At 41.2% G+C, this 72,089-nt stretch overlaps 1 protein-coding gene across 4 annotated transcripts; it reads left to right on the plus strand.

Moving 5' to 3' along the window:
- The first annotated feature begins 14,054 nt into the window (after positions 1–14,054).
- On the plus strand, positions 14,055–60,011 carry ptch1 (patched 1). 4 transcript variants are annotated; one of them, XM_067521451.1, is made up of 24 exons: positions 14,055–14,208; positions 17,712–17,904; positions 30,377–30,566; positions 30,676–30,745; positions 30,898–30,989; positions 32,053–32,251; positions 32,364–32,485; positions 35,222–35,369; positions 36,544–36,675; positions 36,885–37,040; positions 37,301–37,399; positions 38,419–38,544; positions 40,717–40,835; positions 41,366–42,041; positions 42,992–43,301; positions 44,612–44,754; positions 48,541–48,724; positions 50,221–50,501; positions 52,620–52,757; positions 52,966–53,108; positions 56,113–56,212; positions 56,334–56,690; positions 56,788–57,337; positions 57,446–60,011. In XM_067521451.1, the coding sequence occupies exons 1-23, from the start codon at positions 14,167–14,169 to the stop codon at positions 57,334–57,336; spliced, it is 4,569 nt and encodes a 1,522-aa protein (XP_067377552.1). In that variant the 5' UTR covers positions 14,055–14,166; the 3' UTR covers position 57,337; positions 57,446–60,011. The 4 variants fall into 4 exon arrangements, 3 of the variants coding, with proteins under 3 accessions (XP_067377552.1, XP_067377551.1, XP_067377550.1); XM_067521449.1 differs by lacking the exon at positions 14,055–14,208 and adding an exon at positions 15,479–16,165; XR_010915565.1 differs by lacking the exons at positions 14,055–14,208; positions 56,788–57,337; positions 57,446–60,011 and adding exons at positions 15,441–16,165; positions 55,651–55,686 and having other exon boundaries at positions 56,334–56,363.
- Positions 60,012–72,089: the final 12,078 nt, after the last annotated feature.

The raw sequence follows: 72,089 nt of genomic DNA on the forward strand, positions 1-72,089 counted from the left end.
TTCACATCATCATTTACAGACAAACAATTGACAGAACATGCTGGAGTGGACTTACAGAGCTACAACAGCAGGCACCTGATTCCTGCCTCAGTCAGGCTAGGCTGAGAGGAGGTGAAATGTGGAAATGGAGAGCAACAAAGGAAAATGAATGTTAGAGAAAGAATGATCATATCAAACAGAGTGAATGAGATAGGAGGTAGGAAGGGAAGGAAAGAAAGGAGAGAAAGAGAGTGAGATCCTCACACTGCTCTGTGTGTGGTCTGAATACCTCCAGGCTTGTTCCAGGGTGGGTGTATGAGTACGCCCTTCCTGGGCTCAGAGAGGAAGGGGGGGAAATAAAAGAAGCAGGAGAGAAGTCTACACAATAAAGGGAATGTTTGCCTTTGCTTGTGTATGAGAGAGAATGAGTGAGCTGTTCTTTTATGTGGAATAAGCAAGCAAACACTGGCATGTTTGGCCTGCCACTGGGGAGATTACCATGTTATTTGCAAATATATCAGGAAGTCCGCCAAACTGGGTGTTTGTTTCACCAGGCCATCACCTGGCCATCACCCACCCAAGAATGAATGCTTGTCTTGTTGTCATATAATTTTTAACACCTGTGTGTATTCTGGGATGTTTGCTTGCCAAAGGCATAGGTGAGATGTCCTGGAAAGAAAATGTGTAATAGATTTTGTGTAATGTAATATTAAATATATATCAGTGTTACTCTGTTTTCAGTGCTCTGAATTACATATTGTAATCTGCTGTCTCACACGCACGTATAAACGGCTCTTTTCTTGATTTTTCCATCACAGACTCACATACAGTATATTGCAGAATACACCAAATCTGTGGATTGCCTCATCTATGACGAGAGGAGGTTCCGACTGACCACTGATACAGAGGTCAGTGAAACAAGTGCTGCCTTTGTGTGGGACTGGTAGCAAAGTCCTGTCTACATGTTGTTTTACCAAAGAAAGGTAAGAGGACACGACTGTCATAAATGCACTGAAATAAAACATATCACGGGGCTGGTGAGGCTGGGACTAGTATAGGCAAATGCCTAGAAATGCTTACACATGTGTGGATGTATTGCCCACAAACCCTAACAGTGCACACACATCCACATACATCAAACACACACATACTTGTGCTCAATTAAAATCAACACTTAGTGAGGCCTCGAATCCTGAAACCATTTCCGGAGACCCTTCTGTGCCACTCCAGTGAAATGTGTGCTGTGTCTCAATGTAGGGGTCTGCAAAGACTTGGAGACAGGATTACATAGTATTCCACTGCTGTGTGCCTCAAGTACAAAGACGGATATACCATTCATAAAAATAAAGACTTTGATTGGACTCCATCAGTCATCTGTTTGGGTTGAAACAGAGCTTCACACACATCTATTATAGTGGGAAACAGATGCCAGAATGTACACACACACACGCAGGACAAGCAGATCAGGGGGTTACACTGTATACGAACTAGTGACTTCTACCCAGGTTAGTTGTTTTAAACAGTGTACATCTGTGTTTATTGTATGTATTCTGAAGTAAAGGTAATGAATCGCTCATTAAAGCTTCTCTTCTTGCGCATTGATGTATCTTTTTAATTTGTTTTATTTATATTAATCTGAAAGAAATTTATGTTTCAGAAAAGGTGATCTTTATCCAACAAAAACCTCCTTCCCAATTGTTTGCAAGCCCTTACACAATCATATTAACTATTTTAAATGTTTTTGTAATTAGTGCTATTGTAAGGCTGCTGTAGTTTGAGTCTGTAGTATGAGTTTACAAGAACCATGTTTTATTTACTTTTATTAAATAAAAGTATTATTTCATTAAATAAAACAATTAGTTTTGTCCTCATGAAATAAAGACACAAGACTGTATAATGTAGTGACTAAACTAGGCTTTAGTAGAACTGATATATTGGCTTTTTTGTTTTAATTTAAGATGTCAAGTTTGTTAAATGGTAGAAATGAAATTTGCCAAAAGGTTTTGAAGAATTCAGGATGAAAACTCAGATATGGGTGCTTTGTTATTTAACATCTGGTTTTGGACTTCAGGAGCTCATCTGCTGTTAGTGTTTCATCTAAGGGATCTTTTATTCCCCCACAATTTCTGCAGAACCAGAGAGTTAACAAATTAGAGTATTTCAGCATCATGGACTAAACAGCACGTGTTTCCCTTGATTACACTAGAGCATTTAACCAGTGCAAGCATCCTGCAAGGCTCATTTTAACCTCTTTCAACAGTGGGTGGATTGGATACATTAGTCTGACATGCATGCAGAATCAGTTTGGATGAGGGCATCTGCAGTCAAACATTGATGTACGCACAAAGTGTTTCGTACGCCAGGACTTTTCTCAGCATGTGTCATGGTCATCAGCCACAGCGTCACATGGCCCTCAGTGCAAGCAGGGTGTCCTTTTTGACAGCTAGAAATAATCAACATCCTTTTGCAAACAAAGACACCTAATAGCACAAATTTCTACTACAAAAATGTCACGTCTAAATATGGTGACATAATCATACTGTGTATATTTTATAGTAATCATTTTGCAACTCCTGCAAAGGTCCTGCTTTATGTTTTGTCTTGGTTGTCATTGTTACATGTTGCTGTTTTAATGGCTTCTCATCATCTTGACCAAGCGACAACCCTTCAAATTTAGCCTTCTAACACTGGCAACTTGCACAATTATGCAATGTCACTGAAAAAAACATAAACAATAAACAGTATACAGTATGCACTCATATGCACACACTCTTAAAACACAATGACAAACACACAGAGGCATGTTCCTGTCGGGGCTTCGTCTTTACTGTGGTAACCCTTGGAGATGTACAGGCTGGTCACGGTGATTCATCTGCATGGGTGCTGTTCACTCGACTACCTCTTAAAGAGTTTACAGTTCAGTGCTGTTACCAGGATATTAAGTTCACCTTTACAAACTAATGGAATCCAATACAATAGCACTGCAATAGAAAGCTGTCAGAGGATCCCACTATTACCCACCATGTTTGGATTTCAAAACAATTTAACTATAACATGTTTCTGTCTTTGTGTCTGGTGCTGAAATATTTACGATCTGTCCAATTCATAAAAATACTAAAGCTGCACTTAAAACCTCACATGCACATTTGAGTGATTCTTGGGGCCGTGTCACAATTGAAACTTTGTCAGCGTAATTGTCATTTTTGACAGTGTTCATTTGCATTCACTTTTGTGCCCTTTTGTCTTGATCATTAAAAATCAAGCCTAAATGTCTAAATTAAGTTACTATTAGACGTATGACTTATGTGCTATACGGTTCTGTTTTTGAAACAAACCATCATAACATAAAGAAAAAAGAAAAAGTGTTGTTTTACAGTTTTTAGCCCAAGGTGCATTTCCACCGATGTCTGTGTTTAATACAGGTGTGCCTGCATGGGAGACCTGCCTGTGTGGGTTGTAAGGTCACATCCCTGTGTTTACCCACCCGTCCATCGAGCTCCACACATTTACCATTTACATCCAACGTGCAGGAATGTTTATGATACACTGTTAAATATAATGATGGCTCAGTTTGTCTCCATGAATTAAGGTCTTTCCCATAAAAAGAAGAAAAGGAGGGTTCCCCTGGGGCATGTTTTGGGCTCCCTCCTTGCAGCACAATGGTTTTTACGCAAAGTTCCGGAGCGCTGTAACTGTGCTTTGTGTATATGCTGTGACTTCACGCTGTCTGCTAAATACAAGCCAGAAATCCTGCTTGACATTTGTTGGGTTTTTATTGCAAGATGTTTAAATTGAAGTTCTGTTTTGTTTCATTTCTCTTTAAAGGGTTTTGCACTGAGTTTTTGGACAGCCATGCCTTGAAAATCACAGTAACACCTCCAATTTTTCTACTGTTATGATACAAACATGTCACTACGCATATACATTATTCTTAACAGATGCATAAAACTTTGTGATCCCACCAATTATACTGACTTACTCTTCTTCAATTAAATGTAATATTTAAAAGACTTCATGCATTTATTAACCTTTGTCGATTGTCTTTGTAGTATTTTGGTTCTGCAACCATTACAGGCCAGGTAAAGAAAATTCCTGGAGGTGCTAGTTTAAAGTTGTCACAAAGACCATGGTCATATGGTCATTGATAGTCACTCCTTTTAAGGAGTTGCCCTGTATCAAGCTAAGCAAGGGATATACACAGGGGGATGTATAAACATTGTGAATACTATCCTACATAGTCCAAAGAGTAAACCGTGCTTGTACTTTGACTGTAAGTGTATGTTTCGGGAAAGAAAATGTATGATATGTATCACATGCATGTATATATCACGGACTGGTCCGATAATGGGTATGATTCTGTCAAACAATTTAAACTTTCGCAGTATGCTAAATTTGATATTTCTTAAAATAGTCTTCTGTACATAACTTTTAATCTAAAGCTCAGCCAGAAGACCAGTAAGGAAAATCCTCAATCTCCCTGTTCTTTACTTGTCTTCTATGAGGACACAACATGGATCCACAACTCACACTGAGCCATTTCTGAAAACTGATGTGATACAAAGGTACTCTGTACTCTAAACTGTGTTTACAGTATTTTTTTATTTTCTTTACCACTACCGAGTGCTACCAGTCTGATGGCTGACGTAGGCTAAAAACTGCAGGGAATTTAAAAGTTCCCATTTGCCGCTAGCCACAGGCTTTAATATGAACATGAAAATAATAATAATAATACAGCATTTAGACATGTCATGATGTTTTCTCTGTTTGTGTTTTTTGTTTTACAAAATGGCAGTATTTTACATACCATCCATTATGTTTTTCTCTTGTGACATGTTACAACACAGCACTGAGGAAACAATGGGGCCTGCTGGGCCCCTCAGTCAGCTCGACCAGAGCCAGATGTGACTCTTAAGATGCTGATTATGTTTGTCTTGTTTACAAACACAGCTAAGAGCAGATTCCTCTTTTTCTGCCCTCCCCTCCTTGTTCAGATCTACATACTCTCATTCTGACATGAACTGCAAACAAAGAGCATTTTGGATCTGACATGTAAAAGGTTCTGTTTGTTAGAAAATGTTGCTCAGGGTCACAGTTTACGGCTCAGTGCTGCAGTGGTGATGCTTGTGTGAGTCTGCTCCTATCAGTTGTTTACTCAGAAGAAAATGTACAGCGGAAATCTCTGAGTGACAGTCAAAAGTATAGTGCTGACACTATTTCCCATAATATTATCATCTCCCAGGAGAAGAAAGATAAATTATTTGAAATGTAGTTTTTTGTACTCACTGGTATTTCCCTGGAAAATAAAATATGAATACAAGCATCTATCACTTCTTCAGGGCCCTATTTTTGGCCCTATATGCTGATAATTGTTGTGAAAATGCATATTATATAATAATACTTTGGAAAACATTACGTTGCAAGTGAAATAGTATGTCCCATATCCATATGCTCCTGTTGGGGTCAACAAATATAGCCTCTTTTCACCCCTCACAGCCACTCTGACGGGAAATGACCTCACACTAAGAGAATGAACCCCCACCACGAGACAATGACCCCCTTCACCTAAGTTCAAAAGTCAGCAGAGTCTTGAGGCAGTTAGTGTGTGTGTTTGAAATGTGTGTGAGGCTAGTCTCTTATCATTTGTCGCTGAACGACAGTTTCACTGAGTCATTGATTTGAGTGTGTTTCTATGGTATGTCAGGCGTGTGTGTGTTTGCGTGTGTGTGTGTGTGCATGTGTGTGTGTGTGTGTGTGTTTCAGTCAGAAGGCAAGCAGAAACTAGGTATGTGTAGGTGTGATGTGCTGAGACCTGACAAATCTGTGAGATCATTTGGAATGACGAATCATAACTATAATACTTCATTTAGATTTGTTGGGGTTTTTTTTCATTTATTTGTAACAAAGAAATGAGTGGTAACCACTGGGTGCAATTTGTCATTCGTCATTTGCTAGATTAATGCACAAAAGGGTGATACTGCACCAATCACTAAACACGTTTTAAATTTATGTGTGATTACACAAGACCTATCCCAAATAATGATTTTCATATTTAATTTTAACAATAAAACCTTTAATTGCACTTACCTAAAGGATCCACAGCAGGAAATCTTCTCTTTAACTGTTCATCATCCACTTTATAAAACATCTGGTTAGAGATATTAAGTTACAACCATATCATGTGATAATCATCCGATCTTGATGATTGAAAGTTCCATCAGCTACAATCCTACAATCCTATAGTCCTTGAAATGTTCAGAAACAAAGTGGAAATTTAGATGTCTATTTAAACATAGACAAATGTCATCTATTATGACTGATGCATTTTTACTTTAATTGGGCAAGGGTATCAATGGCACACAGTACACATAACACATACGGGAAGGTGTTATGCTGAATGCACAGACAGATTTTTGGTCAGTTTACGGCTCAGTCCCGACCCTATTAACAACTATGCTACAGCCCCATCTTTTTCTTGTTTGGTGAACCAGCAAATCAGCATATTTCACTTTTTTGCCAAATATCTTTATGATTACAGAGTTCGCCTCATTGTTGATAATTGCATATTATGTCCAGACAGTTAAGAGAAAGCATTAGTCTTGATTGGGTTTGAACAAAAATCTTATAAATTATTGCTGGGTTTTTGTGTCCTTAAAGCCTGTTTACACATACAGCTCCACAGTGTATGTCAGGATCAGGGCGGCTCCACGTTTTGCTGAGTTTCCATTAAAATGTTATGATGTGCAGACAGAGATTAATGATACAACATCTGCAATTTGGAAGAAGCAACAAAATTTGTTTTTCTGAAATGTTTTGGGTCCACTCTCTGTGTCGTCATATCACTCACTATCAATAAAACCTTGAACAGTTTTCTGCCTGTCTGCCCAAGGAAAGTTGACTTTCTTTCACACTGTTTGACATTTCTGTGCTACAAACCAATGTGGTGGCGAGCAGATCAGATGAGAAGGTGAGATGGGCAAACCCAAACTTGCAAGCACTAAACTAGAATCACTGTGATATCTTACCTGGGAATGGGATTTCTTTTTATTTCAATTACCACTTGATTCTCTGAGAACCAATCTTTCCTCGTTTCTACTCATATTCAGTCTCTTTTGATTTTCTGTGCATATTAAGAAATGGCTGCAACAAACACACACATAGCTCTAATGACATCACACTTGACTGCACAAAATCCCAAACAATGCTGCTTTTGAATTAAAAATATCCATTTCTCAGCATTGCCAAGATTTCTGAGCGAGCACCTTCTATCCAGAAATTGTGACTATTCTCAGATAAGCTGTCAACGGCACAATCTGTGTATACACAACAGTCCTTGGCAGTCTATGGAACGTCAAAGCAATAATTAGAATGTAGCCAATAAATGCTCTTCTATTACATCCAGCTGTGTTTACATTCATGCATTCCATTTGGAAATGTCAAGTCAGGCTCTCTCTTTCCCCATATACTGACTTCCACACTGTCACCACTTCTAACCCCCTCTAATCTTATTTTATCTGTATCATCTATTGACACAACCATGCACACCTGGCTTGGAAACTTTTGCCTCATTTTCTTGCAGAAGAACAGAGAAACACTGTTGAACATCATCCTTGTGGTCTCATTTCAGCAGATTATGGTTTGAATATTCACCACTAGCAATTTTGGCGTGGCGTTTTAGAGACATGCGTGTCCACATCTTGACCAATATGCATAAATTAGGCAAGAAGATTGTTAGCAGGCAGTAATTAGGAAACAGGGAATTCGGGCAAAAGATACAGGCGTGGGTAATTATGACAGCTATTTTCCCCTTCTCAAGTCAGACCTCACAGTAAGAGGCAGCAGACTTTAACCGAAACAGCATAGACAGCCAGAGATGTGAATCAGACACGAACTGGCTCACACACAGACAAGCAGGTGTGATGTAAGATGGCAGGGATATGGTAGGCATCATAATCCTCAAAACACGGGTGTCCGACGGAGCAGCTATAAATTCCCTTCCTCATTCTGCTCTTGCTATCGCTGGAGATGCCCCAGATTTAACTGTGTTTGGGCTAATTGGCCACTTAAGCTATGACCTCATGTTACTGTGGAGAAAAGAAGCAGATGACGAATGTGACGGCGCATTGATGAGCCAGAAGAGAGCTAATGCAGTGGTTTGGCTGCAGGTGCTGTCAACACATACTCTCCAGGTCTACACTGTGTTTCAAGCAAGGAAATGAAGGCAACATATTTATTTAAATTCTCCTATTTACTACACTCCATATACCATGAATGTAATTAGGAGATTACAAATGCACAACAGAAACTTGTCACTGTTAAAATCAGTGTTCCCCTGTTGTATCCACATAATTTCAACCAGGGAACAACAATTTATAAAAACTAATACATGTTCCAACATTTCAAGGCTGAAATGTTTCTCATTAGCTTTTTTGTAATGTCTTGGGATGGTCAATACAATCCAGATATCTGGAAACCACCATGGCTGCACAAAAGTGCATGTTTCAGTTTAAAGGTGGCTACCACAAAGTAAAAATAGTTACTCTAAATGTATTATTATTGTTCTTTAGAATAATTTAATTTTATAACATGATCATTTGTGTGAAATTATCACACAAGGTGGTTTTGTTTTACAGTTTATATTCAACTTTAAAACAAAAAGCCTTACAATTGTAGGTACTCATGATAGATTTGGTAATTAACTTTACTTTTATACAATTTCCTTTTTATTAATGTCGTTCTTACAAGCGTGTTTAAATCTACCCATAAAAAAGTAGTCACTGACAGTCACAGACTATAGTTTTGTTAGTGTAGCTAAGACTGCTGTGGTGAACATTTAATTTGAAGTGTTAATATGTTGCAGAAGATATTTTGTAGATTAGTTAAGGCACACAAAGATTTGTATCTATACTTGGAATATTTTGTCTTAATGAGGGTTAATGCAGCCTGTTTATGAGTGTGAATTCCAGCGAGGAAGGTAACAGTTCCTGCTGTTGTTAAGACTCAGCTGAACAGGAGGTCTGGGTGAGTAAACAGAGGTCTGGACAGCGAGACTCTTACCTTTAAATGTGTCACTTTTTCCAGTGGGCCTCCCACAGAGACCCACCTCAGTTCAGATGGAAGTAAGAAAACCTTCTACCAAGGTGAATGTGTGCATTTGAAATGTGCAAGTGGCAGATGGCAGAATGGATAACAAATAAATGTTTTTGTGTGTATCTGAGTCAAACTTTCCCTTCTTTCTTGATACAGTTTATAAAAACGAATTTGTCGTGAAGCCAGCTCCATCTTTTGTCTGCTCCTTCTGCCTATTTTGGGTATAGTCACACTTTCCTTCTTTCTTTTCCCTGTCTTTCTGTGGAGACACAGCGTTGATATTGTATTATACTGCTTATTTGTTGAGGCCGTGTGTATACATTCAGAGCAGCACACGTTTCCTGTTAACATTGGAGGCTGAAATCACTTCCAAAAATTACAGCTTCTCAGGCCAGTTCTGCAGAACAGACCACTGCCTTGTCTAAATATCAGCCAGCTCCAACATTGTCTGTCCCAGATCTCAAAGTAAATGTTGTCCAAACAGGGAAGTGGACTGCTACAGATTCCACATGAGGCTAACAGGGCCTAAAAGTGCTTGAATGCCCAGAAATCAAAATCAATATTCATATGAAATTTACTAAGGTTTTCACATGATTGCACTTGTATGTAAATTGAGCATAAATGAGCATTAAAGTTGTATTCATATGAACAATGTGCACTATGTTAAGAACCACAAGAAACACAAAATCAACTTTTTTAAACATGTATTTTTAATGAACCTCGGCAGTTTTTTTCACTGCAAAGTGTAAGTCTGTCAAACATATGCATTTTTGCCTTTGGTCCACTGCTCTAATGTTACTAGATGGCGAGTGGTGGAATTGCCCTCTTGGAACGTCTCTGAGGTGCTCTGATTGTGCATACAAAGCCGATCAGAAATTGGGAGAGGTAAACAGAGGCCAGGCATTGCTGCGAGCTGTCAAACAGCTCCCTGTGTGATTGAAGACAACCTTGAGCTGGAACATAAACATCCCAGCAGGCTCACACCTTGCACTCAGCCCTACGAAGGCAGCCATGATGGGCCAGGGGAGCACCAGCTTAGTCAAGCTGGAAGAGAAGGGGATGGCCTCATGACTTGGTAGAACATTTTTAAATAAAAACCTGTATGGAACTTCTATGGACAGCCTCAAGGATAGACACACATTCATTTAATACGACTTTGCTCTTACTTTTACTTTTTGTTTCTGATACTCATGGTAAGATTGTGCTCCCAAACGTAATTGTTAACATGTGCAAACACAGTGACATTGCTACAACATACTTCAGTGAAGCAAGAAATACAAGCAGTCAGATAATCAGACAAGTTGTAAACAAGCTATCAACTTAGCTGGACTCTCTAAATCATTTCATTATGTTAATAATCTCTGAGTGCAGAGGAATCCATGTGTGACCATATCTACTCTTTAGTCAAGAGGGAATAATTTGAAAAAGCCTGAAACAGTGATAAATTAATTTATTTGACTTACTGTGTACAACGTGAACTTTTTTAGAGGTAAAGAAAAATCTGGCAATTAGACTTCATCACAACATAGACATTTTACACGGCAGAAGTAGTTCACCCCCCAATAGGCAGTGTTGGTGTTGGTGGTGAAGGAGTGAAGCGCAGCCTATAAAGATCTGGAAGGGTGTGGTTTAATGTGAGACTCTGATAAACTGAGTTGTGTTGAAAATGGGACGGCAGCATAGAAAGTAAGAGTTATACATATGACTGCAGTCCCTGTCTCTCAGAGCTCCTGACAAATTCTGGGGGGAGGAGAGCTCTCAGCTGGTGAGTTAAAAGTGGGAAAAAAACCATCTGCAACACAACAATCCAAACATAGAGGTGGAGCAGGTTTCCACCAAATGATTTATGTCCAAAAACCACAAACTGAAAAAAACAATCGTTTACAATTTTTCCTTTTTTACAATTACAATTAATCATCATTAATCAACACTTTAAACCAAAGTGACGTACATGTATGGAGCACACATCAAGTTTCCCTCCCATTACCTTAAATTGTGTCCTTCCACTTGTGTCTTATCCTCTTTTCCTAGTCTCTTCTACATAAGATGTGAGAATGAGATGTGAGGAGAAAGAAATCGAGACGGCCTGTCTTCTGACCGTTGTCTGAAGCGACGCCAGTTTCTGAAGACGAATGACAACTGGATCGACAGGTTTTGAGACAGCCCTCTTTGCATTTGCATTTGCATTTGTATTTTTACAGTTTTTGCACAATGTTGTTCTTATTACAACACTGTGCAACATTATGACAATCATAATAAAGGTTCACAGTTCCTACAACAATTATTAATCATCTCATGTGTTTCATTAGGACCTGTATATTTATTTAAACCTGGATTTTGTAGTACTTTTCTCCATAGATCCACAGTTTATAGTCACTGCTAATTGACGCACACAAATGATGGCCGCAGTATGCCGACAAGGACTCATTTATATATTATCTTGTATTTATATTATATTTATTTGGAAAATGTGTTTGTAAATTGTATATAACCTGTACGATGAGTTTTCAAGCGCTTGCTGCATCTAATCATTGCAATGAAAAGCAAATGTGGAACTTAGGCTGGTTTCTAAATTCCAGAATCATTTGTTATTAAATGCTCTTGTCACTTATGCTCTTAGTCAAAACAGTGACTGCATCTTTGGATTTAAAGAGAAAGCTGTGCATTTGCCCTCCTACCTCGACCTCTTTACCAGAGAGACAGTCCAGGGAGGAAATAGATGCAGCAACCAATACCTCAGGTAATGTGCATGTTCAAAAAACAGACTTGAAAAATCCTGAGCCAATAGGTAAAACTAAATTAAGGGGCAATATAGCCACAAAGAAGTGCAATGTGTATTTTCCACTATCGGCATTGTGCAGATAAAGCCACGCATGCTTTGCAGGCAGTACACATCACAACCACAGCAGGAACTGTTACCTTCCTCGCTGGAATTCACACTCATAAACAGGCTGCATTAACCTTCATTAAGAATCCCTCACTTCCATCCATCCATATTGTTTTCTTTTTTGGACAGTGGAATAAAAGAAAGACAGACAGAAAAAAGAGAACAGGACATCCTTATTTAATTGGGATCTTGAGTGCATTTGTTTGCAGGTGTGCTTTGTTTGTATTCTCTCAGTGTCTTTTTCGGTTGCTTTTTCCCTTTCTCTATTTTTATAATCAATATAATGAAGTAATGGCTACAAAGCTGATTAGAAATCATGTCAAACCTGTCAATGATCACGGTAAAACATGATCTGTTTTTTTACAGGATATTAGGGTGTTGGCAGACTTCTGCTATGAACTGTAATCCACCTGCAAATCATAAATAAGCGCATGTACTAAACAAGGTTTTTCCGCTTTTTTTCTCCCTGGCTGCTTGCCAGCCACCAGCCTTGTGATTTGTTGATGAAGTCATTCTGGGATTCAAGCCCGATTTATCCAGCTCCTAAATTTACACTTGATCTTTTTTCCTCATTAAGGAGCCCATGTGGATCTGAAAGAGGACCAGATCAATATGAACACTCACCAGGACAAAGTAACCCCTAAGGAGTCTACAACAGCACATGTAACAACTCTTCATACTTTTCTCAAAGCCTAAGGTGGTGTCTTAAAATCCTCACAACTGCAAGGCTGAAACTGTGAATTGTTTGGTATGTTGTGCTTAAAAGATTACTGATAAACTTATCCTTCATGTCTACTCTGCCATATGTTTACAGTTAAAGGTCAGCAGATCATCTTTGAAAGGACTCCCAGTACAGCTGTCCTCCCATAATTATTATTATCATTTTAATTTACACAATTTGCTTTTTATCCATTGTGTGTTTATTTCAATCAAACATACAATCTTTCTATATTTCAAGGAAATTAATGTACAGGCCTGAGTAAACTTGTTGCCCATCTTCCACACAGTGGTCTAAAATGGCCATGTGGAAATGTGGAATACATTTTTCCCAACGTAGAATTTATAAACCATTATGGAACATCATTGAATCCATATTAGCACATTGTGGCAAATGGAAAAAAAAGGAAATATGTTCATGTTTGGTCAGGAGTGTTATGGAATTTTATGTGCATACGCATTTCATTAGTTCACACAGATGCTTGCAATATAATCTCCCAGTGCATTTTACTGGCATATCTTTACAGCCTCCACACTACAGTATTCAAAGTAGAGGACCATTTTCCCCAATGACCTACGGCACTTTAATGAACTCCTACAGCTTTTCCATATTGACAACAACCTCAATATGTCTTAATCAGATATTGCGCTTATGCCTCCTGCTTGCTAGGAGCCTGCTTGCTAGGACCTAGTTCTGTTTAGAAATATTTGGGGGCACCACAGTCCAACTTTGTTCCCCCATTCATACTATTTCCAACCCAGACACCACAACAGGCATTTCCGATGCCAGTAAAATGATATTATTCTTGCAATTGGTTTGGTGGTTTTCAGCACACATGTTCATGGGACTGATTAGATAACTCTATTCAGATATTCTTAGCATTTACCAGACAATGTGCAAGAAATGAAAAAAATTTCAAACAGATAAACGTATCGCCTGATTTAAGCAGATAACCAAACAAGTATATTTGCTAAAAACAATGCCATTTAGGGTGATAATTTAGGGAAAATACTGCACAATAGATAAAGTGAACTGCATGGCTATATGCGCACAGATGTCTGCCTTTTTTTCGTGCACATACACACATTTGTGCACAAATGTATTCTCGAGTCCACCTGTGCACGTACAGGTGCGCACTACGTGACCAACTTATTTCTGTGTGGCATTCAACTGTGCGTTCTCTGTGTGGGTGGGAGTGTGCCACTGACTGGCTGACACGCGGGATGCTCTTGTGCATGGGTTGGTACTGTTTAGAATTTTAGGCTAGTCACGTGACAGTCAAAGTGTCCGGCCTATGAAGCAAACGGGACCACCCACGTGGCCAAAAAAGGAACAGCCGTGTAATTCTGAGTGAGCCTTTTCCGACACAGTGGAAGATGCGTGCGACCAAGACGGATGACGATGCGATCTGTTCCCCCCTCACAACACTAAAGTGGCTCTTTTTATCTTCATCATAACTGACACGTTCGGGCTCCGGATATCGAGAGCGGATATCATGGATTTGTCCAGAAGGCTCTCCCCACCTGGAATGAGGATGGTAAGTGCGGGGCTGGCATCCTGACAAAGCCGCTGCTGAACTCGGGTGGTTTAGGTGTGAAGTCTGGGCTGCTGACAGACTGATGCTCTGGTCCATCATGTGGCTACACGGGCTAATTACCTCCAGCTCATTTGCTCTTTTATGCCTGTTTTTAGTCTTGACACTCATTACCGCAGCTCAGAAGCCAATGAGTTCAAAACGGTTTTTTTGAAGCAAAGGTTTCTACATTAGGTTTAAGTTCATATTCTCCCATTTTGTCTGGGTTATGAAGGCTTTCACTAATGTTTTCCCCAGATAATTGATATTAAGGAAAACTGTTGTTAAACCCTTTGAAAACAATTTTTTTCCACCATTTCCAAAATTTTACTAAACTTCTGTAAATTAAGTTTGAAAACCACAATGTTACACCCGTGTGGCTGAATTTCACATGTCTCCGATTTGAACATGACATTGTGCCTTTTCTTCCACAGGTCCATGTGGATTTAATATGATAATTGATTTTAAATATTATTAGTGGCCATCGATAGAGTGGATAATGAAACTAATTTAGAGGAATAAAACGCAGTCCAATTCAGGTCTTTGATCATCTGTGAACATTCCTTAATAGTAATGAATAGTATAATAGTGATGTTTGTGATTGTTGATGAGATAACCAGTATTAATGTTGTCAGGTGATGTGACCGTGAACTGGATAAAACATCCTGTCCAGCCCAGTTGTTGTTTATATTTCATATTAATAAAATTAATAATATACTTTTTAAAATTTAATTCTAACACGTAAGAGTTTAATATATTTCATCTCCGTTACTTCCAGGAACAGGCTAAAGAATGACATGACAAAGGAATTAAATTTGCACGCCGTAAACACCGGTCTATACGCTGTAGCAGGGCTGACATTTGTAACGACTCCATATTGTAGGACCTCCCCTTGAGAAGGTGTAATTTGAGGCTCAACCATCGTGGTGATGGGAGAAAAAATATAAGTAAAAAAAAAAAAAAGAAAACTCCAGTTGTTGCATTCCTCAGCCTCCTTCCAACGCACAGTTCGTACCTCTACGCAGACATCAGGTCCCCTCCGTGAGACGCTTCTTTGTTACGACAGGGCGCTATACTTGCACCCGCACCACCAAACGCACCAAGCGGGGTTGGCTCTCAACGAGCCTCCCCTGAAGCTGGAGATGCACACACGAGGTCTCTCTGCCTGGGTGGTCTCTCTACTTTAGTGAGCTGTTGCTAAGCAGCTAATAATAGTCGTGTTTGCTGAGTAATTTTTGCCCTTCTGGAACCAATCAGATGCAAGAAAGTCCTGCAATCTGACAGCCCCAGAGGCGGGATCTTGAGTTTTTTTTCTTTTTCACCCCTCCTCCTTCTCTGCCTCCAAATGGAGAGAGGTCTTTTTCTCCTCTTCTATTGAATCTCAGAGTTGGCCGTGACGCGCGGCCCAGGGGAAGACCACATAGATCTCACCAGAATGCTACGGCCATCGAAGTTTCTTACCCGAGGACTTGTGTATGGGAATCGCTTCGCGCACCTCACTTTTTGAGAGAAACTTACCTTTTTTAAGAGACACGGTGAATGCGGTGAAAGCGGTAGAGACCTCCGGATCACGAAATGTTGGGATGGAAGGCGCAGACTTTGACTCGCCGTCTCCTACAGGAGTATGAAGTCCTACTTCACGGGTGTGAGATCTCCGAGCGTGAAACTCTTTTGCCTTGGGATATCGATACACGCTTTTGGGGACATACTATAAAGTGGGAAACGGTAACCATCTCGCAGTGCCCGCAACATGGCCTCGGCTGCTAATGCGCCCTCTGCGCAGGAAAACAGAGACCCCGATCGGCCGAGGATAACGCGGAGGAACAGGGGGGACTATGCCCGCAACACACCGCTGGATTTGGAGTATTTACAGCGGCCGAGTTATTGCGATGCGGCCTTTGCATTGGAGCAAATATCAGAGGTGCTTACTTCTCATCTTACCTGGGAAAGAGCCTTATGGTCTGGGGTTCATTGTATTCGCAGGAAAACTGGCCAAACTATGTCCAGTGGCTGCTAGGTAACGGGACGGGCTGGGCAGGGGAGCACAGGGGTAAAGGCAAGGTTGTTGCAAGCCGTGGTCGTATTGTTTTATTTGTGCAACGCTTAGGTTCTGTTCTTGCCGCAACTTTCCGTCTTATGTAGTGAAACAAGCTGCATTTGCAAACACAGACACGCACTTGTTTCAAATCTTACACGAACACCTATAACGGTCTGTGCCGAGGCAAAACATGCAGCGCTCACTCTCCGTTAACGCGATCACTGTTTCATAACATCCACATCAACGCTCCTCTGCTCCTGTGCTGCGTAAACACTTTTGGTAGCTAAGAGCGAGGTTTGTAGGACAGTAGTTTACCGCGGGCGACTCGCATGAAGAGAGGGAAAAATCCATGTGGCTGACCCGTTTTCCGTTCACAAATATTGTGAGTCCCCCCGTGGCGGCTCTTCCACTCCCCGTGCAGGCCGGAACACACGGGCTTCTGGACGGGGAGTGGGGATGAGTGCATGTGTGTGTGTATGTGTTTGTGTGTGTGTAGTATTTGTGGGTTTTACCACATGCACCTTTGCAGGGTATTTACTATCACTTTTTGATTTGTGGGCGTGCATGGGTGTTGTAGGCTACTTCAATGACAAATTGCACTTTTCCTAAAATGGGTTACATTTTGTGGGGTGTGTATGTGTGTGTGTGGAGCAAAGCCTTCACTGCACTTTATGGAAGTTTTCAGTTTATCTATAGCGAGTGTATTTTGCTGTTTTACAGGAGTAATAAGACCCTGCAGGCTATAGGTTTACGTAAGAATATGTGTGTGAAATAGAGCAAACTGAGAGAGGCTAATTATCAAAAGGCCACCTACTGACACTTAGCTCTTGGATTTACCTCCATCCACACTGGAGAACCAGCTGCTATTTTAGAGCAGAGCAAGACAAACCTGTGGCACTTACTATGGGTTGATTTGGATCAGCTTCTCCATAACTCATCCACAGAGCGGTGAAATGACTGAAAAGGATCAGACGGTGTGTGGCTGACCTGTCGTGGATTAAGATATCATTCTTGTTCATGTCTCCTGCTAATGTTACACTTTATACGTGTTACCAATATGACAAAACCTGGGGGGTCTGACTCTAGGGAGTCTTCAGAGGTTTCCAGGCGATGTCTGGCAGATGTGTAAATTTCAGTCACTAAATATACCAGCGTAAGACTGTGAATGTGAGTTTATTATTTTGATAACAGCTACCATTTCCCTTAAAGCATTTGTTGTACACACATTTGCAATCTAATTGAGTCAAACGGGAGCCCATTGTTCAAATTTCATAGGACTCTTTCTCATGAAAACAATTGCGACCACCTGTGGAAGTCTTTGTTTTTGTTTTTTTTTGTAACATGAAACATGACAGGTTCACCTGTCCAGGTAAGTACAGTGTGTTGTGTTTTGATTGACAGTAATTTTAGGATTCTCATTTCATTGCAGGGGAAGGCGACTGGAAAGAAAGCACCTCTGTGGCTGAGAGCGAAGTTCCAGAGACTTTTATTTAGGCTGGGCTGTTACATACAAAAGAACTGCGGAAAGTTTCTGTTCGTGGGCCTCATGATTTTCGGAGCTTTTGCTGTGGGCTTAAGGACAGCTAATTTGGAGACCGACGTGGAGAAACTCTGGGTGGAAGGTAATGCACTCTAATTTATTATTTGCTTTTTTGACAGTTGAAATGTTTTTTTTTTTTTTCCTAGAGTGTGTGTCTGAATGCAAGATGCTTTATTTTACTTATTTTGAATCTATTCATTCTGATATTGCATGTGTGGAAAGGCAAAGAAGGGTTTAGTTCGGAAGATGAGTGGGGTGTGGGATGCTGCTAAACAAGCCAGGTGTATTGTTTATTACTTAGTCCCTGTCAAGTAGCAGATTGAAACATGTCAGGATAAATGATTTGGTGTATCCTCACACAACGTGCAGCTTCTTAAACCACAACACAAAATGCACAAGAGGCGACTGTATCTGTACTCGGAAGTCAGGTTGGAAGAACGTTCATAAGCAACTTTTGGGGAGATTTTTTTTTTTGTCAAAGCCGCCATTTTGTAAGAGTGTGTGTGTGTATGTGTGAGTGTGTGTCTGCCTGCCCCCTGCAGTTGAATGCTTAGAGACTGTGTGTGGTCCTGTTTTGGACAGCTCTCAACTTTCCAAAAAGATTTGTCTCTGGCTGCAGGGAAAAAGCGGAGTGAGGACAGGAACTCATGTTTGTGGAGTGGATGGGCCACTCACTTGTTTAATAAATGTTTTATTTCAGAAGCAACTCATGTAGAATGAAGGATTTTAGGGAAAAGGGGACTGTGCTTATGGGTGGTGCTTTTGGGGTAAGGGGAAGGGACTGTGCTTTTTTTTCCTTTCCTTTCCTTTGATCCACATTCCTGCACTTGGGGTTAGAGTGTGCTTAGAGTCATGAATGGAGGAGTAGATTTTTCTGCTCAGAAAGTAGATAAGTAAATTTTGGTCATTAAAAAAGGAACAAAACGGTTGCCGTTTGTGGATTCTCCGCAAATACTTTTTAATCTCATCCTTCAAATAAAAATTGTATAGTTCCCGAGGTCAGACAGTGAAGCAGACTGATTCCTGTTCAGATCAAACACCCCACCTCCCCCCCTGGGTTGGCTGTTTTCTCTTTGCGTGCTGCTGCATAGATCTTACAGACAGTGTGTTCTTCTAATCCGTGGTGCAGACGTAGTTGGCAGCAGTTTAAGCACAGGGAGCTAGCTTTTTCAGTACAGGACTTCTCCACACCCTTTAACGTGTCACACCACCATCATAGACAAGGCATCCTTTACTACTATGCTAAGACACTGGCACCAAGTCAAGAAATTCTATAAAAGAAAAGTGATTGCTGACAATTTGAATAAATTATCATTATTAATCATATAAAACATTTCCTGTTTCACTGCAAATTGATTGACAACTGAGAAGTACATATGGTGCAGTATTTGAATTTTTATAGTTCTGTTTATTACCATAGGTTTTGTTATTGCAGCTTGACAAATGTGTAGACTTGCCGCCATTCTCTGTTTCTTATCATTTAAAAAATATTTTTGATTGCGGATGATAAAATAAGCTGTTTCAATGGCAGTATCCTGTGATGTTAATTTCTCTCCGATGTAGCTGTTATTTTGCTCAGACTTCCTTTCAGGCCTTGCCTTCCTGTTGTCATTCAGAAAAGTGACACCATTAAGTTTTGGCACTGACAGAAGAGGTTAGCTCTAAGTTGAACCTGACAAACAGTTGAACTAAGTCTGGTGAGCTCTGGTAGACGTCTGCAACATGGACTCCCACTGGCTCTGCTGATACTTGCTCATGCACACACAGACGCTGACAAAGAGACTGGGCCGTGGTGGTTTCCTAGGTCCCGGTACATGAGGGGTTCCAGATGCTGGTAGGGAGAGATCTGTTTGTTTAGATTAGACTGCACAGCTGAGGGATAGATTAGTTCTGCCTGGACTGTGGAACGCTGTGCTGGTTCGTGCTGGGGGACCGGCCCATCGTCCGAGAGGAAAAAGACAGGAGAGCAGGAGAGGACAGAGTGGCTGTTTATGTTTCATTTGGAACTGCCCTCTGCAGGCGACCCATGGACGACCCCGCCTGGAAGCTGTGTGGCCTTTGAACGCACAGACACACACGCACACACAATAGACCCAGCTCATATTGGATCTCTGTTCCTTCACAATTGACTGGTGCTGCATTTTTAGGTTCATGATCTCATAGCATGTCTGTCATCACCTGCTTTTTGGTTTTGCAGAGGAGTCTCAGCTCTACTGCAGACCACCCTTAGCTGCGTAGCGGAGCTGGATAGTGTGTTTATTCTACGCGCTGTCACGTGCCACAGCTTTCGCAGGGATTGTCTCTTCTCACACAGTGCTCACTCAGCACTGTTTATAAACACTCAGACACAGGAAGTTCTGTGTATTAGACAACGCGACAGTGACCGGTTGGGGGTGAGATCCATGCTCACACAAAGAGCCGATTGTGTCAAACCTCTGAGGATGTGTGGGGGTTTGTGTTTTGCTAAACATTTAAAGAGTGATATTAATCTTTATTAAAGTTTTTTTTTTCCTCGACTCCACGAATTTGTAGCTGAAACAGGAAGTTTTAGTATTGTAGTCCTCGATCTCGCTTTCCCCACACACTGCCCCACTGTGTGTGTGCTTTCTTCAGTGGTGGAACACATATTTTGGCCTTCTCAGTTTCAAATTGTAGATGATCATGCGTTGATTAACTATGAGCCCCATTTGAGATCAGAGACATAGAAGAGTGAAATTAGACCCGATTTTAGAGTCTCTCCTGGCCAGAGATGGAAAATGAAGCCATCCCTTGGTATTCTGGATTATGGCAAACACAGCCCAAATTGTAAAGAAAACATCAGTGCTGCCTGCCTCTAATTAAAACAGTATCGCATAAACATTAGCCTTCCTGTAGGTACGGCTCGTCACTCCTTCACTTTTTTTCTGTGCTGAGAGAGTGCCTGGAGATGGAGGTGTGTGTGTGTGTGTGTGTGTGTGTGTGCCATTGGACTTCGTTGATCGAAGAAAGAGGGTACAGGGAGGAGAAAATTTTGCACTTCAGTAGAGAGGAAGTTGAAACTGAGGTAAGTGAGTTTGTGCTGTGTTGTAATCTGTGCTGAGTTGTGGTTAATCTGTAGTTTAGCATAAATTAAAAAGAGGATGGGGCTATAGCTGTCAGAGAATTTCTTTTGTTTTCATTGTACATGGGTTTATGATCCCCAGATTTATGGCCTGGACTAGGGCATAGAATTGCCATACATTGAACTCCCATTGCTACAGACTAAGGGGAGAGCTCCTGTCCTGGAACGCTGTTTTTGGATTGGTTGGGGGGGCATAAGCGTAGAGTCTAGGGGCCACAGGGTTCGACCCTTGGGACCCTGAGGTCATCTCGTAGAGGCCCAGCTATTTAAAACCTCACCTGATACTCACCCTGTGGCCTTGGTGCAGAGTGAAGACTCCCAACAGAGCGGAGGGGGCTGGACACAACACAACAGAAGTTGCAGCTGCCACACGGCATTGTTTGTGTGCATGTTCATCTGTGCCTGAATAAATGTATCATGTGGGCCTGATGTTGGTATAAGTATTTTTTATTTTATGAATTTGTGTTTCTCCCTTTTGACATCTGTTCTCCAGCAGAGGGCAGTGAATCTGACATTTTTGCTTTTATTTCTGAATTAATGTACAATAATTCTAACTTAAAAATCCATGGACTGCATTAGAGAAGTCATCGTTTCTGCTTTAATTACAGGATAGATTTTGAGGAATAAGGCAAAAAGGAGGAAAATTCTAATTGAATACTTCACAAATGTTCATGATTTAAGGTTTCTGAAAATTAAATGCCTTCAGCTTATTTCTGATATAATTATAGTGACAGTTAAAATGGTGCTATTGATGTTTGTGTGCATCCTGCACCCAATTTAAGGTTTAAGACCCCAGTTTGATAGGACCAAACATTTTTTTTTCCTTACGCAGTGGCCCCCCTTTAACATGCCTGTTTTGTATCTAGCGTGATTAAGAGTTGAGTTGACAGAGTTGGTGGTTGTTTTGTTGTTTTGCTGGTAATGGCAGTGGAGTAGGGAACGGTATAATGTTAAGTGCATGCAGAAGAAGCATTGATATCCTTTCTTGTGGACGAAGATGAGGAGGAGGAGTGCCCTGAATGTGGCGTCTCCACTGAGAGGATTGTGGTTTGCATGATTGAATTATCCAGCTTTTGATGTGTATGGGAGCACTGATACATGCATGGATGCACATGTACACACAAGCAAACACACACATGCACACGCAGAGAGGGCTTTAGAGTTTTGGTTCTTTGAATGAGTAGGTGGTTGACCAGGGCTGGCATAGCAGGCTATTTTGATGGTTCTCTCTTTGCTATTTTATGTTTTTTATTCATCTGTTTTCTTCCTTTCTTTTCTTTTTCTCTCTTTGACTGTTTCCCACTCTATCCTCGAACCGCTTTCACTCAGCAGCCGCAAGCAATCAAACACACACAAATGCACCCACACCCAGTGTTTTTTTTTCTACTTTGCACATAATACACAGTCATCTCTCTTTCTCTCAGCGTCTATTTCATTGTCTCTGTCACACAATTGCAAGCCCTCATACACAAATGTGAGCTTGCACACGCACGCAATTGTTGTTTTTTTGTTTTTTTTTACATTTTCCAAACTGGACTCAATTAAGTTTGTGTTTATCAGTTCACTACAAACAGGATTAAACCTCTGTAGAATGAATAACATTCCAGTGTGTTGTGTTAAACTTTATGACTTGATGAAAAGTGCAGGCTAGCTGGTGAGGGATTTACTGTGGGGAAACATTGCGCCTCTGGTACTGTACACAGACTTGCAGTGCTGTTTTCTCAACCTAGCTCTCCCTCAGTGGTGTGTATATAAGCCCTACCTGGCAAAAGTAACTGAGGAATAATTTTTTAAAAATTGCTCATTAACCATGGTGTGTGTGTGTTTGTGTGTGTGTGTGCGCGCACACGCATGTGTGTGTGTATTAAGGCGAGCACACTCCCATTCACAAATGACATCCTGAGATGCCTCCAAGCTCTCTGTTTACATTTTGCATTCTTTCATGCGCTCTTATTCAAAAACCAGAGCCCTGCGAATGACCGACCACAGGAGACTGTGGAGAGAACTGGAGTCTCTCTCTCTCTCTCTCTCTCTCTCTCTCTCTCTCCCTCTCTCTCTCTCTCTCTCTCTCTCTCTCTCTCCCTCTCTCTCTTATCCCTCTTTTTTTTCTATGCCAGAAAGGTCTCGCTCTTTACCCAAGCCCCCTCCTACCTCCACCCACCACCACTGCCTCCATCCCTGGCTGGAGAGAGTGGCCTCAGAATGCCAGATGTATTACAGAGTGAGCCACGGCAATGTAAACACTCAGCCCTGCCATGAGATCAGGGTGGTCTGGCCTCCCTCCTTCCCTTCACTCCCCTCTCCTCCTATCCCTCCCTATTCCCCTTTCCTCTCTTCCCTCCCTCACAGTGCTGACTGCCAGAGGGGTGGAGAAAGTACAAAACAGCCGAGGGAGAAAGTGTGTGTGTGTTGCGGGAGACAGAGTGAGGGAAGAAGCAGGAGTATAGTAGCGGTAGTGTGTTTGTGTTTTGGCTGCAGTGCCTACCGTACACCAGGAGAGAGATTGGGGTGTGGATTGATGCTTCTCAGACTGCAGCAAAAGCAGAGAAACATTCATGCAAACATACTGTGAACATCTCCAAATGCTGTGTGTGTGTGTGTGTGTGTGTGTGTGTGTGTGTGTGTGTGTGTGTGTGTGTGTGTGTGTGTGTGTGTGTGTCAGTGGATTTTCTTAGCCCCACTGGCACTCATGAATTACGTACATAGTGGTATAGTTCATTGCAATTCCTATGGTGAAGCGTCATAGAATCTGGCAGTAATAGCAATTACGCAAGTACCACAGATGCATACACAAAGCATAAAGATACAGAGACATAAAACATTTCCTCTCTTGTATAATTGATAGGTTTGGAGCTCCAGAAATCATCTCCTCTAACGAGTCTCTTGCTTAGGCCAGCTGAAGCATTAGGACTAGGGAAACTCTTGTGACCTGACTATTGTATTATTAAGTGTCCCGAGGACTTATGGGCTGTTTGGCTGGATTCAGCAGCTGATAGAGCAGACAACGAAACAAGCTAATAAACATTGTGCAGTTAAACAGTTAAACAGTAGCCAAAATGGAGCTAAAAGTGAATATTGGATTTGGGGCATATCAGAAGTAGCTTTTAGCTTTGTGTGAATATACTGTAACTTATTCAATTGAGAACATCATCATGATGAAAGATTGGATAGCTGCCACTGCATGATAACTTCAAATCCTGTCTCATTGGATCATAAAATGTTGTAGTGTGTTCTAGCATCTAGAAGAATTAAAATCCATTTACTCAAACTGGAAATTAACTGGTACTGGTGTCTTTCTTATCTTTCATTGACACACTGTCCGTTTCCCTCTCTCTGTGTGTCTTCTGTTCTACACAGGAATGTGTGATTTTGGGATACCTGGAATCATGGACTATCTTTCCAGGAAATGACAGAGAGATGGCTGGTTAAGATTGGCTGTTCAGGCTCATGTCACGGTCTGTTATGGCTGGGCTTTGAGCCAATCACAGAGCAGTAAATGCAGAGGGTTCACCTGGCTTGAATTTGACAGTCACTTACACAAGATATTGGATGAGAATTTTTTTTTTCCAAAACCATAAAGAACTTTTTTTATGTATATTTTTACTGTTTCTTATTTTGCTTAAAAACAATTATACTATCTTTGGTGATTTTATGCTTTTACATCACTTACACAATACATAATTTTTCTGATATCCTAGCCATTTTATAGATCAGCAACTACTGCCAGTGTTTTCTTTAGCTACTACTCCTTCCACTGCTCTCTGAATCCAATGGAAATGAATAGGATTTTTTTTCTGCGTTGACATGGGGGGTTTTGAAGGGGAGAGGCGGGACCTGAATGAAGGCAGCAACGTGGAAGAATCTGCCCATTGAGGAGTGTGTGAATGTACACCTCGAGCCCAGGGAAGCTGCATTGGGAGCCAGCCGACTGCTAAATACACCCATTTTAGGGGCTGCAGGGGCTGGACAGGTGATTAGCATAATCGGGGGCGAGGGGATCCATACATATGGTAATTCTGGAGTAGGGGGTGTGAGGGTTGCTGATATGGGTGGGAGGTTAGAGAGGAGGGGAGGGCATGGGTTGGCAGCTGGGTGTCACATTTGTGTCAGGGGTCAGGGTTCTCTGTGGTGTGTTGATCCATTTAGCTACATCTGTACGTTGGAGCCGAACACTTTCTGGTGCTTATCTCTTCTTTCTCCCTCTTTTTTTTATCCTAGTTTTTTCTGTTTTCTCCTTGTCAGCCACTATCTATCTTGCTTGTTTTACTCCTTCTTGGTGTGGCAGCAGCCCCCAGCTCCCTTTGAAAACAGAAAAGAGAGAAGGAAGGGGGGCTAACTATGGGTCAGTTAGGGTCTTGGCTCTCACTGAGGCCTTTCATCACATATTCGTGGATGTGTGCACACCTGCGATGCAAAGCCCTCACTAAAAACTACTATTTCTGCAGTGTAGTGTATACTTCTGTGTATGCTGCTGCAACAATTACCACTACTTTTACAGCTGCAGCTACACTAGATAAAGAATACCAGTCACTATTACACTCAAATGGCTGAAAGAAGAATAAGGTGGAAAACAAGTATACTAATGATAGGGTGATATTCTAATATCAGTGACTAATGGCTAGCCGAGGTTAATAGTGAAGTATCTTGCACGTGCCCTGCTTGCTTTCCAGCACTACCCACTTTCGATTACCAGAGTCAGGGATGTTCTTTCAATCAGAGGCTGAAACGGAAGTGGGTAAGGCTGTGGCTCTCACCAAGGATAGCATCCCCACTCCTGCTGTAAAGGCTTGTGCTAATGGCAGGAAATGGTTTTCATGATTTAGACAGGGTTAAATTTTTAGCATCATATAAGGGATGAATATATCTCCACAATGTAAAAACCTAAAGTTTAAGTATCTTTCTAAATGGCCACTTATATAGCGCTTTTATCCAAAGTGCTTTACAATGTTGATTCCCATTCACCCTTTCACACACCGATGGTGGTGGCTGCTATGCAAGATGCTCACCTGACCCACCGGGAGCAACTTGGGGTTCAGTGTCTTGCCCAAGGACACTTCGACATGTAGCCAGGAGCGGGGAGCGAGCCACTGACCCTGTGGTTCGTGGATGACTACCGTACCAACTGAGCGCCAGTCGCCCTTTCTAGGTCCAAAGATCAATGGCCTTTGACTTGTCTCTTCAGGGGTTGATTTGGCATGAGTTTGTTATGCCAGATGCCCTTCCTGCTGCAACCCTCCCATTTTATCTGGGCTCAGGACTGGCACTAAGGTAGCCCTTGATGGCTGGGTGGGGTTTGGGGTGATGGGATGTGATTCGGCCCTTCGGTCTTCTGCATCCCAACCCAATGCTCTACCACTAAGCCACCAGGCCCCCCTGGTGGCTTAGTGGGTAGAGCATTGGGTATCATTCTAGGTAATTGTTAAAATAACAGAGAAATTAGATTTCCAGCAGCAGCAATAATATGAGGCAGCTGATACTTACATGGCAGGAAAATCCAAGAAGCAGCTTGAATGAGGGACATACACAAAGTGACAACAGCTGGTTTAAGGTAGAAGCAAACACATCAAGTGATCAAAGCTCTGTTAGGTGATTGGCAGTAGTAGTTGACAAAAGGTGATGAACAGGAAAGAATAGGCGAGTTGATGACGTGAGGTGGGGACTCATTTCATCAGCTTCTGCCTGACAAGACTGACCAGTAACAGGGACCAAGTAGATCAAATGAAAGATCTTTAAGAATAGCCAGGATTCCTGGATAGGTGATTTTCTGTTTGAAGATATTGTATTCACTAGTGTCTAAAATTGGGAAATCATTCCTAAAAGACTGATCCAAGATCCAAGGGCAAACAAACTCAAAGGACAGACTCAACTTTGAATAAAAGTCATTTGTGACATGAATCAACAGGAGTTTCACATGCTTACATTTTTGTTACATTTGACATATGCTGCAGATGTCACCTCCTTTGTTCCCACTTACCCTCCTTTTTTACTGTACACTTCAGCTCTGTTGTGTAAATTCATGTAGGTGTTTGGCAGTTGTTATCCACTTCTTTTAGTTTTTCCTGGTGGTATAGGGGACGAGGTATGGGAGGTCTGTGTGGCAGAGAGATGACCTGGTTTTGGGGGGCTTCCTCCTCACACCAGGGGGTCTGTGCTGAGAGGGGACCTAATCCAGCTAATCCTTTCTCTGTGCATGCACACACAAACACACACATAATGGTGTATTTAACCACATACATGTATGTACAATAAATGTATGTATGCATGTATGAAAACATTCAAATTTAATTTTAACAATTTGCTTTATATTCTTTTCTGTTATGATATTATAACAGACCTCTATCAATGGAAAACACAGGCATCAAATAGCTTCTTGAGCTGCTGTAAAGTAGAGTGGCATTATTTTTGTTAATTATCAATGTGTACAAATATGTTCAGATACAGGTTCCATACCATTTCTGTTACTGATGGTGGACAGTGGAATGCCTGTACTTGCAGTATTAGCAAGGTATGGATTTATGTGTTTTTATACCAGCATTACTCAAGAGCTGTAGGAGCTGTTGGCTGGCAGTGGCTGTATGTTTTGTGCGGGATGCTTCCGTTGTCAGGCGTAAGACATGTACAGAGGTTGGGGCTTTGCGCGTCGCACGGTAAAGTGAAAAAGTTCGCAAGGGGAAAGGGGGCCGGTGGGCTGTCTTTGACACAGGGGCTGGGCTGATTGCCATCATGATCTGGCCAATCAGAGTAGAGCAGGATAGAGCAAAGGGAGAGAAAATGAGTGAGTATAAAGAGGAGGGGGGATTTCAGAACTGAAATGAGGGAGGGGTGATGTCAGTTCCTTAGAAACTTACTTTCTCCCCCACCACCCCCTGTTCCCCTACTTTTAGAATGGGGGGACCAGGGGTTAATGTTATGCAACACACTGAATGCCCACACTGAAGGCTCGAATACAGTGACACACACAGACTCTCTTCTCTTCTTGTTTTTTGGTGATAAACATTTATCAATCATTAGTAATGCTTAAACCATCATTGTAACACACATACAAATAAGCTCTTCAGTTATTGATTAACGTAGTCATTATTATCTTTATAAAATAATTTGGTGTCTGTTCTATATAATCAAGAAAATAATGGTAAAATAACAAAACTTCCCATCACAAGTTCCCCCAAGTCTTTGCTTGTCTACTTGGATTGTTGCAACTATCTAAGAAAAAAGGGAAGTGTTTGATTGGAAAAGATGCCTAAAGTTACAACTATTAACGAATTCTCTTAAGTTGTTGCTCATTACTGTTTTCATTCCACTAATGGATTCATAGAATTGTTGATAAAATAATAGACAGGATAGAATGCGGACGCGACAAGAATGGAGAGAGAAGTGGAGCTGATGTGCAAAGCATTTTAAAGTCAGTGACTTAGGTTTTAGGTCAAAGCAGCTGAGCTTGGAGAGGGACACTTTCAAGATATCAACACATGCTGGGGTCAACCAGTTTTCGTAGGAGAAGAAATAAGGGAATATGTGTCACTGAAGAAACACAGCTGTGTGTACACACACACTCATGCGCATGCTTGCACGTACGCCAGTGCACACGCACATATTCACACACATTTTCTTGGTCCAGCTGGGGTGTTAATTTCACCCCGAGGCCGTGTGAGTGTTGACCCCAAAACGCTGTAGCTTCGTGAAGTGTGGAATTCTCTAAGCCCGAGGCTGTAATGTGCTGTTTCCTGTAGCGAGGAGTACATTCCTTTGACTTGTCCTATTCCTTGCAGCTTGCTGTAAACTTCAGTTCTTTTGGTGGCAGTCCACAACTTGGAAAGACCGTGGGTTCTTTCTAAGCACAGTCCTCCAATCCTTTCTCAGTCTCACCTTTTATTTATGTCCTCACACACAAAGTAACATACTGAAAATGGATGTGCCTATTTCCTTATACCTGTGTTGTAATTTTTCCTATTGGCAGTGCGATTATACCACGCTTCGTACTAGCTTCGCCTTTGAGTGTTGAGTGTATGAGACAAGTTGACTTGTTAGTGGACTGTCAGTGTGTGTCAAGTCTAAATCAGTTCCATGCGTGCTCTTTTGAAGGAAGGGTTGGTGTAACGTAGCTGGCCTCGCAGTGGAAAGCATGTCGCTCCAGTTAGCCTAAGCCTGCTATTAATGATGAATATTATAAACATGCCTTCAGACAGAATAAGATGGGAATGCTGTTTGGGTCCAGAAAAAAAGAAATCAAGTGTGTTTTCCTAATGCCTCAAGACATGGGCCCCTCCCTCCCTGTTCCATTGGTCTGACTGGGTGGTCCACCCCAGCAGAATAGGCATGCTTATGTTCAACTTTAATGCCATTACAATGGGTTGAAAATATTCAATCTATGCCTGCTGTTGCACGAATCGAGCGGAATTGTTAAATTGGATTAAGACATAATAAAATGTTACAGATTTTTTCACACAGTCGGCTCTCACTGGGCATTTTTCACGTTGTTTTTGAAGAAGAGAAAATCGATGACGATAAATTGGACAAGCTTTCACTGAGCTTTCAGCTATTAATGATGGAAGCTCAAATCTGTTCACAAATCAGACACAGATAGGCTGAACTGATGATCCACATGCAGTCATGCACAAATATCTCAGGCTGGACGGAAGCATGTCACATGTACTTTTCTATACCCTTTTGGTTTTTTTTTCATTATTTTGACAGAATGTTTTAGCCCAAGCTTGCATGCCTGCAATTTTCTGTGTGTGTGTGTGTGTGTGTGTGTGTGTGTGTCTTTGCCAGGGTTGACTTGGCTGTACTTGGGTGGAGCGGGGTACCAAAATGGCCTGAAAGGCTGCTTTTGTAGCTCCGGCTAGTGGAGAGCTCAGAGCGCACGCACAGGGCTTAGTCCAACCACGATACTGGGAGCAAAACCTGGAAGAGAGCCTCACTCTCTCTCTTTATCAAACGCACACACACAGACACACACAGACACACACACACATGCTGTCAACGTGGTCTGGCACTGCTGACTTGTTAGCACGTTTAAAATGAAACATTGAACTGTTTTTGTGAAATCTGGTTTTGTTTGAGTGATGTTAGTCTGTTGGATTCAGATGACCTCGGATGTTTGACATTGTACTGGTACAAGCTGCAAGCAAAAAGCTTTTGTTTAAGATACAAGTCTGATAGTGTCCTGGCCAGGCTGAGATGTGTTTGGGTTTGCTTTGCAGAAAGAACAGGGGATAACTTATTAGGTCACAAACGTTTTAACACATGATGCTGCTTCATTCTTTTTCACTTAATGCTAGTCTTGAAAACATTTGTACCTGCTGTGTAGTATGTTTATGAATCATTATTTCCAGTTGTGAAATACATATGTTAAAAAATGAGTGTTGACCTATTTAAAATTTATAATAAGTGCATAAACAATGAATACACAGAGGATTCAAGAGTTTCCATACGCTCACTCTTCTTTGTCCAGTCGGTGGGCGTGTGAACCAGGAGCTGAAGTACACGCGACAGAAGATAGGTGAGGAGGCCATGTTCAACCCTCAGCTAATGATCCAGACGCCGCGGGAGGAGGGAGCCAATGTACTAACAGTGGAGGCACTACTGCAGCATCTGGAGTCAGCTATTCGAGCTAGCAGAGTTCATGTTTACCTTTATAACAGGTGACATGGCCTTGATTCTCTCAAATCAGAAGTGTATTAAGAAACTCTGTCAAATTTGTACATGTGTATAGTAAATAATAAACAGAAGCTCTTTTGTTCTTATTTTCAGACAATGGAAATTAGAACACTTATGCTACAAATCAGGAGAACTAGTCACAGAAACTAATTATATGGACCAGGTAAGGTTTAAAATGTTTAGCATGATGGTTGCCTGTTGTTTGAGTACTGAAATGTCACCAGTATAGTCAGATTTAGTTTTATCCCTGTCTCCACTTCCTGCTGTCAATTTGTGTCTCTGTCTGTGTTTGTTTATATGTAATTGTCCAATTAGATCATCGAAAGGCTACATCCCTGCCTCATCATCACCCCTTTAGACTGTTTCTGGGAGGGAGCCAAGCTCCAGTCTGGAATGGTCTATCTCCCGTACGTACATAAAACTTCTCTATACTGGACCAAATGTGTTTCTTATGTGTCTTCGAAATGTAACATGGCAACCAACCTACCATGTCTCTCAAGCCTACAGTCAAATACGGCTTTAATTTAAATGATCTTTATTCTTTAAATGGTATAAGTGCGGGTCTTAGATCTAGTATATGTGGTAGCATTGTAACATGTATGCTCAGATTGTTTTTAAGACGGAGAAAGCGAGAGGGAAGAGATCTGGAGATCTTGTTTTTACCCCTTTAGCAGAGGCTGCCCAAACACACTTAGCCCATCCAAAGAGACACAGCAGAGGAACAAGAGCATGTGTGCATGTGTGTGTGTCCTAAACTCGTCCCCTCTGAAGGCTCTATTGTAGTGGTTGCTGGCATGCGTATCGCTGGCGATAGTTTCTCTCGAGCCCTGGGCCTCACACCATTGTCTGGCCCTTCTGTTGCTAATGGCCTGCTGCTACAGTAATACTTAGCAGACCTTTACTTCTACATGTGTGTGAGCATCCATTGCCTTCTGGGCATATATGTGCTTTCTACGAGTGTGAAAGTGTATCCGCTTGAGTCACTGTCATTAGAGTACGTCACTGTCTGTGTGTATTGCCCATTGGTCCTAGATGGCAAATAAGGTTTTTACTATGTTCTGGTTGGGAGGCTGGGAATAATAACCCAAGCCTGGTTAAGCACATACAATGTAGTCTGAATGACAGAGAGAGAGAGATTCAGAGAAAGAGAGTTTGGAATGTGTGAGCCATAGAGAGCGTAGACGGACAAGTACTGGTTTGGAGCAGGAATTCAGCACTTGGCCATTGCTCGATGGGAATTGGTCCCCGAGCATTGATTTCTGTCACCTAGCAAGAAAGAGGTTATTTTCTGCTCTCACAAATGTGACTGTGTGCTATTCTGATGTAGAATTTGGGGGTAATTACACTCAAACCTCTCTCGAATGTAACTCCCTGTCTCCCCTTAACAATTCTTTTGTCAACTTGAGTAATAAAACAAGATGCAGACAAGTCACAGTTGAGCAGTGCCACTATTTACCTTTAACTTTGCAGAGGTAAAGACCCTCTGCAGTGGACCAACTTTGACCCTAAGGAGTTCCTTGAGGACTTAAGAAAGGCAAACTTTCAAGTGGACATGTTTGAGGACATGTTGGAAAAGGCAGACGTTGGACATGGCTACATGGATAGACCCTGTCTCAACCCTGCTGACCCCGACTGCCCCCTCACTGCACCCAATAAGAATTCAACTAAGGTGGGCACACATGTACTGTGGGCTCAATCGTTTGAGTCAGAATATATGTACACATGCAAGTATAATATGTTTTGGTAGAACAGTCTCCTGACAGTTGTTTTTATTGCACCAGCCATTCGATGTGGCGCGGGCCCTGAGTGGTGGTTGCCATGGTTTGTCCAGGAAGTACATGCACTGGCAGGAGGAACTGATCGTAGGAGGGACCACCAAGAATGGCAGCGGGCCCCTGCTCAGGTAACATACCCACACTTACACATACACACCCTCATAAACACTGCTGTGATCACTGCAGCGCTTATTCTGGAAAGAGTGTGTGTTTTTTGTTCTTTTATGCTCTCAGAAACGGCACATACGTGTGCGCTGTGTGCTGTAAATCTTGCAGTCATTAGCAGATTCCAGTGAAATCTTAGAGCTCCAGCTGTTCCTGCTCAGTTCTGGCTGTTCTGCTCAGGACATTGGTCACTCGTTCACGTACGTGTGCGTGCACAAACAGAGTGATGTATAGCCTCGCTAGTTTGTCCAAATATACAGTGATTTGAGTTCCATGGACTTAATTCCAGCACCAGGACATAATGTATGAATATATGATACAAAACACAGAGCCTATAGACATATAATATCCACATATACATGCAATAAACGGTATAATCTCTAAAAGAATTCAGTCTTTTGGGCTATTTTACACAATTTTAATGAATATATAAACATAAAGTATACAGATTTTATTGAGCAATAAGAAGCTTCCCTTAACAGCGGAAATCTACTCAAATTAGCCAACAATTTGCTAATGGACCACTTATTTTAATTTTAAATTGATGTTTGGATGGCAAATACGTGTATACACAAAGGCAAACCTGCACACACACATTCACACACATGCCACTTGCAGAATACAGTGGGGTGCGTTGTTTGTTTTGTGGTTGTGTTTTTTTCCTGGCAAAGTTGGGTCATTAGGGTGTCTGTGCGTGCCTGCCTTCATGTGTGTGTTTGTGTGGTTTAGTTGCTCTGTCCGTTGGGCTGTTGCTGCTGGCACTAAATTTCTACATCTTGTTTACTAACTGCCACCGTTTCAGTGATTATCGCCATATTACAGAGATCACATTCATAAAGAGAACCACTAGCTAATGTTCACACCATTGGTTCATAAAATGAGATGACTGAAAATACATACTGTAGACTGACTTAACTGTTCTCAAGCTGCACAGTGTGTGGCTGTGGCTCAGGAGGTAGGTCAAGAAGTTGTCCACCAATCCCAAGGTTGGTAGTTTGATCCCTATATCCTCCTGTCAATATGCTCATGTGTCCTTGGGCAAGACACTGAACACCAAGTTGCTCCCAGTGGGTCTGGTCAGCACCTTGCATGGCAGGTCCTGTCTGTGTGTGTGTGTTTGTGTGTGTGTGTCTTTTGAATGGAAAGCAACAGTAAAGTGCTTTGAGTGCTGATGGGTAGAAATGCCCAGAATATGTACCATTCAGCTGTATTGCTTTATTACCTACCTACACTAGTACTGTGAATTCTTTATTAAAATAGAAACCATGTCCTCTCTTAAAATTTGTCTGAACATGATCAGGAACCTTGCATTGTAGCCAGATATCTTGTTTTATGGGATCTGGCACTTCCTTTGTCACTATCAAATTTGGTTAATACATTTTTTGGAATAGCAATCTTGTGCTATTCCATTTCCACGTGTAAATTGGAATAAAAACAAGATGTGTGTATATTAGACATACGAAGACATGTTGGCTCAGCAGCGCAACGACCCATGGGGACACGAAGTTGGAAAACTACTAGGTGACTATTGTTTAATAATGTATATTTCTATGGATATCTTCCACAGTAATTTCTTAAATGTACTGTAGCACCATCAGGAGCAGTACTGGTTCGGTTTACCTGCTGGGTACACAGAGGGGCTGATAGATGGATGAGAAGAATGTTGAATTTGAGAAAGAGGATCATAGAAAATAGGGAGAAAGAGAGTGTTTAATGGAGTAGTTTTATTATTTCAGACAATTATTAATAAATAAATAAATAATAAATATTTTAGATTTTCTGATTATGCTGTCAATGAATTGACTGATTCAGGTCAGTGAACAGGGAAATTCACATACAAAGCTCCACATTTAGGTGCACTAGGCTTTGGTTTCTAATTGAATACTGAAAGAACACATTGATTACTGAATAAACGCAAAAGTTCTGGCCAACAATTTAAATAGTCAAAGCTGAATCTGACGTGGTGAATAAAACAAATGTTGATGCTTTTGTATGGTTGATTGCTCTGTAAATGGATTATCATAGCCTTGTTTATCTATTTAAGTATTTGTTATTTGTAGCCTTAATATGAATAATTTAGGTATCTTAATTAGTGGATATCTGTGCTGAGCAGTGTATGGCAAATGAAGCAAGTTTCATGTCTCTGGGCATCTGTGCTCTTGGCTCAGAAGTCAAATCGGGAGGAACAATATTATGCTTAAGCAGCAGGTGTTCTTAGCACACCAAATTTATGATGAATCCAACATGCTTCAGGCTAGGGTTAGTATTTCTGTCTATCTTTCTTTCTTTCCTCTTTCTTTACCAATTGAATTAGCACCCTCTCTGCTCTGGGACCTACTGGTTTAGAAATTAAGGCGATTTTGAGTTTCTGGCCTTTGGGGCTAAAACAATTCTGGGTTTATTCCATGTTGCGTCTTCTGATGAACCGTGTGAAATATGCATAACCACAAATGTTCAGAGGGCAATATTTATCTATGTAACCCAAAGCTTTTTCTGTTAAATGTTGATAAGATGGGTGTCCAAAATCCCGGTTTCATCCCCTTTTGATGTCATTTGACAGTGAGCGTTCTTGATTTTCTCATGTACACTTGATGTTGTCGGTTAAGGCTTGCACCTCATTGACCTCTTCTCCTTCTTTTGTCCTTTTTATCTTTTCCTCCCTCTCAATCTACCACCCTCTCTTATTCCCTCCTTTCCAGTGCCCAGGCCTTACAGACCATGTTCCAGCTGATGACTCCCAAGCAGATGTTTGAGCACTTTCGGGGCTATGAGGAGGTTTCCCATATCAACTGGAATGAAGAGAAGGCTGCAGCTATACTAGAAGCCTGGCAGAGGAGATACTCTGAGGTAAGGGCCAGGGCACTGAGAAATGAGTGAGACAGAAACTGAAATCTAGAAAAGAGGACAAGGAAAAATAAAAGGCAAAAGAAAACTCTCCTAAATCCATTATAACCACATTGTAAATCACCGGCCGGATACAGGTGAACATGGAAAGGCCCCATCCAAAATCCGGGCCCCTGGTAGATACTACAACCACTGTTGGTGTGTGGTAAAGGACTAAAGCTTTCCTCTTACTACTCAGTAGAGAAGAGCAATAGAGCAACAGGGAGAAAATGTCTGGAATATATTAAGGGAGTGCTGGATATCTCTCTTTCTCTCTTTTCTCGTTCTCTTGCTCTCTTTCTCTTCCACATACTCATGTACAAACACATGCAAAGACACTCAAAAGGTCACATACAATCGCTTTCCCAGCTGTGGCCTCATTGGTGGCTCATGTGTGACATCATCTAGTCTTTGTTTTGGGGGCCCCAAACTTTGTTCGACATGGTTTGACTGTGTGTGTGTGTGTGTGTGTGTACAAGCATGTGAGTACAGGTGCATGTGCATGCCATTCATTTTGAGGTGCAGGAATCACTTATTAAATTAAAAAAGAGCTGTGATTGTTTATTCCAGTTCAGTGTTTTTATGAATGGAAATCACAAAAGAAGTTAAAGATGCCAAATAGTGCTAGTGTGTGTGTGTGTGTGTGTGTGTGTGTGTGTGTGTGTGTGTGTGTGTGTGTGTGTGTGTGTGTGGTGCATGTTTTATGCACAATTAGGCGTGTCTGCAAGAATACTATGTGCAGGCATGTCAGTATTTGCATGACACATGTGCGAGTTCACACTACGGTGTGTGTTTGTGTGTGTGTGAGCTAGTACGTGTTTCCTAATGTGTGTCAGCTAACATTGTTCCCCACTGAGCACTAACTGCAGTTCAATGTTGAAGCCAGCTGCTTCTCTGAGATAGTGAGAAAGGGAGAGGATGGCTCATGGTGCTATTCTCCCAAATACCTCCTATAGCGGAGACAGAGCTCTTTATTCAGGCCTCCAATTTCTTTTAAATGCACACCTGACTGTATACTAAATAAAGTGTAGTTTTGCTCTACTACACTTCTTTCCTGCAGGAATACACATTGATGGTGAAGAGAAATGTATTAAGTAGAGACCTGCACTGATACATATGTATGTTTGACTTTCTCTAGGCGGTACTGCAGAGTGTGACAGCAAATTCTTCTCAGAAGGTCTTGTCTTTCACCACCACCACTCTGGAAGATATTCTGAAGTCTTTTTCTGACATTAGTGTCATCCGTGTGGCCAGTGGATACCTGCTGATGGTAGGACTACAACCAGAAAAGAGACGTTTAGCGAGTGGAACATGGTTTTTAAATTACAAAATTTTCAATACATTTGGAAAATGACCAACATCTATGCTTGGATTGAAAAAGACAGAAGATGTATAGTAATCAGTTACAAGAGGAGGGAAGATGTTTTACTACCACTGACATGAAGCTAATTAATAAATTGATTACTTGTATTTTCCCAGCTGGCCTATGCATGTCTGACCATGCTGCGCTGGGACTGTGCCAAGTCTCAGGGGGCTGTAGGGCTGGCCGGGGTCCTGCTGGTGACACTGTCTGTGGCGGCTGGCCTGGGTCTCTGCTCTCTCCTGGGCATTTCCTTCAATGCTGCCACCACACAGGTAACACACACACACACATGCCACTAACAACTAAGGCCTGTCAGAAACACCTACAGACTGACACTCAAAAAAACACTGCAAGAACTGTTAAAATGCCTTTCTTATTAAGCATTATTATTCTAAATTACTACCTCATTATATGCAAATTCATGTGTTGTAAACATTAACACAAAAAAGAAAAATTATGGAGGAATTGGGAATATTCTATGTACAAGCCATGTCCCTCTTTGTAGCTCATGGAGTTTGTGTGCACGATACAGGTGCTACCCTTCTTGGCTCTGGGAGTTGGAGTAGATGATGTGTTTCTCCTCGCTCATGCCTTCAGTGAGACCGGACAGAACAAGAGGATCCCATTCGAGGTGAGGCAAACATCCCACACTCACCCGATTTTACTCACTCTTCACTTTATCTGCCCCTCTGCTGTCTTATCTCCTTTGTAGAGGAATGTGTGAAAGCCTGCCTCTGCTTGTGATGAAGCATTAAACAGCCCATGTGCCACACATCCAGCTCGCTTATCTAAGCAGCGCTCCATGTTAAAAGTGTTTGTCTCTGGCAAACGTTGCAGTTCTTTGTCGTCTTTTATGTTTGTTTTCAAATCTCATGTTTTGTCAGCAGATTATCAAGCAAACAACCTGATTTTCAGATTTATTTATTTTTTAGTCTGCTTCACACACTTGGATAAATATAAAGTTACTGTATTAAAAATAAACCGTTTTCACATACAATGTATATTCCTGCAGCATCATGTGTGTTTGTTTTTGTGGAGCAGGATAATTTTTCATCTCCACAGGGGGAAAACACAGGCATGTATTTGCTTGTTTTTGTTTTCCCCTGCTTTCCTCCTCTTGTCTTTATGCTTCCCTTATCCCCCAGCTTCCTTTGTGTGGCTGAGATGAAAACTAAACAGAGCTGAACCTGATCTCTCCTGTCTGACACACAGACACATAAAGATGCACACGCCTGCAAACACTCCCTGTGTGGTCCTGCACGTCCTCAATTTTTCACACAGTTCCCGCCAAACCTTCCAGGGGTGTGTGCTTTCATATAGGTGCTGTCTTTGTCAAAATAGTCAAAATAAAGTTGTTAAAATGAGCAGGTCAGCAGAGATTTCATTTAAAATTGATTTGCTTTCAGAGGCAGCAGGGAACTTTGTTCTTGCTGCGTTTACCTCCACTCTTCAAACGCTACACATGCCCAGGTGGATTATCTAAGCACTTCAGGGCTTCAAGAATTGTTGCAATCACTGTCATTCATATCAGTGTTACGATAATTGTACATAATCTCAAGTATTACACTTGTGCCTTCGGCTAAAATCTGATCAAAAGAGTTGAGTTTCATTGCGTCTCCTTTAATCTACCTATCTGTCTGTCTTTGACAGGACCGTACAGGGGAGTGTCTGAAGAGGACAGGGGCCAGCGTGGCTCTCACCTCCATAAGTAACGTCACCGCATTCTTCATGGCAGCCCTCATCCCCATTCCAGCGCTCAGGGCCTTTTCTCTACAGGTATGCCCTCCAGTGATTGTGTTTGTGTGTCCGTGAAAGAGTGAGGGTTCAGTCGTGTGGGGCCTCTCTCTCACTAATCGTCCCGTTCCAGTCCTCACTGGCTCCAGATTTCACTAGACCATTGTTTATTGATTTCATTCATCAAACTGGAAGTGTGTATGTTTATGTGTGTGTGAGGAGGAGTGTGTGTTTTGTTAAACCTCTTTAGTGGTGGGCACGGTGTATGTCCAGAGTGGGGAGTTGTAGTGTCTGTGTGGGAGATTTTAAATCCAGTTGTCTAGCTGTGTGTGTGTCTGAATGTGTGTCTTTGTGATTTGAGTGTGATTTGATTTTTGATTCAAAACCACGGCTGTGAGGACATTATGGCTTGTCCTCGCAACTTCAAGGGGGCATTTGAGGGTATGGACTTAAGGTTAGGGTTAGAGTGGGAATTTCAGCATGCCCATACATGTCCTCACAACTTCAGAAAGACAAGCATGTGTGTATGTGTAAAGGTGAGGGGATCCAGAGGAGAGCTCTGTCTTCTCCCTAACATCTGTCACAAATTATAAACGCCACTACAACAGTGAAAACTGGGACAGGAAAAAACATCTGTTAAACTGACAAAATGCCTCTGATAATAGTGAATTGTTAATTCATACAAACACTCCCTCATTCACAGTTATGCATACTGTAAAGATAAGATAAGCATGGATTTAACCTTTGAAAACTTATGTAATAAAGCTGAGTCCAGAGCATGAAAACAGAATATGAACAAGGTTGCACAGACTAAAGTAATAAGTGAGTGGGTTTAAAACTTTAACAAGTCTGGTAAAATTGGGGGGGGCTGAGCCAGGAAGGGCATCTAGCTTTAAAAAACCAACATGTGGAGCAGTGGTCCGCTGTGGTGACCCTAAAGTTTGGAATATGCTGAAAGGCAAAAAAAAAAATCATATTGTGACATATGTCATTAGTTTATTATAGTGTTATTTTGTTTTCAATAAACTAAATTCTGTCTCAGGAAAACATTTAAAGCTTACAAAGTTTGTTTGCTATTATTAGCAAAAATTCTAAATCAGGCTTTGTGGGGAAAAAAAAAACATTGGTTTAACAATTATTGTATACAATTCTTTTACTTATAATTATAACTCCAGGATTCAAACCCATGTATTTATCCTTTCTCGTTGCTCTATTATGTCTCTCATTCAATTCCTTCCAGAAACAGGAATTTATACCACATTACACAAAAACACACACTTGAACACACGGAGGACAGATGTGATGATAAATCTCTCCACTCTGGGGTCAACTAGCGGTCACTCTGTGTGTGTGTGTGTGTGGGCGGGGGCAGGGGCAAAGTCATGGTGTATGTGTCTGGATGTTAGTTGGCCAGTTGAGAATTAATTATTTTACTGTACGCACACTGTTTTTGTCCAACTTTAGTTTTCGCCCACATTGGTTCTTTCTCTTGTTGAGAGTTGAGTAGTGATTTGAGGAATGAGGGAGGCGAGGATGTGTAAGTGTGTGTCTGGTTGGTGTTAAGGTGTGGTTGAAGTAGGAAGCTGTATAGTTTTCTAAGCTGTATGTGCATTTTGTGTGTGTGTGTGTGTGTGTGTGTGTGTGTGAGTGAGTGACTGTGTAAGGGGTGTGTGTTGTCTGTACAGCCGCAGCGCCTGCTCATCACCTCATGTCCTGCGGGCCTCAGCTCCTTGGGTGGTCCAGAGTGCACAGGATTGTGTGTGTGCGTCGGTGTGAGTGTAAGTGTGTAGTGGTCTGGCAGCTACGCAAGATCCAGATTGTACTCTGGGCAGGGCCCCAACCTAACCCCAACCCCCACCCTCTGCTCCAGTGCACCACCTTCAAATACTTAACCACAACACTGTCCTGGCTTCTATTACACACAAACGCCTAAATTTTTGTCTGCACACTCTGTTTTTGTCTTGAAAGGAATTGAAAATGTGTTCAAATGCAGTTTTTCCATGGCACCAGCTTATTCTGATTCTGTTATTTGAAGGTATTTTTAAGGCTTCCCAGTGTTTGTTGTGTGTGTGTGTGTGTGTGTGTGTGTGTGTGTGTGTGTGTGTGTGTGTGTGTGTGTGTGTGTGTGTGTGTGTGTGTGTGTGTATTGTATTGTACTTGCTGTATTACCCTAGAATTTGAGCAGTTTCTCCATAAAACATTTTTTTCTTGCAGGCTGCAGTGGTTGTGGTGTTTAACTTTGCCATGGTGCTGCTCATCTTCCCGGCCATCCTCAGCATGGATCTCTACCGACGAGAAGACAGACGCTTCGACATTTTCTGCTGCTTCTACAGGTGTGCAGAAAAAACGTTTTATCTTTGATTAAAGTTTTTACTTTCCTGTTCATTCACTTTTTTATTTTTGTTTTCTTCTGATCTCTGACCCTACAATGAGAAACTTTATCACCCAGTTCTCTTCATCAGAATCCCCCCCACCCCAGTCAAAACCTAATTACGGCTTAAGTTTACTGTCTCTGTCTGGCTGCTTGGTTGTTTGAGTGTCTGTTTACCTGTCACAGTCTTTATTAAGACCAGTCTGCCTGCCAGTCTGGACATGCTCGCTGGCATGAGGATTGCACAGATGTGCGTACACACTATTACATTCCCTTTATGGGTCTCACCTCTATATTTCATCTTGTTGGCAGAGTGAAAGAGAAGGCTCACAATAGCATAGAGCTATTAAACGTTTTTTAGCAAAAATGTAGCCATAATTCTTTTCAAGATTTTTTTATTTGTATTTTTTTTCAAAATCTGATGATGGCTGTTTTAAAATGTCCCCCATTTTGCCCATGGTATTACAGTTTCCACTATCTTTTTCTCTTCAGCCCATGTGCCAATCGTGTGATCCAGATCGAGCCTCAAGTGTACTTGGATGGGGCAGATGGGAGTCGCTACAGTCCCCCCCCATCCTATCGCACCCCACCTCCCTCATATTGCACGCCTCCCCCGAGCTACGGCAGCCCCCCTCCCTCCTACAGCAGCCATGGTTTTGCTCAACAGACCCAAATCACCATGCAGTCCACAGTGCAGCTCAGGACAGAGTACGACCCCCGAACACAGGCCTTCTACACCACAGCTGAGCCCAGATCCCAGATCTCTGTTCAGCCCATTAACCCAGCTCCCACTAGAAACAATCCTAACAGTGATTATTACAGCAGCAATGCCAGTGGCAGCAGGAGCAACAGCAGCAATCACGGCAATCTTAACAACAACAACTGTGGCAGCCGAGGTAATGGAGGATCTCGAGGCTCTGCCAGCTTCTCCCATCATCACTCTGCACCTCCTCCTGCTGCACAGAGTGCTATTTCTGTTCCTCAGGGGGATGCAGCCTCATCGACAGGCCCGCACCCAGAGAACAACAGCTCCACAAGGGACCTGTTGTCGCAGTTTGGGGAAGCCTCATTGAGCCTGCGCTGCCTCGAACCTCCCTGCTCTCGCTGGACCCTCGCCTCGTTTGCGGAGAAGCACTACGCTCCGTTTCTTCTGCAACCCACAACCAAGGTGATTTTTATTTTGTTTCAGTAAGTGCTTATAGAAAAGTAAATGGAGAATGAGAGCGGGAAAAGCCTCTGTGTGTAAGGTAAGTGTGTCTGTGGTGACTCACAGTGGTGATAATTTGAATAGGAGTGAGTAGTAGGAGGAAATCGGGGGTGGAGGTTGTGGTCATGTCCTATCCAAGTCACTTACAAGTACACACACACAGTCTGACCTCAGTCTCGTGGGTGGCCTGTCCTCTCAGAGCCTTCCAGAACTGAAATCATCTGGTGGCCTGTACTTGACATTATTAGAAAATCTTGGACTTTTCATCACACTGTCAAATGTTTCTTCTTATTACCAAATCAGTTCAAGAACTACTCTCATGACTTGATCCAACACTCTCCTTATTGCCGAATGACCTAAAAGTAAAACTCTTTTTTTTTTTTTTTTTTTTTTTTTTTTACAATCTGTTACTTATTTTCTTTTTTCTTTTTTTCTTTTTTCTTTTTTTTTTTTGAGGGAGGTCATGATGAGCAGGCGGTTTACATTATCTAATGACTTTATTTGGAGTTAAAACAAAAATCAATGGACTCAAGATTTTAGGAATGGTTGGTAAACCTCATTGCATTGTGAGGCTGTTTGGTCAAAGTTCAATCAGAAAGTCAGCCCGTTAACTCCAATGGATGTTTACAACAGATAGAAATTTGACTGTTTATTCTGTCTTTCAAATACCTTGTGCTGACCCTAAAGTTTATTTAAAACCTGTCAGTCATCTGACTGGTCGTGTTTCTTAACCTGTCAGAAATCTTTTCCAGCCTTTCTGTTGTAGAAAATGTCTACTTCGTTCTATTTTAAATGTGCACCATCATTGCTTTGGGGTGTTTTCTGAGCAATTCCTCCTCTTTGGAAATATGCTTTGGCCTCACTTCTTGCTGTGAATTGTTTAATAAAACTGCATCTTCTTCTGTTTCCAGATGGTTGTTATTATGCTGTTCCTCTGCCTGCTGGGAGTCAGTTTATACGGGACCACACAGGTGAAGGATGGCCTGGAGCTTACGGACATTGTGCCCAGAGAAACCAGCGAGTATGACTTCATTGGTGCCCAGTTCAAGTTCTTCTCCTTCTACAACATGTATGTGGTGACGCAGCAGGCTGATTATGCCCACAACCAGCCTCTGCTGCACGAACTCCACCAGAGGTTCCACTCTGTCCGCTACGTGCTGAAAGAGGACAACAGACAGTTGCCTCGCATGTGGCTTCAGTATTTCAGGGACTGGCTGCAAGGTAAAATTAAGCGTAATATATTAAATTTACAATTGCGACCAGATCCAAATTGAATTTGGTCACACCTTTTGTCAGTTTTTCACAATAAAGTCAGGTGTAGCAATATAATTCAGTGTTTAACCACTTAAATTGTACCCTGTTACTGAAGTCAGAGACAATTTAGTTATTAATACTGCTTTTAACATCAATACTTGGGATAGTTTAGGCATGGGAATAATTTGCTTTCTCATGAAACAGTTTTGAGGTCATTATTTTCCTTTGTGTTTTGACATTATCCTGCAGGACACAAGATGTTGGAAAAGAGTTCAGAAGTAGGTGGGATTACAAAATGGACACTGACAGTAGCTGATTAAAATCACTTGTGTCTTCCATAAGTGGGGCTGATGGAGGATGATGAATTGGGAGGCCATATTTTGATACTTGGTCTTAAGCAACATGCAGTATGATAGACCCTTTGGCAGAAGACGTTAGCAGTGCAAACTGATACTCCTATGCAGTATAGATGCTCCATGCTGCTTTTTAAAAATGTATTACTCAAATATGTGGCATATATCACTACACTACTTTGTGGACCCATGAAATAATTTTTCATGATGGAGGGATTTATTTTGCTGGGAAACTTTGCTGGCTCTATACCTAGAACTGACAGCTCCTGTGAATTGCAAAAGTGCCACTGAACAAGAATATTGCCTTCCAAAATGGTTCATTTTCAGTAAGGAAGCGCACTCGCTGACTTTCCCCCAGCGATAAAACACATTGTGTGAGTCACACAGTGTGTGAGCTGGCTGGGAACCACACAGAGAGCGTGTGGGTGAGAGAGAGAGAGAACTGTGTCTGATATTGCTCTCTGCAATGGTGGGACAAATTGGAGCCAGACAGGCCAAGGAACGAGACCCAAAACAACATCTCCCACAGACGGACCACAGCATGGGCCTTGGGGGAGAGCCGAGAGGAGGGGAGTGATCCACATATGGATTAGAGAGTAGTATGGAAGAGGAGACACATGTTACTGATATATTCCCTAATGATTGCTTTGAATCAAAAGCAGTGGATTTTAAGCTTTTGAAGTCTTGTTTGGTGGTTGAGAATAGAACAGAGTTATCATATTAAATCAGTCAAACTCATTTTAGGGTTAAGGTTAAGCTGAAGTACATTGTCTTGTACTGTGCTGGGATATTATGTGTTGTGATTTCTTGTGAGGTTGGCTTCAGAGACGTGTTGCAGAGGAAGAATGACTATAACGGGCCTCATAACCTTTTCATTCACAACATCCACATCTAACATATCTGTCCCCTTGTGGTTTCCCGCAGGTCTCCAGCAAGCTTTCGACAAGGACTGGGAGGCCGGCCGCATCACTCTCAACAACTACAGGAATGGCTCTGATGATGGTGTCTTGGCATACAAGCTTTTGGTGCAGACTGGACGCAGTGACAAGCCTACTAACCTCAACCAGGTATGTGGAAGTTTTAGGCCCAGTTTAGTAAATTCAACAGTTAAAAATAATTCCAAGTGAAGGTGAGAGGAAGTATACACTGACTGTATTTGGATGGAGAGTATACAGAGACCCTGCGGTGCCAGACCCGTTTTTTTCTTTTGTATGTATATCTGTGTTTTGTTACATGTGATTGGGATTAGAAGAGCCACACCCAGCTTAAGAACGCTCATTCTCTCTCTCTGTCTTCGTCTTCTTCCTGTGATGACTTTGCCGGGCCTAGGAATTTAAGGCTCTTGCTGGGGCTGTAGCCCGTCTCTGAAAAAGCTATTAACTCTTCATTTAAGTCCTTTGTTCCAATTGGCAGTTCTGTCCCTGCGTGACAAACACATGGATGCAGCACTTTGACTGTGTGATGCTTAAGACCCTGGTTTGATAATCAGGCTGCCAGTTTTCTGTGGAGCTCCTGGCATTCCACTGTAGCAAAAAAACGATGAAAGTAAGAATAAAACAGTGTTTATGTTAACTATCTGATAAATTCTAGTCAGGTTATTGATGGGAGCCTTGTCTCCATTGGAGCTGGTGAGCAGCTGAGGTCTCAGAAGGAGGCCCAAAAAGTAACTTGTTGTAAGATAACATCAGGTCTCTTCTATGTCAACAGAAAGATGCTATAAAGCAAGTTGATAATGAAAAGGAGTGGGAGAGAATGAGGAGGAAATGAGAAGGAAGATTGTGTTTGTTGAGCTAAGGAAACTTGCTCAGTTTCCACAGGGCATTGCATGCTGTTTTTAGTTTGGTGCCACCTTCAAAAAACAACATACATGATGCATGGCTGCATTCTTTGGCAATAAGAGCAAAAACAGAAGATAAGGAACTGGAGACATCTGAAAACAAAATTCTTGGCCAGGATTTAAGCAAACATGAAGTGCAAAACAAGCGATGTCCTTCAGATCCTTTTCCTCAAAGGTAATTGTTAATAAAACCCCTTTCACCTTACACGTTTAGCTGTTTGTTGTGTTTTGTTTTTTTTTACTAGTTGAGCTCCACTGCAGTAGGACACTACTCTTCCCATCCCTTCCACTAGTTATCAGGAAGCAAAGGCAGGCCTGGTGTGCAACTCTGTGACATCACTTCTGTGTCTGTGAGGAAAGTGTATTTACTGTGAGGCGTGAGGGCTGCCAGCAGAGCTGCCTGAGCTTCCTGTGCCAGCTTGAAGACATGCAGTTGTTGCATATCCCGTTGTTAAAATTCAATCCAGATTCCGTGGAATCCGGCTCCCTCTCTCACTGTCTCACTCTGCTTCACTCTACTCTTGCTCTCTCTCTGTCTCTTCCTTCCACAGTTTCCCTCCCTCTGTGCTTCACTGCTATGTCCTCATTCATTGATTGGAGATGAAACTCATAGTTTCATTGAGGTAGCTCTGTGTGCGTGTTTTGAGAGTGTAATCTGCCTTTGTCTGTTGTGTGTGTGTAGCTACAACAGTAGCTGGTTTTTGTGTCTCAAAATAAGGTCCAGATCTTTTACAATTCGGGCAAATTGCAAAGCTAGATGTTTTATTTTGATATGCCACTTCACGGATCTGTGCAGAGGTGTTCTGCCTTTGATCTGCCGTAACAACTTTTCTCTCTGTACTTTGCGACCATTCGTTCCTTATTGCTTTGCCTCGAGTCATATGGAGCTGGTTGTCTGTGTTAGTGTGTGTGATTGAGTTTGTGGTTTAAATAAAAAGGCAACAAAATCATAAAGCTTTGGAGCATGAATGCAGAAGGAGATGGGTATGGAGAGAAAAAGGAGTTGGAATGTTTGGAAGTGCTAACACTATCAAGAGCTCTTTTTTTTTTTTTTTTTTTTTTTTTTTTTTTTAGGGCTGGGTTTTTCTGTGGCGCCGGGCATTCTGGGTACCCGTAGGGGTCAGGGGAAGCAAGTGTGAGCAACATTTGTACAGATGCTGTGTTATTTTTATAGCTCTACTCCATTTGCAGGGTGGCATTTCCTTCAGTGTTAACAACCAGGTTAACTGCACACAGACGCACTCAGGGACTCCAGCCAATTTTTTTATTGTTACGCTAACTCAAGCAATTTTTCTCTCCCCACCCTTGGAAAAAAAAATTCCCCTGTTCCTTCTTCATCTACCTAATTCCATGAGCTGAGTTTCACCCCCAAAGCTCTCGCTGCCTCCGTAAGGAAGGGATTTATGATTCCTAGAAGGGAGAGTGGCAGAGCGGTGTGCAGTAATGGTTTTACCTCTTAGGAGGTAGCAATGCTAGTGTACACGCCTGAGCTTCCACATGGGAGGGCGAAAGTGAGTAAGACAGCTTTCTTGTCTACCTACTGACCACAGCCATCACTGCAAATGACTGAAACAGAGCTTGGAAACAGACAGAAAGAATCAGCAAGGGTTCCTTCTGACTCATAGTGGTTGGAAGTCAGGACAATCTACGGGCAAACAGAGACTTTTCAGGTTTTATTATCTATCACCCAGTGCTACAACTACAGTGTAAGGGAATTTCATTCAATAGCTATAGAATTAAAGGGCAGCTTCTCAGGGTTGGGAATATATATGAATGGTATTAAACTTGCTTCTAGCTGAAAAATTCTTGGGTTCAGATTATGATGATCTGGACGAATTCTGGTGGAGCAGGACAACCATAAATACAACCTGTATAGATGACATCATTTGAGCTCCCCCAGATGATGATGATGATGATGATGGCAGTGGATGGTTGGAAAAAAATGTGATTACAATACAGAAAAAGTTATTTCTGTTCATCACGAGGTGAACATTAGAGGGAATGCACCTAATTTCATGGCACTTATCCATTTGTTCTGATTGTACCACAAAATTGAGTTTCATTGCACTTGTGATTAGGTCAAAAGAACACCAAAGACAGCGGAATTTATCTTCTGAGCACTATGAATGTCTGTACAAGATTTAATGGCAGTCCAGTCAATTGTTGGAAAAATATTGTATTTGGACCCAAGTGATGGACCAAAAGAAAAACAGACATTGCTAAATACCAATAATATTGTTGATATCGTGTTCACTGATATAACCCACTTGATATTCTATACAGCCTTTAAGAAACAATACTGTAACCAAACTGTTAGATGATATCCACTCATAACAAATGTCAATGCATTGGTACATTTAGAATTAAGAAGGTTTGGTGGAACATCCAGCAGCTGCTTCTTGACAGAAAAGCGCTGCAAGGCCTCCTTCAGAGATTTATTCAGAGCGGTCTGGGCCTGAGGTTGGCTAGCCAATATCTACTGTATGTAAAGGGAGAAGCTTATTCAACATTTTCCATGTTTTAATGTGGCATGATAATTCTGGGAAGCTGTGATGAAAAGTACGGGAATTTTCAAAAAGCAACCAGTGTTTGACTTGTTGATTTTTCTTTGGTTGGAAAGAGAGAGAAACTAATATTTGACCCTTATTTTGAAAGCTGCTCCGTTCTCTTGCACTCGTGCATGTGTATAAATAAGCTTTTCTGTGGTCAGCTCACCTGCACAATGTTTTGGTTCCACATGTCTAATTTCCACAATACGATCTCATGTCCAATGTATACATAACAGACGCAGTTTTATTTCCTTAACAAGCCCCACCAGTTTTCCAATTGCCAATTATTACATTTTAAAATTTCAGAATTTGGCATGCTTCTGTATAAATGTGAATGACTTAATTTAACCCTCTGAAATGCATTCCATTATGTATCTGAAGGCTGCATTTTAAGAAAATAACGCTTAATTGTCTACATTAGCGATTATGGTATGCTTATTAATTTACCTCCTCTCTCCTCATTGTAGCTGACTCGTCAGAGACTTGTAGATGCAGATGGGATCATCAATCCTGGAGCTTTCTACATCTACTTAACTGCCTGGGTCAGCAATGATCCTGTGGCATATGCTGCCTCTCAGGCCAACATTCGTCCGCACCCTCCTGAGTGGCTCCACGACCGTACCGACTCCATGCCCGAGACACGCCTCAGCAGTAAGTCAGCAAGCCCTAACTTTTTAAGTAAACATGGTCCAAATGAGAACGGATCCAGCAATAATGTTGCTGGATCCAACAAATGAAGCATTGCAGAAACTTAAATTGTTGAATTTCATACTTGCTACACGGTGGAGTTGAACAAATTGCATTTACTGAATGCTTCTGTGGAGCTCATTGTGATTTCTTTTAGGTTCCATAAGGCAGCCACTACTTGTGTGCAGTGTTTACCTCTTGTGGTTTGAGTTATTGCTCTGGGGCTGCTGCTTAGGTTTAAGTGAGGTATTAGACTTTACTATACCTCAGCCGTGTGTGTGTGGGTGTGGGTGTGTGTGTGTGTGAGCTCAGGTTGCAAGGCTGAGGACCAAATCATAGCTCACTGTGGTTCATCTAATGGTGCCTGTGGTGAATGCTGTAATCCTAACACACACACACACACACACACACTTTAATAAAACTCAGTGACCCCAAACAACACAAGCACGCTGTTCTCATTTACCTACCACACAGACACACAGACTGTAACTCACATAAAAATTACAGTTGTGTTGTTTTGAGTCTACCCTGTGATTTGGTACAAGTCAGGAAGTCCTCCACAGGGGAGGACAGTGATTGGATAACAAGAAAAGACTGGGTTTGGATGAAAAGCACAATTGGATAACAAGCAGGAAGTCATGGATGAATATAAGCAGCATAAAGTGCTTGTCTGTGTGGGAGCCCCTGAGAGCCGATCTGTGTTGGCCAAAAGCCTGCTGAACGTGTAATGGAAATGTAAAGTGTATATTGTATATATTGACTAAACTGTGTTAGTCAGTATATATATTAATCAAGTGCTTCTGTCTGACCTATTTTTTACAAGATCGATTTTTCTGCCATATTAGTAAATCTTTTATTAATTGAGTGAATTATGTATAAATGTACTCTTTAGCAAGCACGAAAGATGACTTTATGGCAGTGTGACTGTCAGGTATGCATGTTGCATCTATATTATCCTTTATGTGGCGAAGCTAAGTTTAGGGTGTAGTAATGGTGGCGATTCTGACATTGTAATTACCGTGAATCAGAGTTTAGCTTTGACACTCTGCTGTGTCTGGAACTGATAGGCCTTCATTAGCCAGGCTGGGCCACAGACCGGCTGGGTTTGAGCCACTCCCCGTGTGTCTGTGTGTGTGTGTGCGTGTATGTGTGTGTGTGCCCACAGATGTAGCGACTCCTGGAACAAAATGGATTAGGGAGGGAAGCCTTGATGTTGGTGGTTTGGCCAAATAATTTGAAATTATTTCTGCAGACTCGGTATATAATCCGAAAACAATGTTACTTCAATTGAAAAGACAAATATCATCTGCAAATGTCATTGTTGCCATTTTCACTTTATTTTCTTTACAGAATATTAGTCAATAATCTGTTTCTTTGAATTTAAAAGTATATTAGACTCAGTGGGTTTAGTTTTTAACATCCTCTAAACTAACTTCTCGTCTTAATGTCTCTTTATCCAGTCCCGGCTGCTGAGCCCATCGAATACGCACAGTTCCCCTTCTACCTCAACGGGCTCCGGGAGACACCACAGTTTGTGGAGGCCATTGAAAGTGTGAGGGCTATTTGCAGCAGCTACAGTCGGCAAGGCCTGCCCTCCTACCCCAACGGCTACCCTTTCCTGTTCTGGGAACAGTATGTTAGTCTGCGCCACTGGCTGCTGTTGTCCATTAGCGTCGTGCTCGCCTGCACCTTTCTGGTCTGTGCCCTCTTTTTGCTCAACCCATGGACTGCCGGCATCATAGTGAGTGTTGACACATTAATACTGTTGATAATGGGTAGAAAAACATGTATGCCTGTATGGCCACTATATACTTTAACTAGAAAGTACAGGAAATGTCATATTTCTGTTGATGCCCACATGCGTGCTCCCTCTTGGTTGCATCCTATCAAAGGAGGAGGATGAAAATAACATCCTGCTCCTTTGATAGTTTCATATACAGAAGGAATCACCAACTTTTGTGCCTGCTGTCCATCCCTTTATTTCCTGGTTTTTATGTGTGGTCCAAAAGGCATCTGAGAGATGAGGCGGAAAGGAGCAGGGGCTGCTGTGTGTTATTCTAGCCCCACTCACCAGTGTTTATCTTGTGCTGTTTTGTTAGGCCCAGTCTGTTTAGTCTAGTCCAACACTCCCAGACAACGGTGCTGAAATGAATGGGGAGAGGACACAAAGTTGCTCAAGGAACTTGCTCCCACTCTTTTACTCTATAAAAAGTTTTTTTTTCATGTTCCACAACTCTCTACTCTTCTCACAAAAGGAGGTTCCAACAATACACACACACATGCATTCACATACACTGATGGGTGCGTGTGCGCGCACGCACACACACACACAAAGATGTATATATTTGCACGCTCACACAATGTGAACATGTAAACATGCAGGTACATAATTCATACAGAAACACGTAAGCAGAGTGCTCTGGTTTTTCTCTCTGGTATGTTGTATTTTACAACAGGCAGTTGCCAGGCCACCTGAGGGGGGTAGGAGGGGACCTCATGTTCATCCTTAAGGCTTTAGTAAAAAAGGTGTCACATTTAACCATTTGCTCTGTCCATGACCAGAGCACTACCAGCTGCATAAACCCTTTTAAAGCCTCATAGGTATACCAAAATCCATCCTCACCACACAGTCTGGTGTGGTCTTCTTTAAACCCTGTGTCTTGCGTTTCGATTTAGAAAGATTGTTTCTAATTCACTTGATCATGATTACTCTTCCCATTTGGCATCAGAAGCAGTCTAAAACACAATTACTGTAGAGTGATGATTTGTGATCTGGCCTTGCTTCCTGCCCATGCACACGAGCAACAGTATGTATAGTTTTTATCTGTGGGAACCTGTGAGAAGTCCTTAATTTGGTCTGAGTTGCCTGTTACAGGTATGTCTAAAAGAGCAATCTCTGCTAAGATCAATAATGAAATAAAAAATAGTTAGGAGAACTTAAATGTCCTAAAAGTCTGTGGCCATGGACAAAGGTTTCCTCTAAATATTTGTATTTATTTAGGACAGTGGACAGTCATAGACTGCACCAGAATTAAGTTGGGAATCTGAATTTCATCTTCAACACATCCACAAAATCCAGTAATATATAAATAAATATCAGACATGAATCAGTCAAAAATAAAACTAACAAAAATAAAATTCTTAAATTAAGAGAACTCTCATGATCACCCAAGATAGACGTGAGGCATACACCATACTATATCATACAAATAACATGCAGACACTCCGCATGCACATACTGGGTCTTTTCTCACTTGTATATGTATCCACACATATAAACATACACACATCTCCCTCCTCTGCCGACCTCAACCCTCTTCAAAGGATTTGGGCCCCAAGTAACTTGATACCTGTCAGCTGATAATGACATTTACTCTCAGCTACCCACCACACACATACACACATTTCACCCACATGTATGGTCCGTTACTGCTGAACACATCTCAAAGATCACTTACACATATACTCATGTATTGTCACCGCTAATACGTCTTGTATGCATTCAAAGTCCAGGCCAAAAGTTAATTCACACAGCACATGTGGTGAACAATAGTTTATTAAAGAATAGAGATGAGCATTGTTTCAATATACAGTCATTTGACCCACAAAGCCATTTTCTCATCATTTTGGATAAAAGATATTACTATATTTTTATATATTTTATTTCAAACACAGAAGAAAGAAGCACTATTTCTTGAAATTGTACAAACTTAATCTTTGTACAGATTACCTACGCAAATTTATGTATTTTGTATTTAAAATAATGCACATAAACTCAACCTGTTCTGTCATGTTTTTTCAGTTAATGATTAAAGACACTTTCTCTTCTTGTAACAAAAACTCCTCATTTCCTTTTCAGGTTCTGGTATTGTCTCTCATGACAGTGGAGCTGTTTGGCTTCATGGGGCTGATGGGAATCAAGCTGAGTGCTGTCCCCGTGGTCATTCTCATTGCCTCTGTCGGCATTGGAGTGGAGTTCACTGTCCATGTGGCCCTGGTAGGAATACACACAATGACTAGAATACAGTAAAATAAAACGGGTCAACGTGTAACTAAAATTAAGTCATTTATATTAACTAGTAGAATATTATTAGTTAACAGTATTTTTTTTTTGCTTTTTGATTCTTTGAACTACTTAAGAATTTGTGTGTTTTGTGTGTGTGTGTGTGTGTGTGTGTGTGTGTGTGTGTGTATGTGTGTTAAAGGCATTCCTGACAGCCATAGGGGATCGTCACAAGCGGGCAGTGCTGGCGTTGGAGCACATGTTTGCACCAGTGCTCGATGGAGCCTTTTCCACCTTATTAGGCGTTCTAATGCTGGCAGGTTCTGAGTTTGACTTTATTGTAAGGTGAGTACAAAATGTAATTATTATTATATAAGGCTACACTTACATAAGCATGCTGATTTGGTCTTAGTAGGGTTATTGTGTGGCGCCTGTGTGGTATTAGTAGACCGTTGAGACCATGCCTCAATCTGCATGTCACAGGAATCCACCTGAGACACTAATCATGCATGAAGGCTGCTATCTTCCTCTGTTCCCTCACTTAATCTCTTTCTTGTCTTCTACCCGCATTCCACCGCCCCTCTTCTATAAACGTCATCTCTTTTCCAGCTACCATTGACATTCTTGTATAGCTTTTTCTATTTTTTGTGGCTTGATTTGTAAGGAACTTAATAAACAAGACCTTTATCTTTCTCCACGCTTTTCTCTCTTTGTATCTTTTTTTTCATCCTTCTCCTTCCTGTTAATGTCTGTCATGACTGACATTTTAGGGGGAAGCCAGGGTAAAGATGCAGAGGCTAAGGTCAGAAGGGGAGGTATTAAAGGAGTAGTTGGAAAGCCAGTTGGAAAGCCAGAAGAGTGCAAAAAAAGGTGAGGGAGAGAGAGCAGGAAAGTGTTTTAGCTTTTAGAAGTCTCCCTTAATTAGTTCTGATTCCGATTCTGATTCTTCTGATTCTGATTTAACTGCCCTCATATGGCAAGGAGTAAGAGGGTGGGGGCAAGAAGGCAGATGTGGAAAGACAGGAGAAGTGGAAATTAAACTGACACACAGGGGACTCTGTGTTGGTGGCTCCTTTTGGTCTCTTTACCGTCTGACAGAAGAGTGGCAGCCAGCTGCCCCATAAGGGAGGAAAATGTGTGCTTCTGTAAATTGCTGAGCATAGAATACTATGACAGGTTTCCACTGAGTTCAGTGAATGGTTATAAAACGGCTACATATGCACACATGGTAGACATATAACTTGTTTACTCTTGTCTGTTTTTAAAAAAGGCAGCACTTAAGTCCTTGTGATCTGAAAGAACAAAAACTGTGTCATGTGTCCGCGCAAGCATGCACACTCTCATAACAATCACACACAGTTGGCCTCATATACACACACCCCAACTTGCTCCCTGACCCTGTAATCATGGGGGTCAATGGTGGTGTGCCTGCCAGCAAGAAAACACACATATACACACATTCAAGTGAGACACATGCAAACAGACACACGTATAAACACAGAGAGCTCTACAGACCTTCCCTCCTCACCATCAGGGGTGAGTTCTGGTTTCTGGCTCAGTCTTGGGCCTCCATTTAAAGGTTCTGCTGTTGTCTGAGCAAACAAAGTAAGGCCCCAAGATGGTGCAATAACAACAGGACTAGGTTGTGTTTTTCTGCTTGCGTGAAATGGAAAAAAAAAAAGTTTCTTCGTCAAGACAATGATTTTGAAATAAATATATGGTTATTATAGGTTTCTATTGATGCCCACTGCTTCCTCCCTTAAAATATTATCAGGAAAAATGTACATCCCAGGACATGTGAAGAAAATAAGAACTTGACAGAATAGACCTAATATACTTGTAATTTTATTGAATAATATTTAAGATATACTAATTCAGTTTTATAGAAAAAATAAGAGTACATGACTTTGTTTGGAATAGCAGTTTCAGTCACCAGCACTTCCAAATTGTCATTAACGCAACATGATATGTATATCTGTCATTCTGTTTAATAGTCTGCACAGTTTGTCTTGTGATAGGGACCAGTAATCTTCACTTGTGGGTGTTCTTCTGCTGTGTGCCTTTCTTCCTGCACACACACTAACATTTATAAAAAAATACAGAGAGATTAGTTATGCACACACACACACACAATGTATAGTTGTATTGTCTTGAGTCAGGCAAAGGGGTTAACTGTTCATATGGTTTATCAGTGTGTCCATGATAACCTGAGAACTTCCACTGGAGAACTAAGTGAGGAGGAAAGCCTTCACTAATGAACAGAGCTGTTTGGGAATGGGAGGGGATGAGGGGTGGGAGGGGGGGTTAGAGTGGAGATTGGGGAGTCTTACCTGATCCATTGGAGATTTAATTAGACGAAGGGGATTGTGGAGTGGCCGGGAATTTCACAGGGGCTTAGCTGGAAAGAAGGGAGAGAAAAGCGGGGCAAAAAAGAGAGAAAACGAAATAAAAGAGAGGGAGAGAGGCCAGGGAGGGGTGGAACTCTGAGGGTCCCCTTCTCTTCTTCCTAGACTAAATTGTTTAAATTCTATACCCTTCACTTCATTTGTTTGCTTCTCCCTCTCGCTTTTTTAGAGCCGGGAAGGAGAGAGAGGCCCCTGTCCTCTTGTGTCCCCTCCACCCCCCAACGTTCCCCTTACCAACCTCCCATCTCCTCCCCCATTTTTTTTCCTCCCTTAGCCCTTAGCCCCCCCTTCGCCTTCACATTCCTCACTGCTTTGTTTTCTCCATGTTTGCTTATACACCACACACCCAAGAGAGAGTACTCTTGCCCCCATACACCCCCCCCCCCCCCCCCTTTTTTTTTTCTTTTCCTCCCGTGCCTTTGAATTAACCAGCTCTGGCTAATTATGCTTCTCCTTTCTTTTCTCTCTGCGGCTTTTTTAAGACTAACCCTCTTTGGCAGGACTTAGAAACACACAAGGTACATTTCTGTTTTGCTGTTCAGAACCACTGTCTGTCTGTGTCTGTGGGAGGTTTTTTATATATATTTGGGTGTTTGGGGAGTGGCTGTGTGTCTTTGTAATAGTATTATTTCGGGCATGTGTAATGGCTAATCTCGCACGTGTCTCCCCAAGTTTAAACCTCTGTGGTTTGCACAGGTATTTTCTTTGTTTCTCTTCTTTTCTGTCTGTTTGTTTGAGCAGCTGTGTTTTTTTTGGTCCCATCATATAATTTGAACATTCTTTGCACTTTGGGCTATAACTTATATTTTTAGTAAATGTTTTCACATTGCATGACAGAGGAAGGCAGAAAGAAATTGTATTTTTTTGCATGTAATGCCATCTTTTCATGTTGCATTCAGTTAAATTTCTAAAAAAGCTTGTATGTGTGTGTGTCCGGTATGCAGGTATTTCTTTGCAGTGTTGGCCATCCTAACAGTTCTTGGAGTGCTCAATGGATTGGTCCTTCTCCCAGTATTATTGTCATACTTTGGACCCTATCCAGAGGTAAGTTGTGAGGAAGGTTAAAAAATACTCTTGCAAGAAAACTGAATTTAAGATCATTCAACACTGAATGTTTCCCACGGTAGGGAATATAAATCTCTCATTGCTCCATTCTATCTCTCAGGTGTCCCCTGTCGATGGTCGTAGCCGATTACCCACCCCATCGCCAGAGGGCCATCCTCACGTGGTCCACTTCTCAGTCCATCCTCACCGCACCGCAGCTGCCACCACCACCTCTGGTGGAGCTTCAGACTCGTCTGACTCAGAGTATAGCTCTAATGCCACAGTGTCTGGTATCAGTGAGGAGCTGCAGAACTACAACCTGCCCTCACGCAGAGGTCAAACTCGAGTAGAAGAACAGCAGTACCACCTCCAGACCAGCAGAAGCAGAGCAGCCAGGCCAGAGGAGGAAAGAGGAACAGGATTAGGGCATAGACGAACTGTCCGACAGCCTGTCCCTCCAGCCTATAGTGTGTCTTCGGTAAGAAAATATCCCCATTGTAAGGCATTTGTAAATGTCAAAATATCTGTTGTTTCTCACATTGTAGATAAAATTACCCTATTGTCTTATATTGCAGTCTGCCTCCTCTCAGGGTTGTGATTCTGGGCCCCAGCATGGTGCTTCTCAGCACAGCAGCAGCAGGGACCCCAAGAGCCAGCTGCACAGACAGGCCCCACCCCCAGCCCATCCGCGCATGGACGCTTTTGAAACCGCTACTGAGGCTGGGGGCCATTATGGCTCACATGGTCATAGAGAACACTTAGCAGGCCACAGAGCCCGCTCTTCACACAACCAGCAGCCTAATTACCACCTCCCACACCACCACCCCAACCCCATCCCATACTGCCAACCCATAACTACAGTAACAGCGTCAGCCTCTGTCACTGTTGCCGTTCATCCGCCTCCCTTGTCCAACCAGAGCCCCCCTGCTTCATCTTACCCAGTATACACAGCCACAGAGAGTTACTGCCCATCAGGGTCGACAGAGCCAGAATCTGCCTTCCAGGACCCACATGTGCCACTTAACACAAACACAGGAGCAAGAGGAGTCAAGGTAGAGGCCATGGAGCTACAGGATTTGGAGTTTGAGGCAGCTGGGAGCCACAGCGGCAGACGGGCTAGCTGAGGTGAGACCTCAGGATACTGCGATAGAACCATAGGTAGTGTAGCTGTCCCATTTAGAAAAGTGTGTTCTTCATAAAGTGGTGACACTACACTCTCCTTTTTGTTTCCAGTTGTTGAGAATGGAAGTACAATGGCCAAAGATGGACTCCTCTCTATAACTAAGCAGCTGACCTGGCTTGCCACAACCCAGCGCAGCGCAGCCCAGCCTGACTCTCACCTGAATCTTGCTGGTGTTGCCATCATGGTGCTCATTCTTACTGTAACCCAGTGGAATATTGTCTTAGATATTTCTACCTATATTTAAAAAGATGTATACATATGTAAATATGAACACAAATTAGCTATAATTGTAGAAAATGTACATCTCCTCATTTTATATGGTGTGTGAGTGAGTGTGTGTGTGTGAGAGAGAGATAGAGATAGATCTCTGATTACTGTTCACTCATCTGTGGATCTGTGCCATTAGGAAGCTTCATCTAGACAAATGTACCTGTCAGCATTCACTGTTGCTGCTCAAAATATTTTTTAAATAATATTCATTTATAACTCTATGCAAATGTCTCTTTAAACAAAAGAAGTGATCTGTCTGTGTGTGTTTTTGGGTGGGTGGTTTGGTGTGTTTGTGTGTGTGATTGTGTGTCCATAAGTAAGTAAATGTGTGAAGGGCTGTATGATGTGAAACAGCTCGGTTATGTTCCAGCTTATAACCAGGATTCATCCTCCTAACACTCATATGAGGGAATTGTTAGAATTATCAAACAGGGTGTGTGTGTTTATTGTATAAAGGTACGTATGTTCAACTATAATTTTTTTTATCACAAACCTGTGGTAGTTATGAAACAGTTACTGTTTAAGTTGACACGCTATGCGTGCTATTTAAGATGAGCAGATATGAAGAAATTTTAAATCATTTGTTTTGTTTTTGTTTTTTTGTTAGTTATTGCCTTTGCATTGGAACCTGTTTCTGCTCTCAGCTTTGTATCACTGTCTGTTAGGCTGCTCTCTGGTTATATTTTACTGTAAAAGGTTATGTATTGTTTAACCCTAGCAGGCTCAAAACAGGCTGTCTTGTAAACTGACATACAAGCAGTAAACCCACCTCAGAAACTCACTCTGCCATTACAGGGATATTCACATTACTGATTCTGTAACAGGGTCAACACGGGGTGCTAACTCTGCACCCTAAGTGGCTAGCGGATAAGCTAAAACTGTACAATACTGTATACTGTACGACCCAATTCAACTTGGCACTTGACTGCATTTAAACTTCATTTAGCAGGAATATCTCACCTCACGTAGCTCTTTATTTCTGTCTAAACAATAAGCTAGCCCATGCAGCCTGCTAAAGGCTAAGCCCTATATGGCCTGACGATGTGCTCTCTATGTGTCTCGTGTGTATAAATATTCACGTCTTAAGTGTTTATGCGCATGTCTTACTTGGTTACAGCTCTTCTTTAGAGAAAGTAAGGACAAGTGGTCCTAATTGGGCCTCAGCCACCCCCACTGACCTCAGCTCATTAAAATCTACGACATAATGCCAGGATGTCCTTACTTGTCATATGGCACAACTCTGTGCCCCATGAGTTTACACCACCGGCCTTTCTCTGCATTAGCAATGGCCAGTTTATATCTACATGTCTCTACGTCAACATGCATACGTGTAACTCGTCCCCTCAGTTACACATCCAGGCCCTTTTGACGCTCCCTCTCCATACCTCAGTTTTCCTCCACTTTTAAAATCTCCCCTCCTGATAACCACATGTATGTAGCTCTCCCCCATAACTATTGTAATTTTCCTCTTTTCCCACCATGTTCCACCAGCTGCTTGCATGAAATAGGTTATGTGTGTGTGTGTGTGGTATTATTGTTTTGTTTTGTTTTTCCATTTTGTTTTCTCCTAATGTCACATTGGCAGAAGAGGAGAGAATCATAGCTGGCAACTATTTTATTCCTTTAAATGTTTTTTTTATTGTTTTGTTTTCAACATTTTTGTGATATTTATATTTTTTTAATATAAAGTATGTCTTTTTCTTTCATAATTGTTGTTATGCCAGTGGATAACAAATGCAGGGATTTTATGTCTATTGAAAAAACACTATTACAGTTTAATGTTTTTACATAAATGGAGTTTGATCTGTATAAAGTGCTTACTAATGTTAAATAGGAAAAAAAGAGTATATAACATTTTACACTACAGGTCTCAACATAGCTCTTAGAGGATTTTAAAAGGAAAAAAAATCAGTGGTTCTTCCAGACTGCCATTTTGTCTCGGTTGGCATGGATGTATGCTGTTTTCAGTTACAAAGATAAATGTATGCCATATAATTTATTTATATGAAAATTTATTTTTGTAGTGTACATATTAGTTGTCATGGTATTTGACAGAAGTATATTTCTAAAGAGTTTATATGTAATGATATACAATAATGGAAAGGTGCACACTTTCATTGCTAACTGTCTTGTGAGACAACATCAACACCTCCCCTTCAGTATTATGTCCAAACCTTGGAGAGAGACAGCTGTTTCTTTGGTTTTGTCAAAGGCTAGCCATGAAAGTAGAAAATTGTACTAGCTCTCTAAATAATAATGTTCAAACACTGATAGAATTCTAACAAATAAAAATATAACTTATTTGTCTCTTTGTTTATAACTTTAATAAATGGAAACTTAAAAGTATTGCTTTGGTCTCAATTTGACTTCAATCTTTCTACAAGTTTTATACTTAAAGGAATAGTACAACATTTTTTGCATTTATTGGGTTTTTGTCAATTCTTAAGAAAAAAAAAACACTTTAAACCTTTTAATAAACAAATAGAATATAGCGTGATTTAAGTAAGTAAGTAAATTTTTTTTTTTTTACCTTCAATCAGAGCCAGGCCAGATGTTTCCCCCTGTTTCCAGTCACTGCTTTCATGTGCACTCAAGAAACCAGGTTACCAGGTCTGCTTTCTCAAGGAAGCTGCTTACTTAATCAATATAAACTATAAACCTGGTTTATCCAAGTGGGTTATGGGATTAGAAGCCTGAGTTACCTGGGCAGATCTCCCTTGTAGAATGTCAATTTTTATACCATGCGTATATATCTGCTTATCAAAGGAATACGTGCAGGACAAATGTCTGCAGACAGGGAAGGTAGCAGAGTGGAGTGGCTGAATGCAAGAAAAGATGAATGCATCGTGTAATTCTTCCATGTTTGTAAATTAAATTTGTCCAAATTCTAACTAAAACTGACACGGACACAAACGGGCCTGCGTTACTGTATTAGTATAACCTAACTGTAAAACAGTAAATATGTATATTTTGCAAAATATTTAACTATAACATAGCTACAAGTTAACATGACCTCCCCTCCATGTTCTTTTCTCTACCTCTATTGGGTCCGTCAGTGCAAAACTGTGACATCTGGTCTGGAGCCCTGCAGCCCTCCCCAGCAGCCCACCCAGCTCCACCCCTGCCCCCCAACCCCAACTCCAGTCCGTGTTCCGAATGATTTTGATTGACAGCTTTATAGACTGCAAGGAAATTGGTTGTAGTTACAATACAGCTGCACTGTTCAGAGTAATGAAAAAGGGCATGTGACCCTGAGCTCGCTGTACTGACGGCGAGACAGGGAGAGCCCCTTGCCAACTGCATGGGTGGCAGCAATTTATTCTCACACTCGAAGGATGTAAGAGAAATTTTTAGACTCATCACTGTGCAGGAAACTTGCACCTTAAACACAATTAAATGTATTTATTGCAAAATATTCCTGCAATATACATGAACACATTTTATATCCAGCTGTGTCCTTTCTGTTGTTTTCTAACTGCAAATAGTGGATTATAGCTTTCCACAACCACAATCTCAACCTAAACCTCAGGGAGGCTGAAGAACTCACTGACCCTGGGTCAGCAGTTAAAGCCAGGCAGTAGGCATGTCATTATCTTTTAAAGCCAATAAAGGCACACTAGTCTGCTGTGTACTGTCCAACCAGTGCAAATAGGAAGACTAACATCTTACAAATGACAGGGTGTGTTTGGACAGCTGGGTGGCAGGGCAAGTGTGTCATGTTTTGAGCTTTTCTAAACTACACTTGACATTTTTAGTCAATTATTTTATGTTAATGTAACGATGCAAGTGTTGCCAGTGCAGATCATATTGTAGCAGTTAGAATCAAACATCGGTCTTCCAACATGAATGAAGTGTTATTTTAACTTTTTCCAACAATCTTTGGGGGCAGAAAGATTATTTAAAGGGCTGCTTCAGTGTTAATTGTTTTGAAGCACTTACATGCTTACAGAAGGACTGAGGTAAATATACCTCAGTCTTTGATTTCATCTGGAGACATTCATCCAACGCTTTAATACATCAGACTGTAAATATTTTCAAAAAGATGAAATATGTGTGACCGCCCTCTTGTTGTTTGTAGGTGACATGGTTCATTGAGTTCTAATGTTGTTAGGGCCACTTTCACTAGCACTCCCCTCATCTGCTGGAAGACCCCAGGTCACCCAAACAATACACTCCCTTCCTCCCCCCCCTCCACCCAGCTCTAGTCTCCTTACGCCACATGTAGTGAAGAGTCCTCTATGGAAGCTAACAAGCTCCAGGTTGTTAATGAATGAGTGTTTCCTGTACCTGTCCTCTCAGCCAACAGAGAGGGGGTCAAAGGGAGAGAAAAATAGAGGGAGAGGGACAGAGGAGAGAGAGAAAGGAAGCAATTGAGAAGTTCCCTCTCTAATACATTAATGGACTGACGAGGCTCTCTGTTGACAATAAAGTTTACTTATACTACACAAAAAGATTTGTTTCCCTGTTTATTCATTCACCTCTTCTTTTTAAGTTTTCTTGCTTCTTTACTTATAGTATAAGTTTGACAGGACTTTCACAAAGATAACAGTGGATTCTTCTATTCCAGTCCTTCTTTTCTTTCCCTCTCTACCTCCTTCTCCTTCTTTCCATACCTCACTCCGCTCCCTGAAAGGCTTGTCCATCATCACCTTCCGCCAAAGCTAAACCCTCTAAGTGTTTACTCTCCTCTACATGAATGATTGCTCTGATGACATGTCTGTATGGGACACATGCATGTACACACATGCAGTCTGGCCAGATCCAGAGCCAGATCTACACACTCTTTATAAATGGAGTTTAAGAATAAATCTGCAGGAAGCATCACATGGTGTGTTGATATATGACTCCACATCCAGACAAATGGGGGTTTTACCTTTGAGGCCTCACAGACACCTTGAAAACCATTCAGCTTTAGATTTTTGTTTGCTTCTGCTTGTACTTGTGTGTGTGTGTGTGTGTGTGTGTGTCTGTGTGTGTGCCAATATGAGTATGAACAAGCACTGTTTGCCAGACTGACGTCAAAGCTGCGGCAGGTTTCAAGATGCAACACTTGAGTGACAGCAAATGAATGCAGAGTGAATAATAACCCGTCATATGAGATTATTTTGATCACAATATGAGAACTAAACATTAGGGCAGCAAAACATCATAGACAATGGTTGCAGTATAATGTATTTTTGCTTTTTTGTATTTAAACCTACATTTTGCCGTTATATTAGTAATATTATTAAAACTCTTTCCAAAAAGCATAACTATTCCTTTAAAAAAATATTTACAAATGTAATCGAAGCACAAAAAAAAAACTATGATGGCAAGTACTATGATTTTACAGAGACTGCAACGATGTGACAACGTTTTCTCTTTCTGCGTTCTATTTTGTTTATGTCTCAAGGTGGGTGGCTTCAGATGGGTTTTGGTTCTGGCGTTCGGTCCCACCCAGGGACCTGTTTGACTTGGCTGGCTGTTTTATCTCCCACAGAGGGAGTGCGTTCTTCCTACAAGATCGATCCAGAAGAATGTCACATCCAACTCCCCAGTGACCAGACTTACATAAGCGTTAAAGAACAGTTCTGCAAGTTACAGTGGTAAAGAAAAAAGAAAAAACCCTCATGAGAATAATGTGAAAAATATGCTCAACATTTGATATATTGGAAAGAGCACAATCACCAAGACACAAATTTTGACTGTGTATCTGTGCAGGGTTTGCTAGTGCAAGAGTGACTTCAGCATATGTCTTCTCTCGCTTTCTCTTAATCTCTCTGTATGCCTGAGAGTAATTAAAGTTGGAATTCAGATCTCTGAATTCAGATGACTGTTGATGAGCTAGAGTAGTAAGCGGATTGATTGTATAAGTAATAAATACTTTTATACATTTGCAATTCAATATTATTCATGACAGTTACCCAGTAGCAATGACAGCCTATTGGTCACTTACTTGGTCCATGACCTTCATGATTAAGTTCTGTACAGTACAAAGATACAGTGTTTATTTGGTAGAATATTCCAATGACTTTAATGATTCCAGGCCAATGATTTTACATTGTACACTAATTTATTTTGTCTCAGAATAATTATTTTGGTAGCACTCTACATTAAAACTAATACTTTTTTAATACTAATAACTTACTATTAACAAGCTAATAAGGCAGTAATATTTTCTAAATAACAAAGTAAAAAAAGATTTTACAATGCTAATACCCTGCTATTACCTAGATTACTGAAGTTATAACCAGGTATTTATTTTGATATCTAATAAGTAATAGAGATATCTAGTTAATAGGAGACTAAAAACACATGGGTCATAATGTGGAATGTAAACATCAAGAGCTGAACATATACAACATGACAGCTCCCCAGAAGTGAAGCGATCTTAAGCCACAATTGCGGTATAGGTCCTTAACCCATGCCTCGCAAGTTATAGATTTTTAGCTATTGTCATGCGGATTTAGATAAATGTGTCAATTTGTCTGATAATTTTGTTTCTATAAGAACTGCTGAAGGCAAAATTAGGTCAGGTTAATGTCAATGTTTGAATTAATAAACAGCTAAAAATGAATTATAATGGTCCTTTTTTACATGTTGAGTTGCTTCCTCTGTTCCTGTGGCATCTGTCAAAGCAATTTTAAGTTATTATGTCAAAAAAATGCACATGCTGAGAAGGGGCAGGGTTCTTGTGCTTAAGATGGCTTAACTAAGGGGAGGTAACTAAGGGCAGTTTTGCATGTTTTTTTTTACAAAAACTACCATAAGTATTTCCAGGTAATTCCTGCATTTTTGGTGTTTAGTTTTGACATTATTATTATTACTACCCATGATCGGCTCCTGTCAAATAGATATATCTATTGCATATAGTGAGCTATTAGCACTTTAATACTCATTACCAAGAAATTATCGTAATATTAATGTGCATTTAATTAGATATTACCTATATGCTACCTTGTTATTTCCCAATTCTTTCTCACTATTACCCCTCTATTACTGAGCTGTTGTGCACAAACACTTTGCTAAACACATTTTCTTACGCACTACTACAGCTCTCTAGGAATCTTACATCAGAAAGAGTGAGAGAAGAACATTTGGGGGAGAGAGAGCAGGACCATGACAGCAAGGGAACTATATCCAATTTTTAGAAACAGCTGACATAATTCACTATGCATTCAGCAGCGTTCCAAGGCTTCTATTGCAGGAGCGGTCTGCCTAGACAGCTAAAGATTGTATCTCTCTCACAGACTGCAGTAAACTGCTGAAAGATTTGCCAACATTATTATTGCCGTTGGCTGTTGTCACTGCATTCAGATAACTCTCCAAACAATATGCTGATGTGCTGTCATATGTAGAACTTTTCTCAAAGCTTCACAGCCTCAAATGTCTTCTGTGCAGTGCAGATTCAAGCCACACTATACTTGGGCTTAAGATCTAAGACCTAAAACAAGTAGATTCATTTCAATGGAGTCAGAAAAAAAAGTCCTTTCAAAAAGAGGTGGATGGTCAGATAAATAGAAAGGGACCACGAGTGAGAGTGAAAAGTTTTGGTAGAGGAGGGTTCAGAGAAATGATTAAGACACATGGAAAAGTGACTAAGGAAGAAAGTTAAATGTGTGTTGTGTGATGGTGGATGGGAGTAGCAGTATGAGAGTAATTATAATGGCTAACATCATTTATTCAGTGGAGGTGGAAAACCACCCATTCTTTCTTTGCATTACAGATGAATATAATACTGTCTCATCTGAAAATACTGGAAGCATTTCCAGCATTTCTTTCCCCTAACTTCTTACTTTCCTCCTTCCCACACTAATATTCAGCTTCTATCATTCTTTTTGTTTTGTTCCTTACTTTCCATTTGCTTTTGTCTTGATTCGTGTCCCTCTCAGCTCCTTCTTTCCATTCTTTTGTTTTCATTACTGCTGTGTTGACACGACTGTGTGTGACTGCCGTGATTGGGCCCAGCACATGTAAGATGTTAGCATGATGTACAGCCGTTTACACTGAAGATGACAAACTGAGGTTGGATGCTGTCATCCTTTCTTCCTTTTGTTTAATGTAGTACTGGTGGCATGCACGCACACAGATACCAGATGAACACACACCACCCACCTCTTTGTTTAAACTATGCAGTTTGTCTTTGCCAGAAAACATGCAACAATATATGGAAACAGATGCGTCATCTTAAGACGTAAATGGGGGACAGGGGGCAGAGGAGGGAACGAGGGAGACAGAAAGAAACCCACAACTAAACATTTTCATCTGTGTCTGGGAGTGTTGAGCAAATACATGCTTCTGCATATGATTTCACAACTCTAACACTTTGTAGTCAGTAGGGTGATTTGAAACTGTGGGTCATAAAGGAAATAATAGTGGTACCAATTACTAAAAGTACAGCAAAGTTATGAAGTGTCCTTCCCTGGTGATGATGGTAAAGACTTTTCTAAAGATCAGCCCATTCACAAAAAAGAGAGAAGAGTAGAGGAGAGGAGGGAAGAGTAGTGACATTTTTTCTTCCATCTGTGCTTATTGATTCTGGCACCATGACAGATGCCTAATGAGGAACAGGGCTGGAGGAGAGCCCTGAGGACCCCAGAGGGAGACTAAGTCTGAATCAACACACAGAAATATGCACAGAAAATATATATACAGATATGAACACACACACACACACACACACACACACACACACACACACACACACACACACACACACACACACACATGCACACACGTGCACACACACACACACACGCACACACACACACACACACAAATTCATGCCTGATATAAATGAACAAAGAGGTTTTCATATAAAATTCACACAGAGAGAATGATAAAATATACATCACCAATATTCACAAACACTGACCTCCAGTGTGTGACTGTTAAAAGTTATTTTAGGGCTTGATAAGGATTCAACATATCAGCTTGGTTCAAATTAACTTGCTAAAGAATTAATGAGATTACTTTAACAAAAGGACTTGACAGTAGATCCAAACTGAAATACAACTACAGAATATACACCTAAATAAATAAGAAAAAAGTAGAATCTAGCCTATGCTGTAAGATAAGTCAAAAAACAATGTTATATTTACTTTAGGTATATGGTGAATCTGTTCATCACAAACTTGTAGGTCTGCAGGCAAACCTTGTGTCACGCCTACACAACCACAAATGCACACTTGAACTTAAAAATGATTGGAGTGGAATCTGTCAGAGAAGGATTTTAGAGCAGGAAGTGTGCAATTATCGTGGACTGGGCGGCAGATAGATGGATGTGTCTGTGTTTAACACTCCCACTCAATTTCCCCATAATTCACTGGACTAATAGAAAGCAGGTGTGAATGTATGTGTGTTTCTGTGCAGTGATTGTCACTGTATTAATGCAAACATATGCGTGTGTGTGATACAGTTGCATGGTTAAAACTGACACCCAGCTCAGGTATTGAGTTGTTTAACTTGGATGCTGAAGGACTGACAGGGACCCAGTTTTGTTGGGGGCCAACTCACTGCCATTTTCAGGTCAAGTCAAGTACTTGGTGGTCCAATATAAGCAGAAGTGATTTTAGCCTTTGTAACAGTATAGTAATTTATAGTTTATATGTCTTTTAGGCTCAAACTAGTCTGACTGACAGATTTACTGACAGATTGAATATCTTTGGTGGTGTCAGAGTTTATAGAAGCTGCTTAAATATAATGAGTGATGGAAGTTTTTTTTCTACTGACTGATTGTAAATGTAGAGTGTGAACTGGTTCTTCTTACTGGTTGATTATCAAAATATTAGCAGGCAGCTAACACACACACACACACACACACACACACACACACACACACACACACACACACACACACACACACACACACACACACAAACACGCATACACAAACACACACACAGACACACACATTAGCAGTTGGAAAGCACACCTTAAATCGAATAGTATATGAGAAAACTTTAAACACACAATATCATGTAGAGAGTTCTGTAAAAGTATCCATAATGTCTGAATGTACAGTTCTCAGCAAATATCAAAGTATGTGAGTGTTTGTGTGTGCATATGTGCTGGTGTGTGAAGGCAATGCTGTTTCATATTGGTCACAGAACTTCTCTCTCTTTCTCCAGCTCCCTCTCTAAGCAATAAAGAAGCATGCCTGGAATTGCCATAAAGTTTGTCCTATGAATACATGTGTGTAGGATATAATAAATGTTTGTATCACTGTAAAATTGTTTAGTCTCACACTTTTTACCTTGCCAGACCTATAAGTAAGTACCTGATATGTGAAAAAACAAAAGTATTATGTAATGTAAGATTTGTTCCTTTAGGCAGGATTTCATACACATCTCATGTGATGGCTCACACCAGACATACAGTAAAGCAGCAGAGGCTGCAAAAGTCTTGATTTCCTTTTAAGGAAATTACTCTACTTTAAGGCATTTTTATCTTCAGCATTTTATATATTTTTTTGTCATTTTGAATGTACATGCTAACCCAGTTGAACTCTGAGTTGTTCTCATGTGGTCCACCTTACTTTTAGTCACAATACACAGATGCAGAAAAGTGGAGAAATGGATAGACGCATCTGGTTTTGTAGGTATCTTTTCTGTTCTGTGTAAAACCTTAACTGTTATCGAACGATTACCACTGATCAAGATGAGCACAGAAAAGCACTCTCAAGTAAAAACACCACAGGCACACATATATAGACGCATACAGGAGGATCTGAAAAGCAGCTCTTTTAAACTTTGTGGGAGACACAGATCCATTTATGAGGCAGAGATGGCCCCTGTCTGTAGACACCTCTGACAGCTCTTCCCTTCTCCTCTGAAAAGTGCTCTTTCTTTTCCTATCCTTTCCTCCACCTCTTGGTTTCTGTGCGCCTCTTCCTTTCTATAACAACCAGACATTCAAAGTTAAGCCTAAACGGATCTGAAGATTTTAACAGCACATTCCTCTGCTTTATTTTCAATGTCTCTATCCTTTCCCCTCAAGCTGAGAGACAGCCATATACATCCACAAAGACATCCGCAGACAGACACACAAATAAAAGAGTTTTAACAGGTATAAACATGACACACAGTCCAAAATATGGCATTATGAAAGACCAAAGAGAGAAAAAATAAAAAAGAGAGGGAAACAATACACACTGGTGATTTTCTTTAAGCAGGCACAGAATTGTGAAATTAAGTCTCTATTATAAGAGATAGCACCTGCTGAGGTTTTTTTTACACACTTTGAATTCTGAACTTGCTTAACTTAACTTTTGTTGCTTGTAGTTTAGATTCTAGTGTGTGTGTTCATTAACATGTTTGTGTGTGCGTGCGTGCGTGTGTGTAAAAAGTACGGAATGTAGGTTATGTGATGTGCATTGGGAAAAGATCCAGTGCATTCAAGACTAAAAAGACAAAAAGCATGCAAACAGAGCTTAGTGCTGTTTATCACAGAGCTCTTATTTTCTTTTCTTCTTGTGGTATCCATCAGGAGACACCACACACGCTCAAGGCAAAACAGGCCATCAAACAAATCAGCATCGGTGTGCGGTACAATGAGACAGGCATCGGGTCACATAGAGCCACAGCAGCAGAGCCAAGCTGGTAATGGTTTTGGTCTGGATCAGAACTGACAATTTGGTCAGCAGCTGTGCAGCTCCAGCACTTTGTGAGCCCAGGAGAGGTTCCAGAGGCTGATACCCGAGATCTCCACCCAGCTTCATCTCTCTCTAGCAAAACCACAAGCTGCAAAAAAATTTTTGATCATGCACTTTGCCTTTTTTCCCAAAATGTATTCATGATTGGTTCTTTTGCTGTCCTAAATTATCCATTTGGTCTAAACAACTTTATCAGTGGGTGTAGCCTACACGAAGCTTAACCTATATAAAATAACTCAACAGAATTACTGATTAAATGAATATATTTATGCCTATCAATGTGTTTCCTTCAACATGTATGTCAATGCCAATCCTACAAGTCTGTGCTCAGTTTGTTTTAAAATCAAAAAACATGACTGGACATTATATTAACTGCATGTGGTACAGTTGGCCTGTAGGCAATGCCAAATTTCTGGCTGTGATCAGGCCTCAATTTCAAGCATGAAAGCATGCATACACACAAGCAAACACACACTTGCACAGACATATGGGTGAATTGCCGCCCTACTGCATGACAACCCTTGTCTTGGCTCTGTAATAATCACAGAGTAGCAGTACAGTAAAAACACACATGGTTTACAATACATTTATTCTACCATCCATACACTATATGTTCCTATGCGAGCACCAGCATAGCAACACACACGCACAGCCACAATAACAAACACAAACACATACATAAAGACATGCATACACACAAAAGTGTGTGGGGTTCCACTTTGGGCATTTGCGTGGTTTTTCTTTCTTGTTTTTTCGAGTGTTGCCAGGGATCTTGTTCCAAACCAGTATGCTGATGTTTTTACAAGACATAGATGCACACACGCATGCACACACAAACACAAACACACAAGATCTAGCCCTGTTTGACCTACATGTTGGTCCAGGCAGGCAGCCAAGTACGGTGGTGCTGAGGGTGAACCTGGACCACCGTCTTATGATTTTAAATTCTACCTTCACTGGACATTTACTGATGGAATCACTAACATAAATATGTTACATGAAGGTGTACAGTACTTTATTGCAGTGTCAGAAATAGTTTACTTTCAAAAATCCAATCACTTTATTAGAATTTAAAGAGATAAACCAATTGTTCTCCTATTTTCTAGCTTTTCTTTAAAATTTCTGGTTTGTAAGCCAAAATAGAGACAAAAAATGAAAGTAGAAGGGAATGCGGTGCATGCCTTAAAGTGAATTTCTCTGATGAGAATGAGTGGGTGCTCATGCACTACCATTTTCTATGTGGTTAATCAGTGGCAGGAAGTTTCAAGAAGCTGGAAGCTGGTATGGTGACCAACAAATGCAAAGAGCTGCACAGAAGTGGTTTGGCTGGTTTATTGAGCACCAAAGATGATTCTAAGATGCTTTCATTGGATAATAATTTTTGGAAAAATAGGGGTTAAAGAGAGGTTGCCCAAAATACATGTTGTGCGACTGGTTACTTGAGCACAAAAATGCTTCTGTCACCAAGTCCATTCTCTATATTGGTGCTACTTGGATCAACCTCTCAAATACCCCACCTTACTTGTCGGACCTGTAGCCTAGTGCTATTTGTCTCTTCCCCCAATTCAAGAGCAACATGTGTGGAAAAGGCTATGACGATTGAGAAGACATCATCATGGCAGTGAATAAAGAAGTTGCTGAGCAGAAAAATTATAATAAATTGCAAATAGATCCCTGGATTGCATTAGCACATTGAGGTGACAATTATTTGAACAAGTTAAGAAAAATAAGGTTTTTTCAGGGGAAAAAATGGAGGTTATCCCTTATTCTGAACTTAAAGTGAACTGGGTTTCACTGGGTTCACTGATTAATAATGGAATGGTGCATGCCTGTATAATGTATATGTAGTTCTAATTATACTGAATAAAGTGCTGGCATCTTATCGTTTTAGTCAGATGTTTTGAACATATTTTAAAGGAAAACTTGAAGATTGCACGTTGTGCGAGCAACCAGTATTTGTGTCCTATTTGGGAAGCATGCCATGGCTCAGACTGCAGAGCCTCAGTATAATATTTATAGTGTGCACATATACAGCACCTACCATGGCATGTGTGTGTATACTCAGGAGTATTTAAGTGGTAAATGGATGTATTAAAAGATACCACTACACTTCACCACTGAGGCACATGCAAGAAAAATAATTTCATGTTGCTAAAACAAAGGGCAGCTAAAAAACCAACACTATAGTTACCTATGTCTCTTTCTAAGGCAGGCAGGTCTCACACATGACATTACATATGTTTAAACAACTGTTTCCTGGTGCTATAATCTAGGCTGCTCTGGGTCAAGCTGGAGCCTCTGTGTGATTTGTCAGTATGAGCCAAACAGGACGGGAACCCCTCAGTGTTTGCTTTGGGTTCCAGAGGGACACACTCCAGGACCCCTGAATTCTTGGCCATGGTACGCACTCTGCTCTACCTGCTGAACCCACATAACACATATACAGTATACTCACACAGATACAGTAAGAACAAACATATGCACAGAGAAGGTGTACATTTTCAGAAGTGGACGCATCTTTACATTCCATTACACACATGCATGTTTCAGACACTGCTTTTGACACTTGAACAATTAATGAGTAAATAATAGAGATAGAGTCACCTCAAGTGAAGTCACTAGATACTGTAAGTAACCTTTCTAGAAATCATGGTTGTAAACAATGTAAAGGATTATGATTTAAGTCAACAAAAGCAATCTTTAAATGTTTTAAATACAACATCTCACACTGGATGAAGCACTCAGACCATTTAATGCACTTAAGTAAAAGCTACAATACAACAGTTCAGAAA

The sequence above is a fragment of the Channa argus genome, chromosome 11 (assembly GCF_033026475.1).
Source record: "Channa argus isolate prfri chromosome 11, Channa argus male v1.0, whole genome shotgun sequence".
In the NCBI taxonomy this organism is placed as follows: Eukaryota; Metazoa; Chordata; class Actinopteri; order Anabantiformes; family Channidae; genus Channa; species Channa argus.

Bases quoted from the DNA above. Each gene is read 5' to 3' on its own strand.
- ptch1 (XM_067521450.1), top strand. From the start codon at position 15,995: ATGGCCTCGGCTGCTAATGCGCCCTCTGCGCAGGAAAACAGAGACCCC. The intron at 32,252-32,363 runs GTGGGCACACAT...TTATTGCACCAG, and splicing joins CCAATAAGAATTCAACTAAG to CCATTCGATGTGGCGCGGGC. The intron at 56,691-56,787 runs GTAAGAAAATAT...CTTATATTGCAG, and splicing joins CAGCCTATAGTGTGTCTTCG to TCTGCCTCCTCTCAGGGTTG.